We start from the raw sequence: 64,140 nt of genomic DNA on the forward strand, positions 1-64,140 counted from the left end.
CATTTCAGTCTACTCGTTTGTTCACACTTGGCTTTACAGACTATTTATTACAATTTTAAGCAAACCTGGCTGATAAAAAAAAAGCACACAGTGGTGATTTAGTTCCTTCTTTCTACTTGAAATGATTTTGCAGAATCTCTTCTATTCAGTCGGTTTCACCTGTAGTTCTTCAGGTTGTTCTTCTCCTATGAAGAGGCGAGGGTTGTCGGGTCTAGATCTTAGGCAGCTTGGGAGCACTAATCAGAGGGTTGGTTTCATGCAGAAGTCTCCGTCCGGCACTCTTGTAGTCGTACGTGCAGTCATGTGTCTCTGCGTAGCGGTGAGTGGCACAGAAGTTGTGACCACACCTGAAAGATTTAGGTAAACAGTTATTTTGGTATTTATGCAAATATCTAGAAACACAACTTTATATAGTTATAGTGTGTTTCCTGATAGACCACATAGTCACCAAATAAAAACATTATTTTCTTCATCAGTTAACATCATCTGCTTAATCATCCAGTTTACCCAGTATGAATGGACTCCTCCATAGCAAGGTTTTCATAGACTGAAAGCCTCCTCATGTGTTAGACTATTCTATTACTAACATTCTGTAGTTTATTTCATTTATGAGCACTAATGTTGAGTAAATTGTATTACTCATCTTATCACAGAAACATCAGTCTTTTGAACACAGTCGGGAGCTCTACGTTACACATTGTTGCATCAGATTCAGGATGTGCCCCGGACCGGGCCCGAGAGGAGGAAGCGATCCAGACCGATGTCGTAGAGAGAAACTTTGATAATGCTAATAACTCGTGGCAGAACAAGCTGTGAACAGAGATGCGTTTGCACTGGAGAGATGGCTGTGAGACAAAATGATGAACTAGGAAAAGACCATTTTCTAATAAAACTACTGCTTCGAGGACAAGAATGAAAAATAGAGGGAGATTTGATTTAGAGCCAGGCAGCGAGTGGGTGAGTGAGTGCAGGTGGAAGTGCTGGAGGCAGTTGTACCTGCACTCGTAGCTGGTGGCCAGGCCAGTCTTCTTGCCACAGAGGAGGCAATGCTTTGAGCTCTTCTTCTTGCTGGCTGTGGAAGCCTTGACTGGAGGTAGGTGGTGTGTTGAAGTGCCTGAGAACAGAGAAATAGTATTTCTTTTTTTTCCTTTTTTATTTTTACTATACAAGATTCAGTGTGGAATTACTGATCATGTGCTGAAAAGGTTTGTAATAATGTACACACAGTCTAGTCACGTAACTCGTCTCTCCTCTGTAAATAATACAATATCATGTCTGCACACAGCATAACTGGAGATTTTAGGAACATTTTACAAACGTTGCTTTAATTTGTGCTTTCTTTAGCATTTCACAGACAGAAATTTGCCAATGCAAGATCCATCACAGAAATCCTGAAACCATAATAAAGATTAGATGCAACACAGAATCCCTAAGGGAGGAACATTGCATTTCTCCCTATTCAGTACTTTCAGGCATGTTGTACCAAAGCCCAGCAATAATGTCTAAGCAGCCATTTTCACCAGCTGTCAAAAGGCAAAACACCTGCTGTGAAATCAAACACTGGAATGGGGCCAGAAATGCAATGCAAAAAGGTTTTTTAAGTATCACTGCACTGCAATTCCAAAAACCTGTCAGTATTCAACATTCTGCTTTGTTTTGTTTTTATCTTATTGCCATGTCACTGAGCACAAGGAGAGTGCTTTCATACCATACATTATGTTGGCCTTACGTCTGTAACTTGACACAGACAGGAAAAACCTGCCAGAAAATAATCTGTCAAAAAGTTTTCACACGGTCACATTCATGTCTTTTCATCTAGGATTTCTTTTGAGTTCTGACAATTAATTTCAAGCTTGGTTTATGATGAAGTGCACATTCTAAAATTATTGTCGACTAAATTAGATGTAAACAGAAGTAAATTATCATGTCCTCATATGAACCATTACCCAGTGAAAATGTTAGAAAACAAAATGTTAATTTCCTACGTTAGGGAACACCGGCTTATGTCAGCTTGTACCTGTGATAATCGTGTCTGTGGAAGCGTGCAGTTCAGCAGGGCTTGTGAGCCACGGGGATATGGGAACATACAGATAAAACTGACAGCTCTGTGATGAAGTTACACGAAAACTCACTGTCAAGGTGCTGGGTGTGGAATTGGATTTTTATTTGTTTAGTGCACTTTAACCTAATGCCATACTGAATAAGGTGGTTTCAAACCCAAGTACATTTCCCAGATTCTCTTGTTTAGTTGACTTAACTGCAATTTGATAACATTTTATTAAGGACTGTCCAAATCATGTTTTCTTTGCTCCCAATCCTACTCTCATTAAATACCCTCTGTATTAAAAGAGTTTGATTAGGATTGTTCTGATATGTGCACAGCAGCACTGTAGAGACCTGGTGCACTGAGAGACAAAAGTACCTTTTTTGTAACTTAGAGTATTTCCGCTTGTGTCACACTTTTTTTTATTATTATTATTTTTTATGGACTTTAACTGACAGGATAGATTGAAGACAGGGGAGGGGAGAGAGAGAGGGGGCGGACAACATGCAGCAAAGGGTCGTGGGTCTGATTCGAACCTGGGCCGCTGTCAAGGACTCAGCCTATATGGGCTGCACACTCCACTATGTGAGCTAGAGGTCGCCCCAGCATGTGTCACACTTGCTGTTTTAATAGAGCTAATTGAGTTGTTTGTCAAAGCTGGCTATTCTAGGTAAATACTTCTTTCTCATTTCTTTACTAATGGAAACTACCCAACCGAACACAGTAGGGCTGTAATCTCCCAGTCGACTAGTCGATTCATTGGTCGATAAGTTCTGGCTTGACCAAAATTCCGATTGGTTAATTTTTGCTGTTATTTCATCCAGTGGAAGCATAGACCGTTATGGTTTACGGGTGGAAAGCACTAATTGCCAATGGGGGTGTTTTCAGAGCATCCCTGTTACACAGGTAATAGTCTGTCTTCAGAACACCCCCCTTGTTTTCACTTTTTTTGGATTAGCCCGACCCACTGGGGACAGATTGAAGAAAGAACTAGAAAGCCTTTTTTTATTGGTTTGCTGAATATGTCTTTAATTGTGAGTGTTTCATTTCTAGTCAGTCCTCTTCTACCATGTCGAAAACATCGCCAGTGTGGCAGCATTTTACAAGAAATAGATAACGGAAAAAAGTTGAATGCAAAGTTTGCAAGTAACAGTTTGCATATCGCAGCTCGACTACAAACATGGCATATCACCTAAAAACGGTAAACTAACCTGTCAGCGTTAGGTTGCCCTGTCAGTTTTGAGCAGGCTATATGAACATATCAGAAATAGCATATTTCATAGAAGCTCGTAGGAGCGTCGTGCATCAACATTAGGAGGATGTCTCTAATCAGACTGAAGTGAAATATGTCCTGACTGAGGAAACCAAAAATGATGTTATAATAGAGAAATAAAAAAGAGAGCACATGAAATCTCAGTGGAGGGATGACTCACTTGTCAGCACAACAACATAGTGAGAGCAATAACAGAGTGAAGAGGCCACTCAAGGAGAGCTAGAGTTATATCCAGAGTCCAGACTTAAACCCCACTGAAAATATATATTGAGTCTTTCCAAGAATGTCCACATATTTTGACGCTGAGGAAGACAAGTGAGAGAAAAGTGTAGGGATGTAAAGCGAGCAAAGGGAACCCCAAAAAGACCAGAAGCTGTAATTACTGCCAACTTGTGCCAAGAGTTTAAAATTAATCTTTTAAGGACAAATTAATCTATTTGTGATGAACCATTGAGGTGTGAAAACCAGAGTAAGCATACTTAGTGGCTCTGATTGATGGTATATATTTTGGAAACCTATTCAAATACCCAAATATTTTTGTGAAAATGCAGTTGAAAGTAGAGCCTGACTTAAAAGTAATTTGTGTGCAGTCATTAGTTGGGTTCTCAGCCTGTGGCAAACACAGATGTATCTATTTATCATTAAGAATAGCCTAAGCATCATTTATGTCATCAGTTGATGACATAAATACATGATTGTGCTTGTGTGTAGGCCTGAAACCTTCTGTTGTTTGTTCTGCTTCTGCAGCTATAGCAATAATGAATATTTAAAACCACTGCGGTGCTTTGTTGTAGCTCTCACACAACATGCACCAAAGGATATCACATAACAACATCTTCTCCATATGCGACTGCACCTCTTAAGACCTGCATCGTTAGTTCAGAACCATTTGGCTATAATGCACTCTGGCACAACAGATGGCTGAAAAGTCCACAACTCAAATGTGCAATCCTACCACCACAATTCAACATTTTCTTTGTGCGTCTCGCCTTACCTAATCTCCCAAACGAAGTCATGACTCCCCCGGCTGATTCAAGAGCGTTGGTGGCCTGAGAAAACAACAGCAACATGAAATATTTTTTTAGCAAAACAATTCAACAATATCACTGCTTTTTCTTGAGAAAAATCTAAATGTTTTTACTCAATGTTGAGCTGGAAAAGAGCTTTAAGTTGTCACTGTTACTGGTGAAGTAATACAAAGTAAGTATCACTAGGAATGAAACCTATAGTAACATCAAAAATGGAGGTGTATATAATTTAGTTATACACAGATGTTTATGCAGACAAAGAGACACTGAGGAAACTAATATGGTTGTGAGAGAACTGATGTTCCTAACAGAAGGGCAGATAATTACAAGACGGACTCAAAGATTATTTTTGATAGATCTTAGCCATTTTTCTATGAATAATAATATTTGCATTTCTCATTGTGCATCAAACTTATTTACAAGGCAGTGAAAATTGCTCGATACATTTTGATAGATTAAATTTAATTGGAAACATTTCACATTGTGGCAATTGAACCTTTCATGCAGTATAGCGTGTCACATATGGGTTAATGTCTGATGAAGTCCAACTACAGCATATTAATAACATATTTAAACTGACAAGCTCTGTGTGGGTATTTTCTCTTTCTTTTTTGCTCTAGGGCTTGAAGATATTACATCTTGTGGCAAAACTCATTATCACGACCAACAATTTTCATCTCCAAATGACTCATCAGTTGGATATTAGTGACAACATGACATTTTAAATACTTGACAGTACAATGTATGCACTTTAAAAAAAATATCTATTTTGGTCTTGTAACAGTACAAATGCTTAAACAATCAAATTATTCTGAGAAAAATAAACACAAATTGAGGATTAAAAACCAGAGATCCAATCTGAGCAGCACCTCTACTACCACCTGTACTCACCATATAAGAGACTGCTGCTGGTTGTAAAGGTGACATTTGTCTGATCAGATCATCCTGAAGAAGCCTGTTAGTTGGGATGGATGGCAGCCTGGAGCCAAAGCTGCTCAGTCCTGAGGCAGTGATAGGGGGCAACGCCAGTCCCAGACTCTCTCCAAAGCCATGATTCCTGTTGCTGCTATCCACAGCCCTTGTGGAGAGAGACGCTAAGAGTTCGGAGTTGTTAAGGGTACCCAGGGGCTCCTTAGATGCTTGGTTGGCCATCTTAGCGATGCCTCTTGCTTCCCTCTTTGAGATAAGCTCTGGCCTTTTGCCGGGTGACTCCACTTTAACACCACAAAGGTATGGTGGATGACTTGACAAGTGGTTGGAAGGGTAAGGGGATGTGCTGCCTGGCTTCACTTGTGCTTGAAGGTTGGGCTGTAAACAGGAGGGAGTGGAATCAAATGCCTGAGGCAGTGGCCTGGTAGAAGAGGATGATGAGGTGGAAACGGGCAAGGGAGAGGGGGGGCTGATATGAAATGGTGTGCTGAGCTGTGTCCTCTGACCTCTGCTGGTGAAAGTATTACTTGTCCCAAGTGTCCAGGTACTGAGTGGGGAGGGGGAGAGCGGAAACTGGTGCTGAGCCTCAACCTCGAGGGACCGACGACCTCCCTCTGGTTGTGTGGACACATCCAGACTTAGAGGGTCTAACAGTTCCCCAAATGGAGCTCCAGGTTGTGCTGGCACCACCAGCCCAGGAGCTTCCTCTAATAAACTCAGCCCGACTGCCTCCTCTGCAGGATCAGCAGGGTCAAAGGTGGCTTCAGGTGGCCCCTTGATACACAGCGGAGGGAGCTGAGGGTACACACAGTCCCTCATCAACCTGGTGCTGCCAATATCCAACCGGGACACTTTAGGAGGGGGCCGAATCTTTGCCAATGGTGGGCATGTCTCCCATGGCTCCTCCTCCTGAAGCATATAACAAGAAGGAGAGGAGAAAGAGGGAGGGGGTCGTCTAGGGATAGAAAAGTGAGCAGAGGTTGCAGCAGCAAAGGGCGGGGAGGGGTCTATGGATTCATGATCTGTGATTGGAGGTAGTTGTGCATTTGATTGCCACGGCTGGTTGATCTGGGGGTGCGAACGAAAAAGGCGATGATGGTGACGTGGGTTGGAGAGTCCTAGAGAGCCACTGCAGGGCTGTGGGCTGACAGGGGGCCGTGGTTTTACCTTTGCCGACTTCTTCGGCTGTAGGACAGAGACAAAGACGGAGACAGTTATATTATACCACAGCACCCTTTCAAATATTTTTTGAAATTGTTTAGTATTGTTTAGTATTTGGAAAATTTTCAGTATTTCCCCCAATTCTGTTAAATTATAAAAATCATAGTGTTCATCTCATTACTTGATTCAGGCTGCTTTTGTATGAAAAAAATATTTAAAGAGCCAGTTGTTTAATGTCATGAAAATATCTATCCTCTAACAAACATATGCAAATTATTGGTTGCAGGCTACCATTTTTAGTCTATGATTATGAAAAGCAAGATTCTATGTGATGACAATATTAGACATAATTTGGTTTCATTATTTTAGGGATTGAAAAAAAAAACACAACCATGAAAAAAATGGCTTGAAGAATAGCTTTCACAGAAACAGGACGATTCCCGTTTTTCAGAGCATGTCTACATTCAAAATGGTGTGAAAATAAATCATGTGTGGAGGCCACATTTGCCCTCTCTGATAGGCAGTAACATTTTAACAGGTTTTTGTGATCCCAGCTTCTTCCCACCTTCTTGTTGAGGTTCATGTCCTCCATCTTGGCTTTGAGTAGCTTAATTTTGTTCATGGTGATGGAGTTCTCAAGGCTTTGTTGTTCAACTGCAGAACTTGCTCCATCCTCCTCCTCCTCTGCACACACATTGTACACCGAGCCAGCACTGGAAAATATGAGAGGCAAAAACAATCTTCCGATTAGTGATCCAACAAAGCTGTGGGCAGTCTCTTCACTGGCCCTGCTCACTGAACGCAGTGCTACAACTACCACTGGATAATCAATGTTTAGTACTCAACGCCACACTAGCTGTATAATTAGTTCTTTATGCTTATTTATCCTGTTTTTTTCTATTTGTGCCGATTTTCTTGCACCGTTCTGAGTACTCAGAACCTAATGAAATAGTTTCTGTTTATTTTCCCTATGTTACTGTATGTTTAATGATGACCCCTGGCCCAATTCCTTTTATAAGCATTGTTTAGTATTTGGACCGATAATACATTGAAATAATACTTGTGCTTAAAAACAACAAGGACAATATGACAATATCCCAACCTCAGAGATTCAGACAGAGGGGTCAGGGTTCCATCTCCCCTGTCGACCACTCGGAAGAAGTTTAGCTGGTCATTTTCACGATAAACGACAAATGTAACCTGCTTGTTGGCCAGGCTTTTCTCACAACTCTCCTCCTTTGTGCTCTCCATCAGGTCAGTCACCTCTTTGATAGGATCCTCCATGGCTACTAACAACAGAAGAGAAGGGGTTCCGTGGTTAAAACAATTTAAATTCCCCAAGGTGTAAGAGAATTTATGAAAAGTCAAAAAAATAAAAAGTCTTATGATATAATGGAAAACAACAGATGTCCAGCTGTCATGTGAATTTACAGTTCGCTGGTCTGTTCCTTACCTCTCCTAGTGTTAATTGGCCCTCCCCTCATAGCTAAGACCAGTTTCAAAGTGCAGCCCTCTGCAATGCTGGAAACACAAACAGACCGGTGATCAATACAGCCAAATAAATGAAGAGTATTGCAACCTATTCTCCAGTGTATGTTATTGTAATGTGAGAAGAAAATAACAATAGACAACATCTTTACTTTTAGGGTAAAATGCTTTTCTTATAAAGCAGAGAGAGACGCTCTGATATAAAGTAAACTGCACTCCAAGGTTCAGGATGATTTCCAGATGAACTCAAGTGCACAACTGGGAATTCTTTTGGAGCATTTGTTTCTGATGAGCAGATGTTTCTTTGCCTTGCTCTACCCATCTGATTCTAAAACGTGCTGCATGGTGTTAGGAGAGTCTAGCAAGATAACACTAGAGGCTGTTCATGTGGAGAATTAAGTGGAAAGCATTCATAACACAATCTGCGGTAGGCAGCGGACTGGAGGGGGAGTTCTGCAATCTCGTGAACTGCCAAGAGCAGAGGGGCAAGCTCTCTTATTAGGACCAGGATACCATTTGTCTCATCCACATCCTGTCTACATCTCTGGCTCATTTACGATTTGTTGAAAGGAATTAAGATGGAGTTACCACCGCAGCAGGAAGGCTTTAATAGCGCACATGCAAATTACTCTGAAAAAGAGTTTTCAAACACATTGCTAATAACTGGTCTTGTTTTCTTTGTGATTTTGCCACAGTGTCAGAAAGGTTCAGCAGGAATATATTTACCCATAGTCATGTAGACAATGTTCATCATCCAGCTCCAGATTGTTCCAGATAAGGTGTTGCTGGGCAACAGGGATACCTTTAACAAGTAAAATTGACAAATACCTGTTCATATTTCAAATACTAAGTTTACTAATTTGACAGACAGGCAAGTTGGGAATGCTAACAAAATAAGCATCCATCCATCACTTAAGACAATTCATGTCTGCTCCCTAAAGACAGAACTATGTTAAATTGGTGAAAAAGGGCAAATAATAAAAAAAAAAACTTGTAGATGTGCTAGTGTTATCTCACCATAAAGACAGCTTATCTTACTTATACCGCTATATTTCTACATTTTATCTAATACTGCAAATTAGACTAAAATAATAAGATTCCATTTGAGGGATGAAAGCCTAACGAATACAGGTGCTCTCTAGAGCTATGAGACGGAGTGTATGCGTAGTCACGAAGCTCTCTGTGCCCACAATGAGTGACCTGGCTGACCAGGCGCTGGAGGTGAGCCGGTGTTAGTGATTGAGCATTGGTCCTTTCATTGCAGAGTGGTTTTCTCTATCAGAAACACATTTGGCCTGGCTGTCACACCTCCTCACACACAGAGCACAGAGAGGCCTTTCTGACCAAAACTGAAACGCAACCCAACGCACAACAGCTTGAATTACAAATATAGACTGACAGCCCTAACACTGATCAAGGTGTATAGTGACAATAAGTCTAAGTGCTCTTAATTTAGAGTGTAGCCATGAGTTTTCTGCCCATTTATCTTTTTTTGCATCTATTTTTTTTCCCCACATTGTTACATTAAGTGTGACAAGTAGTTCAACACCACAGCCAACTTAAAACTTTGAGAAGATACAGTTGTGCAAAACTGACTCCACAGAGTAATACACATGACTGAAAAACTGACCTGGCAAGAGACTGAAAAGACCATACAAAATAGTCAAACAAATTACTTCTTATCTTCCGAGTCTATCGAAAAATTGACACAGCTTGCTGGCTCAATCAGTGCAGTACCTTGACTTATAAAGTATGGACAGTATTCCTAGCAGGCTAAAACATGCAAACTACACGTGTGTGTGCTTTGTACCTTCCAGCCTCTGGATCTTTGCCTTGACTGAAATGACAGCCTCAAAAGGCAACACGCGTAGCTCAAAACAGGTCCCAGTCAGGGTCTCTATGAAGAGCTCCATAGTGTCATAGAAAGGGAGCTTATAGTGGAAAGCTCCCACACTGTCGTCATTAAAGAAGGGTGGCTCCTTCCTGTCGGTCATCTTGGCAGACTGGGAGAGAGACTTCGGGGATATGGTTAAATGGGAGGGCTGGCCCACGATGAGGGAGAGAGGGACAGGTACCGCTTACTAGCCTCATGACCGTCACACATCATGCAGGATGACCACAGCTGTGAGTAGAAACAAAAGCACTGCATTATTGTCAGAACTTTAAAGAAGGTTTGATACCATTCCCTGAAAACTAGTGTCTTAAATATGCTGTAGGTGCTTCCCACAGGTCGATTACTTTATTTGTGATAATCTATGCTTTGGAAGTTGGGTCAGAATTCACATAGCATAAAAACGTAACCTCTGATAACCAATTAATTTTAGATTTTACATGAATTTACCATTTTGACGGACTTTTCAATAAACCCATGAATACAACTGCATTTTTTGCAAATATATTTTTGGGTAGGGGACATTTAATATAATAAAACATGCCCGTGGAGGGGGCACTGACATAATGAATAACAATGTTAAAGACTGAGCTATGCACATGATAAGGTAGTTTTGTAGGTAACCCAATTTGTAGTGGTAATAGACAAAAATATGCTCACGTGTAATAAAAACAACGTGGAGGAGCAAATATTTTAGAACAAGGGCAAGTATCAGTGGCAGGAGACATGCACAATCCTCTCATGAAAAATTCAGTGAAGCATATAAGGCCTTGGCCAAAATTCAAGAGGATCAGGTGTGTTGCATAAGCCTATCAGTGGTATGAAGTGTCCTGTGCCTGACCGCAGTCTTTGACAGATCACTTGACTCACTAAAATTTACAAAATTGAATGTGAGTGACAGGTAAGTCAAATTATGTTTTTATTTATTCTGGAAAAAAGAAACAAGCTGAATTCAACAAATGTCCTTCCATTACTTAAAAGTAACACATAAGTTGGCGTTTTTCTCCTTGGAACCATTATATATTTTCTGGGTTGGGATTGATTTGACTGATTAGCTATTTACGTTATATATGATGTCCCTTTGTGTTTTGGAGCACAGTTGTCCACAAGCTGCTGTCTAGAACATAGGCTATGTTCAACACAGACCTTTTAAAAATAGATATTCAACTTCACCGGAGCCTGACACAGAGGGACTGTTAACCACTTATGCCCACAAAGGCGTAACATACAACACTAGCTAATGATGAACTGGCTCTCTGATTGTTGGCTCTATAATGTTAGCATACGGGGCCTGAGGGTTGTCAAAACAGGCCAGTCCCTGATGAAAGCGGTTAGGTTGTCACGTTATAGGCGACGCTGTGACGTTATGCAGATTGCCTCTGACTACATATACCTTTTCCACAACGTTGGTTGACCGCACCACCACAGTAGAAGCCAAAGGCCGGGTTTGCAAAAAAAGTGATTAAATAGGTTAACGTTAGCTTGCTGCCTGACAACAGAGCTGAATGTAGTTGGACGTCGCCTCAATCTGGCTAACGTTAGCAAAGAAAGGTTACACAAACAGTAATTCTATCTCCCAATTTTAACGAAGCAGTTTGAAACATAGGTTAACAGTGGTACTGTATTATTAAAACCTGCTCACCAGTATCTTCTGCAATAACACGGCAGTAAATCCCGTCTAGGTGCTGTTAGCTTTCGTTGCCATGTTAGCCAACAACTCAAACAATGGCTACCTTTCTCAGTGGTTGGCTAGCAGGCTGCTACGCTATATCCATGGGCTTCAGTACTTTGCAGGCCGATGTTACGTTAGTTGTCGACGTTGCTTTCAAATCTAAGCAGCATTTCATCACATTTAACCCTAAAAACTACACTCGGAACAAAACAGACACGCCATCGGTTGTGTCGGTCGCCGTGGTCCCCTTGTTGGCGACATCATACCTGTCAAAGGCATCTAACAACACCTTTGTCGCCTCATTTGAGTGACAGACAAAGGAACCAATTAGAGCCAGGGATGGTGAGGTGGGCGGAAAATACACGCCCCGTGTTCACATGAAGCCGTTTTTGCTGTAAACATTAATAAATATGATATACCGTCAAAATGTCTGATTTCAAATGCGTGCCAATTTGTAGCCCCATGCTAGCAAAAAAAAATCCCTTCCTAAATGCATGCTAAAAGGCTTTTAATTTCATTCTCAAGGAACAAACTGAAGAATATAATAACCCTACGAAGTACACTTTTAATTCTAACTTTTACTTACTGGAGGAAGGATGTATGACTTCTATCAGACAGGTGGGTTTCTCTTTAAATGCAAATAATGGAGCAGCTTCAATTCTTCATTTTTTCCTTTAATAATACTGGCCTCAGCAAAAACACTAACCCTAGCTCATTCAAACAAAACTGACACAAATGTGTTAATAATCACAGATGTAAAGTTCCCTTTCTTCGGGATGGGCTTCCTGCTCATATTAGACACTTATCGATAAGTCTAGACACACAAAACGCACATGAAATTAAGTAAGTTGGAAATAATCACACTAATTTCAGATTGCATAAAATATGTTTCTTTTTACTTTTTAAAAATTAATTTTTCATTTTCATCACAGCCAAAGTTAAGAAATTGATGAATTTCTTATTAAAAACATTGTCAAAATGCCAAAGACAGTAAGCAAACACACTGATTTCATCATAACCATGATATGGCACAAACCCAAAAGAAATGGGAAAAAACATGGTCAAGCCAAAGGATAAACATCTTTAAAACAAACAAAACGATTCACGGTTAATTTCTGCAGGCTTTGAGGCTAAGGACACGATATGCTTATAAAGTGCTATTATGTATAATAAAGATTAACACTATATAATACATGTTACATAATATGATCTGATACAGAGAGGATTTTGGGAGTGCTGTCAGAAGACTGGACTAGTTTTCATCGAGTCCTTCCATTCATTGAGTCTTTATCTGCCAAAAATAAGCCCCAGTATTTATATGAATTCATATGAATAAATACTCTATCAACAGTGTATTCCATCTCTAACCTTTCCAAATAACAAAAGAATGAATCCACAATTGTACAAATCTGGCTTCTCAGAAACTTCACTTTCCACTAAGAGCATTAAGTGGATCATCAAATATGTCGCTTGAATCTGCTGCTGTACTGGTCTCCTGAGACAGAGGTGTTTTCTTTGATTTATGGGTAGCCTTCGTCACTGGTTTTACTGTGTTTGGTGAGAAGATGTCATCTTTATAGAATAGAGAGAAGGACAAAATATTTGGTTAAATTTGCCAATTATAAAAAGAGCACAGGACAGACCAAATCAATAGTGTAAAAAAAATAAAGCCTGCATGCATTTTATTGCTTCTTACCCATGTCATCATCAAATATAGACTTGGTCTCTCCCTTCGTCTTGGACCTCTGTTTTGGTTTTAAAGTGTCCGTCAGGTCAGCAAAAAGGTCTATGTTGTCATCGAACAAGCTAGCATCAAGGGTCTTCTCTTTATGCTTCTTGTGAACTTTTGGCACAGTGGCTACTTCATCCTGAGAACATAGAAATTCAGCCAATAAGGAAAGAAATGAAACATGTTCTTATGACGTCAAAGAAAACCTTGACAGTATTACCGTCGATGTAAAATAAAAAAAGGTACCTGGAAGATGCCCTGCTTTGAAAAACTACTGCTGTTCTTGATTTCTTTGCTACTTGGTGATATGGGAGTGGAGCTGTTGCTCACTGCAAAGATGTCCTCATCATCCTCATCTTCTTCCAAAAAAGAAGAGGCCATGGCTTTCTTAGTAGTCAACCTTGGTTTGACCTTTTGGAAAAGGTCATCAGTGTTGGCATCAAAAATGGATGGAAGCGTGCCTTTGTCTTTGTCTTTCTTCAATCCCACCCCACTACTGGCCTGAGGTTCTGTAGTCTTGGTAGTCTGTCTGGTGGAGGATGTTTTAGGGACTGATGTGGCCCCAAACAGACCGTCAGAGTCAAAAAGCTCATCCTCAAGAGAAGACGGCAGCACCTTGGTATTGTGGCTGTCTTTACTGGATTCTTTCTTACCAGCGTTTGTGGATACTGGCAGTGTCAGTACGGAGGGTCTGGGGGAGATTTCAGAGAGAGAGGATTGCGGTAAGGAGGCGGTCAAGGCTGCGGCTGCATCTGAGTTAGGTAGTGTTGGACTGGCACTTGTCTGGCTGGACCTGTCTGGTGGCGGTAAGGCTAAACCAGACAGACTGGGCTTCAACCCGGGAACATCTCCACCCACAGTCTCTTCTTTATCCTTTAAAGATCTTTGGGCTGCTTGCTGCCTCGCTGCTCTGGACTGGGGTCTCCGTTGTACAGAACCTTTGGCACGACTCTGCATGACAGAAGATTTGCACTCATGATATCACGTCAGAAATCCAATGGATGGAAAAGCAACCAAAAGACTTGTAGATAAAATATATTATTCTCCAAGCCATGGATCAAAAACTTACCTTGTGTGCGCTCTGCAGTGTTGTAGCCTGGACTGGGGCGTCAAAGCTCACCCCTCTTTCACTGTCAGTCTGGGCTTTTACAGGAGTTGTGGCGGGGCTGGGGCTCAAGCTGGAGCTGGACACCCCTGAAGAGGAACTAAAAACCATTCCAGGGAGTACACTTGCAGCTCCCTGCGTACTGGGGAGAGCACCAGGGAGCAACGCAGCGGGGTTGATCATCAGATTGGCCTGAATATGATAAGATCAGAGGCACCAATACAATATATCAAGGCTAAAAAGACAACATGGACCCTAAACAAAGACTATTTAAATCGAGTTTTCCCAGTTAAACACACATTTATAAATACTACCTACTCTCATTTTGTGACGTTTGTCAGAGTGGTGCCAAGCAGCAGATCATTCAGAGAAAAAAAAAAAAAACAGGACTGTGGATGGAAATGAGGCAAGAGCAAGATGCAATAACACTGAAAGAAAGAGCGAGCCAATTCTTCCAGTTCAGCAAAATGAAATAAAACCGATAATTATCTTCATTTTGGTAGTCATGCTGCTGTATTTAAGCCAAGCTTTTAAGATGGAATATGAAAAAGTCCATACAGAAGACACCTATAAGAAAAAAGGTGTAGAAATGTCTTTCCTCAGGAGGAATCAGATTGAAATGACAGGAATGAAGACCTTTGATTTAATAAAATAGAAATATTACTTGAAGTTTCCCAATCCTTGATGAGGAATCTTTAGGTTTTACAGGGCTTGGTGCAGGTTTCTGTGTGGTCAGATTACAGCACATTCAGAATTGTATCCAATGAAGGTATTTCTTGTGTTTATCTAGAAACAGCACTGTGTGTCACATTATGACAAAATGTATAATGATAATAATAATAATAAAATAAAAAAACAACTAACACAAAGAAAAAGCAAACCCTAAATCAAAATTGCATGGACACACATATATGTGTGTTTATGTCTCAGAGAAACAAAAAAGCCCATGATATTATTGAAGTACGTGTTTACTGTAGACTCACCTGAATCTCTGATAATGATTCTGGACTTGCTAGTGGCGCACGGTCATTAGGTGTACTGGGCTTCTCTGCTACTTTCTGAAAATGAAATTGAAATTGAAAGAGGAAAAAGAAGAGTGGCTTTCAGTGGAAGTTCAAGCCCAACAAAGACAAGTCATATCTGAGGAGAGTTAGACGTTAGGGAAGCAGGTATCCAGCATAACTGTAATCCCTAGAAGATAATCTAACTGCTACCGGAGGAGGAGCTTTTGGCTTGAGAGAGCTGAAGAGGTCCTCCTCATCGTCATCTGCAAACAGACTTTGTCCTGCCGGCTTCACTGAGCTGAGCTTGGAGCTCTAAAAAGTAAACAGACGTGTATCCTTACCATCTACTGAAAGACATATGCAGTTAGACACAGTATGTAGTGGAGTAAAACATGCTGCTTGCAGAGAGAAGAGAAACAGATCTACAAACAGATAAGCACATCTAATATACTGACCGCAGCTTTCTCAGAGGTGGCAAACAGGTCAACATCTGGATCATTGTCCTTCTGCTGCTTCTGACTAAACAGCAGCTCCTCATCCTGGAACACACCTGTGCTCTTTGCTTGTGTCCGCTCCTCTGTAGGCTGATAAATTGTTTTCACAGATAACATTTTAATACCTGGACTGCAGGAGAAACAGCACATGAATGCAACTCAATCATTTTGTCACACTATTTTTAGGTTTACTGTAAAAGACACAAACCTTTAGTGTGTTACTCGCTGTGGGTTTACTGGGTGGGAATATAGGCTCATTCCAATCAGATTCATCTTCCTCCTCGTCATCAAATAGACTAACAGTGTTTGTTTTGACTTTCTCTTCCTTCTTCTCCTCCTTTTTGACACTTGATGGTGGGCTGTCCTCAGAGAGGAAGCTGTCGTCATTTTCAACTTTATCCAACGAGCTCTTTGTCTGCTTGCTGGCAAGAACGTCTATGCCTCCAAAAAGATCGACTGCTCCGGCAGGCTTCTTTTTACCTGCGCTGATCTGTGTTGAGGTCGCTGACGGGAGCAGCTCGGGGCTCTTTGCTGCTGGCTTCTTCTGCTCTGAAGACTCGTCCTCTGCTGCTGTCCTAGAAACTACAACCTCCTCTGATTTCTCTAACAGGGAGGACGACTGAGAAGCCACAGCAGGTGTCTGAAGAATACAAGTATTAAAAAAATATAAAAAATAAATAAATAAATAAAAATCAAGCTCAGTGTGGAAGATAATACAAATCACATGGTGTAATAACTATTACAGAATCTAACTGAATGCATCATAACTCAAATATCACTGTTGTGACCAAACTCATAGTGCCAACCTGGTTTTCTAATATGGTGTTCTCTGTTAAATTGAAGGATCTAAACTAACCCTCCAGGGGCTTAGGGACATCCTTTCACCCCTTGAGCTTATTAACTCTTTTAAAGTCCACAGGAGGCGATCTTCAAAACAAGAGACTGTTTTTATAACCAATGTAAAAATACAAAAAAAGATTATTTAGTGTACTCACTTTAACAGCTGGGGCTGCAGTGTTTATGTTGACAGCAGGTTTGATGCCAAAGAGGGATCCTTTATCTTCATCATCATCCTCATCTTCAAACAAGAGAGCAACTCTCTGAGAATTCTTTTGACTGTATAAAGAGCAACAGAACAAGAGGATAGGTAAGAATCCCTGGCAATACAACATTTAAAAAAAAAAGTGATTTTAATGCAGTTGTAAGAGTGACCAGAGATGTATTTGCACTGTTCCTCCTTACAAGTGTACATACCTTGACTGTGTTGTTGGAGCAAACAGGTCATCCACATCATCATCGTCAAAGAGACTGCTTTTGTGAGACAGTTTGGCACTGGGGAGACTGGAGGGGGCACTGGCACTGGGCTTCATTCCTCCTGTCTTGACCTCTGATCTCCCCGCACTACTTTTAGAACCCAACCACTGGTCCTGTCATTCAAATATTCAGGATAACAATGTATCATGTGGTATGATCCATTAAATATTGGTATGCCGCAGTAAAATATGACGTTTTCTATTCTCATACCTCGTCATCACTGAAGAGGGCGCTGGACACAGCCTTGGACAGACTGGGTTGCGGTGTAGAGGCTTTGGCTTGATTAGGTTTAGATTTAGATTTAGCTGCAGATGCAAACAGATCCTGTAACGTGAAGAAGCAGATTATTGTAATTTACTCACATCAAAAACAAACAACCCTAATTCAGCTGTGTTCATAAGTGTGTGACATAAAAGTTTATTACACTCACCTCTTCTTCCTCATCATCAAATAATGACAATGGGGCCTTGCTGGTTTTGCCCTGGCTTGTGGGTTCAGGCTTAGGGTGGCTCTTAGGGATGGCTGGAGATCCCTATGGAAGGCAAATACACATATTGTGTAATTACAATCTATTATTACTGTTATCAACTTTTTTCCATTGAAGTTACATAGCCTTACCTGGGTGTCCTCATCATCAGAGAAGAGGCCTCTGGTCTGCTTGACAGCAGCCTTCGCAGCATCCGGAGCCGGCCCATTCTGCATTGTAGATGAAAATGTAATGTAGTTAACTTCCTAAAATCCTTTATGAAAGTATGAAGTTTTAGTCTTAAAAGAAACTGTATCAACGGGAGGCACAACCTCAAAACAAAAAGTGAACAGTTGATGGTGTATTAGGATGCAGTTCAAAACCTTTTTGGTCAAAAAAACTGCCAATTTGCACGTAAAAACACAGCAAATTAGATTTTGTCAGGAGTATATTGATACACAATGATCTATTCAGACCTCCACAGATTTCTCAGACTCCTCGCTGGTAGACGGCTGACGTTTTTTCAGGCTCTCACTAAGCAAGCTTTGAGTCCCGGGTCCAAACATGTAGATGGCCCCTGCCGGCATCTAAACGTAACAATGAATCATCAGCATAGCAACTCTTCTCCAGGCCACAAAACACTAAGTAGATATACCAAACAAAATATGTAAGTCATACAACTTGAAAAAAATAATACTGTTGTGTTCAACTGCATTGATTTACCTTTTTCTCAGGTTGTTTAACCTGCTCTTCCAATACCTCCTTCTTAATCTGGGCTGGAGTTGGCGCACTGAACTTCCCACTGAAAATATCCCCATCATCATTGTCTTCATCAAAAAGGTCAATAGCTTTCTTGGGTTTCTCCTGTCCAGCTGAAAAAAAAAGGAAAAACAACCAACATATGGTTTGAGGGTGAGGATTCCACCTGAACCTGAACTGTAGAACTTAAGTAAACTTTAGTAAACTTATTCTCACAAACTTACCAGAGTCAGACTTTTTCAGGCTTTTACCACTGAAAAAGTCATCATCCTCATCCTCATCATCAAACAGCCCACCTACTCCTCCACCAAGACCAGCTCTTGTAGGAACTTGTTGGGAGGCAGCATTGGTCTTAGGAGCTGCAGTCCCATTCTCCTTGCTCTCCAATAAACCAGAGTCATTCCCTGAAGTGAAGAGGTTGTTATCTGTTGACAGAAAGGTAATTTGGTTTTGTTGAGGATGATAAAGAAGACAATGAGATGATATTAGCTTTCATACAACTAAATGTTTTTACCTGGGAATATTGAAACGGCACCTGCTGGAATCTTCTTTCCAGGTTTGTCAGATTCTTGAATGGAAAAAAAAAGAAGCTATGTGGCATCTGCTAGTCTACTTTGTTCTGTATGTTTGTACCCATCATATCCATATGTCTTTGTACATATTTGTGTAGAAAGTCTGCGTTAGGTCTTACCTGCAGTTCCAGCTGGGCTATTTATGTTTTCACTCAGCAACCTTTTCTCTTCGGACACAGGAGGTTTTGGTGCATCAGAGAAAAGATCACCCTGAATGGCATAGCATAACATAATACAGCACAAATCAAATCCTGGCTGAAGATCAGCGTATAAGGGAATGAATAAGCTTTATAAATCATTTAGTTTAGTAAACCTCGTCATCATCGTCAAACAGGCCTCTCCCTCCACTGAAGAGGCCTCCTTTCCCTCCAAATGGGGATAAGTCATCATCATCCATATTCGGTGGTTTAAACATATCATCTTTGTCCTCTTCAGCTGCTGTAACAATGTACATAAACAATATTGAGGAACATGCTGGGAACAATGGGCCTGCTATGGAAACAACTAATGCAAAATTTAACAAAAAGTTTGACTTGCAATGCTGATGAATGAAAGTCCTACCCTGTGGCTTTAAAGGCTTTGGTTCTTTCCTGCTTTTACTTTTCTTCTTAGATGTCAATGCTTCCAAGACATGACATGATGGAAACACAAAAGCCATGAAGATGAGCATGCACATGGAACAATTAAAATGATACTTAAATCCCAAATGTAAACTTTGATGCTGTGTTTTCCTTAAATTAAATATGAAGAGTGGGAGTAACAAAAGTGAGATGATATACTACCAGTTGGTTGATTATGACTTACATGCGTGATCTCCTTCCGGTTTGTTAAGTGGTTCACCTTTGATTCGGGCTGCCAGCTCATCAGCAAAAGACGATGGGCCTGTGTTCTGAATGTGCCACAAAAACAACCTAGATTAGCAACCAGATGTCCTTAAGATACATCACACTTGAATGATTTCAAATAACCCATTCACTAAAGAGTACTACTCCCTCTGTGTTTTTTAATCCAAGACTCTCTGTTTTTGTTTTAATGGTCGGTCTGGTAGTGCATAAACACACACACACACACACACACACACACACACACACACACACACACACACACACACACACACACACACACACACACACACACACACACACACACACACACACACACACACACACACACACACACACACACACACACACACACACACACACACACACATTAGTATAACTGACGTATATAAACTGTCGTGCAAAGGCAATCGTTACCCGCTGTGTTTGAGTACAGCCGCTTTACTCTAGCAAAGTGAGGTATACCTTTGTGTCATCATCATCATCATCATGGTCTGATTCTCTGAATATGTCAGAATCCTCATCCTCCTCCTCTTCATCATCATCATCCTCATAACTTAACATGGATGACTTCTAGGGGAGAGTGGGAAGATAATGCAAAGTTAAAAAGTTGTTAGTTTAAATGTAATCATTGAGGTGTTTTGGCCAGCAGCTAGCAAAGCTTACCTTTCTAATATTAGTGTGACCTTCAACTTCCTCTTGATTGAAGTCCTCATCTGAATGCTGTTGAATAAATAAATACATACAATGAAGTTTTCATTTTCCTTTGTCAAGATTAAAAACCTTAAAAAATAACGTGAAAGAAAAAAAAGGTCTTACAATTGTTTCTTTGCCATCTTCGCTGTCAATTACACTGTCTCTGTCACTGTCAACTGACATTTCTAATAAAACAAAATAAAAGAAATTATACAAATACATGAAGGAAAATTCACAGTATAATGTAGTAGAGCCTTAAGAAGCTGCCATTTGTACATTACCATCACTTGAGAGGTCTCCAAGTCCAACGTCCTCGTGTTCCATGAAGGCATGGGAACCTATCAGATATGGAAGTGGCCTGTCCACATAAAGATCCTAAAAGACAAGGACAAAAACAGACACACAGGATAAAGAACATTTATGTAAAGATGAGGTATCACATGCATTTCTGTAGTAATTGCAGTAATCATATATTACTACATTGTGATTAAGATCACACCTTGGGCTCCAGGATGGCCTCCACTCGGTCTGTGACTTCCTCATCCTCTGAATCAGAGTTTCCAGCTTTGATGTCCAGATGCTCAAAGGCTGACTCCAGCACTTTCAGACCATGGTTTACAGCTTCCTGCATCTTAGGAATCATCTCTGCCTCTTTCTGCTCTCGAGTCTTCTCCTTTAGGGAAAACAGAAAAGACTATGGCCATATTATCCTTGAAATAATAATACTGAAAAGCGTTTTATAGTGGTTGGTCAGTGTTGTACTCCATGCCATCAAAAGTTAGGAGCAGGAAGGATGAATTATTTATACCTGCTCAGGACGCTTCTCCAAAGTATCAGCCTTGGGAATAGTGTCTTCTACCTCTTCATCATACACTCTCTGTAACAGGACACACCAGATAGCAATTACATCACGTAAACTGCAACATTTTCCAAAAGTACACAAACTAGTAGACTGTGTTGTCACAGTTATTGTACTACAAGCAAAACTGTAGTAGAACAAAAAGTGTTTAATTATATACATTACATTTTCTATAAACTGTGTATTGGAAAGCATGAGAAAGTCGTTAAAAACAGAGTGCAAGCAGCTATCTGTGGCCTTGGTGTCACGGATCAGACTGTCCAACTGCTTTTCAATATCATGTGTCTTCGACAGCATTCTCTGGGAGAAGTCTTGGAGGAACAGGAAGAGCTGTGAAGAAAGAAAAAGACAGCAACAGTTGCAGAGTTCTTTTCATTACACCAATGTAGAACACCTATCACAATGCCCTCCACTAACAGCCATTAACCTGTAACAAAAATCTTTTTGTGAAATAAATAAAAACACACTACTCAGATTCCTGCAGCATGTTTCAGACTATTTGAGAACAGTTTATGATGAATTATTTGGCCTATTACAGAGCTGGGGACAACGACCCTTACCCCTGAGTCGGCCGCCAAGGACCAGTTGGCACTGCTCTGCCGCATCTCTTCAAGAGTCCAGGGTCTCTCCCAGATCTGTTCACTCGCGCTTGGGCCATTTGCTATTCCCTCAGGCAACCCGCTCATCTGCAATCAGATCCCTTGTGGTTATTGGAATTTATAAATCATTAAAGGAAAACCCAACTTAGAAGATGCTTTCTTCTTGTGTAATAATTTAGCTCACATATCTGTTTTAATTTGTATTTTTGGAACGGTGGTGCTGGATGTAAACAACTGAGAGACTATTTGAATGTGTAAGCTTGTTAGAGGAAATTACATTTAAGTAACAACAAGATGTCCTTTGTAAATTTGCAAAAATAATGCCAAAGCCCAAACCACAAAGTGTAGTGATGACATTTACATACAAGTCATGGAGCATTTGGAACCACTCTCAGGACACTGCTGTAGTACAGATGGTGATATCACTAGGATATAGGACGTTCTTATGAATGCTCTGTATTTAGTTGCTAAAAAAACTACTGCATCAATTATGAAAAGAAACCTACTTAGGAAGCATTCTAAAACTTGGTCATCCTGGCTCATTTTGCTGACAATCTGTATTTAGCCCTAACATACCAAGTACGATAGTTGGCATCCAAAGTTAGGTCTGTGGCATTACTCCACAAAGATGATAAATAATAATAATATATACCTCCCACCAACTGAACAACCTGTATGAAGTGCCCTTTGGTCAAAGGTTTAAACCTCCCCTCTGTAAAATAAACCAAGGAAGAAAATCATTCATCCCAATGGGGAATGTCTGTGCGTGCAGATATTGACTTTAGTTTAAAGGGTCACTGAAATACCACACGATAAATTACATATTAACTTTTAACGTTATCTTCCATTTAACTATTGTAGTTTTACTGCTACACTGGCGTTACCGATACAACAAACTAGATTTTGCTTTGGCAATGCAATAAAGTTACAAAATTGCGGAAGACAACATGTTGGGTCCGTATAAAGTTGCCTACATGTTATTTCCTTCTACTAGCGAAAGTCTAGAGAAAGCGGGGACTGTTTGGCTAGCAGCTAGCTTAATTTAGCTAGCTAGCTAGCCAGCACCAACGTCAGCTACAGCTGCTCCAAGCAACACAGAGTAATATATCAACCCATATTTGAGCGCTCTCGTGCTTACCTTGAATACCTCTGGTCAATCGCTGTCCACGACTGTCAACTGTGGTCACAAACCACTAAAAAAATAAGATCGATTATGCTAAATTTGGCCCTTCTCTCATTGGTCTTCTGACAGGTCAGCCATGTTCTGTCTGCAGACAGTCACCTGACTACCGTCGCATAGCAACGCAATGAAAGTAGGGCGGAGTAAGTGGAGTTCTCCTAACATCCACGAGTGGTGTCACTTCCCGATGTAAGTTTTTTTATTTTTTATTTTTATTATTTTTTATTATTATTATTATCATCTTTAAGTTTTACAAAACACGTTAAACATTCATTGAACACTTTGGCATCAGTAGAAAATTTAATAAAAAACAGCATAATAGAATAAGTAGATAAATAAAATATCCTTACTATACAGTGGATATATAGAATCTAAAAAAAAAAAATTTAAAGAATAAATAAAAAAAAATTAAAAAAAATTGCTTCCCGATGTAAGTCCAGATTTGAATCGTGGATGCGTCACTTTGCGACACGTATCATACAAGATGCTAACGAGAGACTTCTGTGTCAATACAATAAAAATGGACCAACATCCTTTAATGTCTATGCCAACAACAACCAAACCGAGGCAACCTACCAGACATTTGTAATGATTTCTACGCCAAGTAACCTTACTGTTTCAAACAATTTTTTTTAGGTGTTTCGTCAATGGCAATACATTAACTGAAGTCAGAGTAATTATTATTTCATTATTATTTGATGATCTGAATTTGCCATGTTCATTCAATATTTCTGAGGGCAAACTCTTTGGAGTTCTATTTTGCTAACTGTTACTCGTAAAAGGGTATTAAATGCAGGGGAAAACATGTCAAATCAACTGTTACATAGAATTAACACTGTCCAGCCATATATATACACTGTATATATCAATCCAACAATTCAAACTCAAACAATGCCGGACATATAGTTAAAGGTCCCATGACATGGTGTTTTTTGGATGCTTTTATATAGGGTTTAGTGGTCCCCTAATCCCATATCTGTCTTTTCCCCAAAATTCAGCCATGTTGCAGTATTACAGCCACTAGAGCCAGTCTCACTATTAGCTTTCCTTAGAATGTGCCATTTCTGAGTCTGTAGCTTTTGAGGAGGTGGGGGGGGGGGGTTAATTCTCTAGCAAAGCAGATAAAGGGTAGGTAACCTTGGCCCTCATGAGGTCATAAGGGGCAATTCCAGATTGGCCCATCTGAGCTTTTATTTTCTCAAAGGCAGAGCAGGATACCCAGGGCTCTGTTTAAACCTATTGCCATTTCTAGCCACTGGGGGACCATAGGCAGTCTGGGGGAAATACTATTAATGTTAAAAAACCTTTAATGCATCAGTTGTCATACAGGTGCCGTCTGGCGGGATAATCATGCCAATGGTAACTGTGTGTTCAATAGACAACTGTTCAAAGTTGTAAGGTAAATTTGGAAGAACACAACCGCTCAGTTATTGAGCATGTTGTTAACTGGTAATGAAAATATTTTTTGTAAAATAAATTAATGCAAATAACTCTTGATTGTAATACAATTGGAAATGATACAGATATCCAGCTGGGGACTCTCTCTCCCCGGTAATAAGACTGGAGAGTGGACTGGTTTGGATGTGTGGTGATCTTAATAGGTCATTGAAAGTGTTATGTTTTTTATGCCAAAGGCCAACATTTATTTGGACAATGTCTTTTTCACTCAGTTGACACTATTTGGTTAATAGTGTTGGTTTATAAAGGCAACAAAGACTTTTGTAAACAAAGTTTATTTTGCCATTTGGCAACAACTATAAAAAAAAAGTAGTTTTTATCATTAGAAAAATATTTTCCCAAATGGGGAATTTGACAAAATACAAACATTCAACACAATTATAACAAATCAACAAACAAGAGATGTACCTTGTCTACCTTTTAGAATGTTGAATTATATGCCTTTTTCATTGTGACAAAAAAAAACACGTGAAGACATTTGAATAGAACAGAGCCATTGTTAATGTTATTTGTAACACCTGTGCTTTTCCTACTACAGTTTACTTTGAAAAAGGCCCATTGTTTTATGATAACTACTACATTAAACAATAATAGCTGAGGTACCTCATTGCATGCTAATGCTTTTAAGATTGAAACTTTAACATGTTACAGTCAAGTAGATGTTGAGCATTGTCACATCATACGGTTGGTACATCAGGTTTTAAGACTGGATTATTAGCTATTATTTAGAAATGACTTAACTTTAACAAATGAACATAGCCTAAAGACAACAAGGATGGATACATTCCCCTCCAATTAAACACAGGTTGTCGTGGGCACTCAAATACAGTAATGTATTTAACATACACGCACACACATTTTTACAAGAGTAAACAGAGGTGCAGTGAGAAGTCATTTCCTTAAGATTTTAACATTAAGTTATTAAAAAAAAAAAGAAGTTTTTTCATAAATAAGCAATTAGTATTTATATTGACAATGAAACATGGGTTTTAGGTATCGAAAAGCATAAGCAGATGTGCAAATTGAGCTTAACATTAAGGCAAAAGCTGATAAATACAAATCTCTATGACACTAAATCACATGCTGCAACCTGGTTGTGGAGAGATGTTTCTTTTGACTCAACCAGATTTTCAGTCTCTGCTTCAGTACACTCTTTTTCCAGCTTGTGTACCGTCTCTCGCATCTCTCGGGTCAACTCCTCATGAACGGTTTCTGTTGTTTCCGTTTCCTTTGTGTCATCCACTGCATTGTCTCTCTCTTTTTCTTCAGGCTTTATATCGTCCCCAGTCTTGTTTGTATCATCCATTGCATTATCTCCCTCCTTTTCTTCAGGCTTTAGATCATCCCCAGTCTTGTTTGGGTCATCCATTGAACTGTCTCCCTCCATTTCTTCTGGCTTCATGTCTTCTCCCATCTTGTTTGTGTCATCCATTGCATTATCTCCCTCCTTTTCTTCAGGCTTTATATTGTCCCCCGTCTTCTTTGGGTCATCCATTGTGTTGTCTCCCTCAATTTCTTCGGGTTCCATGTAGTCCCCCGTCTTGTTTGTGTCATCTCCCTCTTTTTTCTTCTCGTCCTCAGAAATAATAGTCATAGCCTCTTCAGTTTCATTGGTTTCCTCTTCTTCGTCCTCCTCCATCACAGGCCCCTCTCCCTCATCACTGTTGTCCATCTCCTGCAGTTCTTGGCTGCTTGTCAATGTATCCCCAGGCAAAGGCTGCCAATAGTCGTACAGCTTACCCTACAGAAGGAAAACAGAAACGTAAATGAGAATTATACAAACTTTTGACTTTATCAGCGGACTCTTTAACTGAACTAAGCTTTGTTTAACTGAATACTGCTTTCATCTTTTAAAGAGGAAAAAGAACTAAATAAAATATTCCTATAAAAGTATGTATAAGACTACTGTACATTGAGAGGCCTAGTCCTCTGGAGGAGCATCTGCCACTTGGTGTAGATCCTGGCCACCAGGTCCTTCACCTGCAAGGAGAGGAGGAAGTTAGACGTTGATTGTTTATATTGTTTATTATTGCCTGAATTACACACATGTTCAGTACCTATAAGTACTTGTGCATGCACTAATTGAGAGATGTCAGAGTGTGTGTGTGGGGGGGGGGGGGGCATGGAAAGGCGCCCCGAGCAGTTGGGGGTTCAGTGCCTTGCTCAAGAGCACCTTGGCAGTGCCCAGGAGGAGAACCGTCATCTCTCCAGCTACCAGTCCACCACCACACTTTGGTCTGTACGAGGATTGAAGCAACAACCCTCCGGTTCCAAACCCAAATCCAGAATGTGTTTCATTTAGTAGAAATCAGTCAGTTGTCATCAGTTTTTCATATGTCCTGTTTAAATGCATTTTAATACTGCGTCTGGATCTAAATAAAAATACACTGTGACACACACATACTTGTGAAATTTCTTTAAATCAACTCACCTTGCTCCGGTAAAGACATTTCTCACTCTCTCTGATGTCACATTTAATGTGCGTTTCCAGCTCACAGCATAAAAACAGCAGCTGCTCCTGAGAGCCAAAAGAAAAAGGCAAGACAACTTTTACTCATCTCTTAAATGGCTCAGAGATGAAAAGACCCCATGATAACTCAGCGGATTAATAACCACTTGAGACCAGTAATAAAGTCATACCTTTTGATGAGCTGGGAAGAACTGAAATTTGGAAGCTTCATTTGCCAAGGTCAGAAGGCTATAGCAGAGGTAGTAGGACTGTAACACAGGAAAAGTGGAAAGAAACTTGCATCAGAAAAAAAAAAAAAATCGCAAGTCATGTTTAACTCATTCACAAACACATTCAGTTAAAATGATGTGATTAATTAACACAATAATAAAAACTAGGCATAAAACAAGACAAGAGTGATCAAATTGATTTAAGGCTGGAACATTTGGAAGTTGAAGGCATGCTCACCTGTTGGTCGAGGGTGGCCATGTTCTCGTCTTTATCTTTCTGACTTCGGCTGGAGGAGCTCAGCATGCCCCGGAGGAGGGTCGAGGGTTGCATACGGGGCAGGTACGGCCTCAGGTCAGAGAGCTAAGCGTGGAAGAGAACAAGAATCAGAGAACTATATCTTACTGAATATGGTGTTACATTGTGATGGTCATTTAGATAACTATTTATTTCAACTGCTGGGATCTAAAGGAAACTATACATGTTTAGGTTACACACTGAAACAGATTACCTGAAACTCTTTTCCTCTAGGCTTGTAAGTACAATTTCCATCCAACAGTTTTGAGATCATGGACAGGCTCAGATGTCCTCGCAGTTGCCTATATAAACAAAAGTGAAAACATTTTTCATCGTGCAATACAATGAAATCAAATATCTGACGCTTGGTCTTATTGTGATGGAAAAAATGGAGACAAGAGAAAAACTAATAAAAAAAGACTTACTTTCCACGTGTGTCCTCAGGCAGCAGTTGAACTAGTAGGCACATGTTGTGGTGGTCATCTGTCAGATCAGTAAGGGCCAGACAAATTCGGGGCAGCTAAAAAACATTTTTGATAAATCAATAATCATCTCAGTAAAAATAAATAAAAATCATGAATTAACAGGGTTTGAACACATTTTGGCCAGTAGATTTCCATGACTGTAATCTGCAATGATTTTGCACACATTTGCCATGTAATGGTACATATTGGAAACGATTTTTCTATTAATTACATGTTTTTCTTCAACTTTTTGGAAAGCCCGGAAAATGCACATTTTATGACTTTTAAGGAATCTGACGCATGTCCGAACTGACCATGGTGTCCCAGTCCCTGATGTTGTTGACAATTTTGTGCTGCAGAGGGAACAGTTCCACACTGGACTGGAGGATGAGCCGCGTGTCCAGGCCCAACCGTGTCACCAAAGTTAGCAGCAACAGCAGTTCATCGTCGCTGTACGCCCGTGGACAGAGGCCCATACAGTAAGACAGGTACTGCAGAACCAAAACACAGGAGAAACGACCAAGTTGTGAATGATCTGAATGGTGAGGTTGCCTCTCTCTCTGCCAAACTCTTTCTTACAGACATCCTTTTGCATATCACCTTCAAGATGTTGTTGCAGTTGTGTTCAGGGAAAGTGTTCTGTTCCCTGTTACTGGAAGGAGTCTCACTATTGATGTGGATGTCCTCCCTTCACAAATACACAGACATTTAACTAGGTGAGATTTAAACAAAAACGTAAAATAAACAATTTTCTGCTCAGAACTTAAGGTTTTACCTAGTAAACGAGGAAAAGAATGAAACAGAAACGCTACTTACAGCAAATCTCCCTCTGTAAATGGAGGCTGAAGATTCTCAAAAGGGAAGAGAGTAACAAACGCAATTCCCATATTCATCAGGACTAGCGCCACATCCGCCAAACTGGGCACCCACACTTTAAACAGCTGGCTTCCATTTTTCACTGATGAAGCATACACACAAAAAGGACACACGTTAAACCGTCCTACCGATAATGAGAAAATACCACAAGCTCGGGTGTGGGTGGGTGGGGCCTACTCACCTATCTGATAAGCAGCTGTGTACGCAATGTCACAGAGGGCCTGCAGTATATTTTCAGATACCATCCTCTCACTATGGACTGACATCATCTGACAGGATCAACCAAGAATTACTGCCAAAGTTCAGACAATTCAACTGAAATCCCTATTGAAATTCTTCATACAGTGTGTATGTGGGGCCTACCTTGAATAGGAAACGGGTAACCTGAGTTGGACAGGGTGAGCAGTAGTCGTACGCTTCCTGGAACAATCCAATAATTACATGCAATCTCAGTTGAGCAGGGCTGGACCTGGGGAACATAAGTGGCGAGAGAAAGCTTAGAGGAATTCATTAATTGGCAAAACTAAGAGTCTAAAGCTTTGCTATTGAACAATATAAACGCCTGTGTCCACCGAAGCAGTTTTTATTTCTGAGGCCAGCATATATTTTGTAATCCTTTGCAACGGGAGCACCGCGACACTATGCTACAAATGCCAACAGTGTGACGAGACAGAAAATGTTCATCCTTTGGGAAGCATGAATGTGCTTTAATCACATCACTGAGGACCATAATTACCAATATCAAATTTCATGACAATAGCGTCTTCAGTTGTTGAGACATGTTGCTCTGAACCTTCATGCGTATATTGTTGGAGCTCAAATCCTGCTCCGGTCTCAGGGTCCAGATAAATACACTCAGAAACTAAGATGTTGATTAATGATCATTTATTCAGTGGAATATTCCAGACAAGTCATGAAACTCAGCATGCAGCAGTCACAGAGTTGTCTGACCCTCCTCACTAAGTCTTACCCTCTTTATTTACTCCACGGCAAAAGCTCATTAAACCTTTTGCCTGTTCTCCTTGTCTCCCCAAATAAGACGTGGCCTTCACTCCCACCCTGCAATGTCTCTCCCCTAGAACATTCTGACCTGCTTTAGCAACAATAGCTACACTAAGAATACAGTTAGTTGCACAAGCACATTGTCCACTTCTCATATGTTATTAATAAAGCAATGGAGCATTATAAGCATACATAATTATTCACGGTAAATATGTGGTTAATCATACTTTAATATATGGTATAAAAAAACATATTCACAACAATATCCAACACTAGAGGATAGATACCCAAACAGATATTTAGAAAGGATGTTCAGGTCGGGCTCAGTCACATCAGCACAATAAGGCATTGGTTGTAAAATGGTGCTGTGGCTCCTTTAAGAGAGCTCAGTGTGAGTGTGTGTGTGTGGAAAGTGGGCAGAACAGAGATAGAGAAAGAGGAAGCAGAGCTGGAGGTGTAGATGTGACCGGAGCAGAGTTGGTAGAATAAGTTTACGTTTTGTACAGGGCATGCAGTATCTGAAATAAACCCCAGACTGAAAGCCAAGTTCATTCATGTCCTCACCAGGAATTTAACCCCGACGTTATTCATTTTATAACACTGGCCTTGGAGGTAATGAGTCTCCCCTGTTCCAATCCGCACTCTAATCCACATACAAATACAACTCACCAAAGAAGCGTTTTCTGTGCTGTCCCTTGTGGATTGACCATGCATTGTCTGAGCTGCAGCGTGTCAGGGTCAAAGATCTGGCCAAATTTCTCCAGGTTGAACACAAGTTCTCCTGGAGGCACTTCCCTGATTGCATTGGACATCAAAGAGTAGCGCTGCAGGAATTCCCTAGAAAATAAATGACATAAAAATGCAGATTACAACTACTTTGCAAGGCCTGTGTCCCAGTGACAATGTATCATGTGTCAGTGTGCTTCTGCATGATTTACTGTTGTTCAGCGGAGATGCCCTCCTCCTGGTTCTCCTCAGCCTCCTCGTATTCAGCTAATCTCAACAGGTCCTCTTTCCAAGCAGTTTGAAGTTGCGTCTCAATCTCTTTCACTCTGATGGATGGAAAGAGAGTGGAGAAAATGAACTAATCAAATTATCTCGTGGGCAGCTGCTGAAAAGGTAATGAGAATGACGTTTTCTGCATAATATACTTTTTATTGTTGTTTATTTCCTTCAGTATCTGGTCGAGGTTGTTCTTGTAGATGCCTGACTTTGTGATGGGTGGCAATGGCTGCTGTGGGGGATACAACCAAAACAATAATACAGGTTTTATTGGTCATTAAGCTCAGCAAGTTGTGGCCATTCATTCATTCACAACTATATGTACAATAAAGTCAAACCATGTGATACTTACAGTTTTTGACTGACAGCTGCGATGTCTAGGTGCATTAGGCCCTGAGAAGGCTCCCTTCTCTGGCGTATCTGGAGGCTTAGTAACACGCTCCATAATCTCCTGCAAAGAAAGCAGCTGCTCCTCCTCACTGCTATGGGAGCTCTCAGTTGGATCCAAATCTAATGCAAAGCTCAGGCCTAGGTCCATCTCCACATCTATAGGATCCTCTTCGTTCACCAGCTTTCTATGCCCTTCACTGGCCTGCCTGTCCAGGAGCGGAGACTGAGCACAATGAGACGTAGCAGTTTCTGCGCCAGTCTCTGAAGCACAGGGTCTCTCACTGTTGGGGGTGAGAGATGTGCGTTTCTCATCAGATTTAAACTGCGATCCTGAAGAAGTGATTTGGACGTTTTTGAGTTCACCGTCCTTAGAGCAAATAGATTTTAAGTCCTCTAGTTTTACCCGCTTTAAAACCACAAATGGCAAGCCTTGTGGTTGTTGCGCTGATGGCAAGGAAGAGACTGGGGTGTCCACTGCATGAGGAGAACTATTTTTGCAACACAAGGACCCAGCAACGGAGGTGTTGGAGCTGTTCACTGTGCTGGATGACCAACTTTTCTCTGAATTGGGGGATTTGATCCCATCTAACTTGGGCTTCACAGTTTTATGTAAAGGGCCAACTACATAGGTCATGGGATCAGGGGTGAAAAGCTCATCTAAGTCATTTGGGATTGCAACTGATTTTCGTGGTCGGGCAGTCTTGTTCCGTTCTACCGTACGACAACTAAGAGAACCTGAATTAGTTTTTAAGGCGGGTTTGGGAGTGCTACTGTCCGACTTTCTGCTCTCCCCCACATGATTACCTCTGCTCAGGGTCTTGACTGGTAAGGTGGAGGTACGATGAGTATGACCAGTGTGGTGTCTGCCTACCTGAACATGACGTGAGTTACTAGTGTCCTTCTGGAATACCTCAGAGGATAAGAAAGAGCTTGATTTATTCCTTTTATTGTTTTCCTCACTTCTTTTCCTCCTTTCTTCACCTGGATTTGAAGATCTAAACTCTCGTAACTTCAAAGTGTGATCCTGGGTGGAATTTATAAAGGCTTGCTTTGCCCCAATTGATGGTCGTCTTATACAAGGTTCTGGTGACAGTGATGCGCAGGATGACTGGGTGGGTTTAAATGTGGAAGACAGTTCCAAATGTGTTGATTGGCCAGGTGCTGGTTCTGTGCACAGATGGCTATCTGTGGTTTTTGGTGACACTTCCGAGTCTAAAGAATTCCTCAATGACGGCTGAGACAGCAGCGAAGTGGTGAGTGAGTTGCCAACAGTGGGCTTTGGTGTCTGTGCTTTGCCAGAGTTTATATCTGGTAGACGCAGTTTCTTGGCACCGTCTCCACAGTCCTCAAACTCCCTGCACCTCTTCTGAGATGAGGAATTCCAAACCCCTTCTGGAGACAGAAAAAGACATGAAAAATATACTTACTTTTACAAATATTGTCCACAAATATAAATACCAATGTCTGTGTTCAGCTGAATTTCACTATGCTACCATGTACAATTACTCATGTACTGCCATTTTTTCACTAGGAGCTTCTTTTCTTCTCTTTTGTTGTTTTTCCAGTAATTTAGCAACGTGTAAAGAGTACCAGTCTCCCCCCTCTGGCAGTGAAAGTAATTTAACAACAAACACTGTCAAAGCAGTAGGATTCATAATAACGCTGTGTTGCAGTAGTCTCTCCCCCTTCCTGCCTGTCAAGGTATTGGGTCATATAAGTAGACTGACATACAGTGAAGGTTCCACACTTCAACTTTGTTACTGTCACTGGAGATGATCATAATACTCTGCTACTGAGAAATGTCCATCCAATTTTTTAAGACATGCCAAACCAGTTGACATTCCCAGAGCCATCTATCTTCATCACTCAAGCAAAGTGAATTAGCATTACATACCGCTCAATGACAATTTCAGATGATGTAAACCTCTTCACAAACTCAACACCTGATGCAACTCAACACATGTCACTGCAGTGCAAACATTAAACGCCAACAAGGTTGGCAGCTTTATCATTGAAAGGTGAAAAAATGTACTTTGACCAATATTACCTGTGATTACATTTTCACTTGAAGGTGCCCGTTTAGATGGTTGGTCCTAAAAAAAACAAAAAAACAATGAAAAAATAACAATAACAGCGTTATATAGCATCCCATACCATCAAAGACAGAGTTACACCTGGGTCATGAGTTAAATACAAGGTAATCCCAGGATTCTCTAAGTTAAATTTAAAACTTTCACCTGAACAGGTACTATCCTAGCGACCACAGAGTATTTAAATGCGGATTCACGCTAACCCGAGTCCACACACAAGTTTGGTCCAAAGTAGTAACAAATAAGTAAAAAGTAAATGTAAGTTCTCCTGATCTATGGCCTTACTCAGAGGGATGACAGTCGCTGACATTTGGACAGCGGCATCTTGGGTATCTCTGTACCCTTTCAACTATTTCTAAATACATGATGCGTCTGAGTCCTCCATTACTCATTTGGTCTTATCCATACTAGATGGCAGATGCTGTTAGATCTTAGATCTAGCATTTAATATGGAGTGACAACTACATCAAATTCCATGGTTAAGCGTGTAAAGCAAAACACTGATCCAGTCCTTACCTGTACTTTTGTATAACAACGTAAGTTAACGTACCCTGTAAATAATTTAAATAACTAGCTGTTCAATTTTCGCACTGTTTACAAGAAACACGCAGTTAAATACATATAGGGACACTTACTTACTAAACAACTGGCAAATGCTCTTTAAGCTATATCACCCAAATCTCTGTTTTAAAACGTCATATTGCAAAAGCTGAGAACAACAGACCATGTTCTACCCAAGTCAACATTATTTTGGCCCCAGTACCACAGGCCTGGCTTGAAACTATGCTTGCGAAGTAATGATGATCAGCTCAAATTCTGTTACCAAAATCCTAAACTTGAACTTGATGTTTTAGAAAACGTTTACCTGGTAAGGGGCAAGAGGACCGTGCATGATGGGTAAACTGGCACCTCTACTCCTGTTAGAAGACTGGGTACTCGGAGAAGGCTGGTAGCCCCACGAAGGACACTGGCTTTTCTCAGGACTCCAATCTTTTGATTGTGAGAGGGGCTGCGGGAAAACGTCTTGAACTGCACAGGGGTAGAATGATGGAATCGGGGGGGGCCTGTGGAGCTGGATAGTATGTATGGGACTTCTCACATCACTGGATTGAGCCTAACAGAATAAATGTTAAAGGCCACAACAATTAAGCATCACAAAATTGCTAGTGTAGTACAGGTAACTAACAAAACTTTTTAAACAAATCTTGATTTCACTAATGGCCATAATGAAAAAGAGAAACAATACCTTGCTTGATTCTGGTCTTTGTGCCGTCAAATTTTTAAATCCTGAGTAGGACAAAGTAACCATGGATTCAGTCCCTTGATCTCTCCTGATGTGGGAGGATGGGGAGTGATTGCTTGAATCGTTCTTGAATTGAGGGGCTGCAGGGTAAAAGACACTGGGAGGCCTATTAGCTGTAGTACTATCAGTTGGGCTGACTGGAGCAAACCACGGTGAGTAGGAAGACCCTGGAGGTTGATAGTGTTGGCGCTGCAGAGGACCCGGATTACCCCTTGGCATGGGATTTGACCTATTCACTAAGGGGCCAATGTTAGTTGGGCTGCTTGGAACAAGCCCCAATGAATGGCTTGGTCCTGGAGGATGAGGAGGGTGCCCTGATGGACGTAGTATGTCCCTTTGGTACAGCTGAGGGTTTTGAAGTGGCAACATTCTCCTAGGAGGCGGGTAAGAAAGCCGGTTGAGCTGAGAAGGCTTCATTGGAGTCTCCTGGAGTAAAGGTGTGTGGGGTTGGGAGCCCTGCTGGAATACAAGATCCTTCACTAAAATAAGAAGAAACATTTGTGCATTATGATCTTATGTCTCCTAATATATTTAGTGCCACTGAATGGTCAAGTGTGAACAGTGTTGACATGTTGCCAAATGTCAGCCAGCCAGCATCAATTTATATTGGCTTTGAATCTGCTCCAAGAAGGGGGCAATTCAAAAAAAACTGTCTCACTTAGAGCCCCATGTTGTTGCATTTGCTGTTTGCCATGTCTAGATGTTAAAATGCATCATTAAAAACACAAGTGCGTTAAGGCGAGTATTACGAAGTAAATACACTGTTGCTCTCCGAGACCACACTTTGACCCACCTTTATTCCTCGGGGAAAAGTATTCTGTAAGAGTTCTGTAAAAAAGCCAGAGAGGGGGAACTGATCATGCTTCGATCATCAAAAGTTAGTCTGGTCACCAAGACGAGAACAAAGCAACTTAGTTTTCAAATGAGTAACGGTAACGTCAGATAAAGAACCATAGTGTTGCAGAAACGACACATCTAGCGCGAGTTGTCATGCACAGTCAACACATGTCTATGACCAATACAAACAAGACACCTTGTATAGTCAGTTTCTGCCTATTACGCTACGTTAGTAAACGTGTCGAGTCCAGTAAAAAAATTGTTAACGCTTCAGGGGATAAATTGCTAGGTAACCTATTAGTTACCGTTAAGTCTTTACATAATGCTTGGCTCACTTTCAGAAAAAAAAAACACCGTAACAGCCACGTAGCTTTATACTTAATAACGGTCTACTAACAGTGCCTGGCTAACAAAATAAAATGGAATATTAGCTAGCATGTCGTTACTGTTTCAGGAAGTGCTCTGTTTAGCTAGTTAGCTAGCTAGCTGGCTAACGCGCGTTCGGTTCAACTTAGCAATGCAGTGCTGTCACTTGGGTAGTGACAAGTGCAAACAGAGTCCGTAGGTTTTCTTACCGAGAGTTTCCTTGATTTTCTGTTGTTCTTCTCATTTTGAGGATTATACCGGCTGTCTTTAACCACAGACAGCTAAAATAACAGACTCAGCGCGCCAAGGCTAAAATCATCTCATCGATGTGATCTTCTCCCACCTGTATCCGATCGAACGACAACAATATACGCGATTTGCATTGCGGAAGTTGGAGTTTTTCTTCTTCTTCTTCTTTGAGGTTTATTGGTGTTCGAGAAACAACGATTTGGTGCATTACCCCCATCAACTGGTTAGGGGGTGAGATCAGAATGTCGACTGTTTCCAATAGTCTGAAAAATAATAACATTAATAATAATCATTAATAAAATAATAATGATCATTAGTATAAAATAACTACATTTTTTTTACTATAGTGAAATAATAATCAATAACACTTTTTAAAAAATAAAAAATATATATCTTTAAGATCATACTGTACTTTAATATACATTTTTTCTTCTTCTTCTCTTTGCCTAACTGCAGCCGGCATCCAAAATGTTGCATTGCTGTTACACCTCCAGCTATTGCTTTCTTTGAGACTATTTGTTGGGGCTTTTCCACCATTCATTAATTATGACAGGACAGTTAGGTTAGAAAGGGGGGAGACATGCAAGAAATCGTCACAGGGCAGATTCGAACCCTCGACCTCTGCATCGAGGCATAAACCTTGAGGTATATATGCACCTGCTCTACCCACTGAACCAACCTGGCCACACACTATTGCCATTTCTGATTTATTTTTCCAAACAATACTTGTTCCTCCAGATAAAGCTGGAACTTGAAGTCCAGCAGTATTCCAATTTGAAGGGGTATTCTACCAAAATGTGTATATATATAGTTTTTTATTTTTTATTTTCATTTTATTCTGGTATTTATGACCAACAAGATAAGCAGACACAACATCATTAGATTTGTATATTTATTACCCTCAGAACTTTTGGGGTACATTTAAATCACCACAGAGGGGTTTACATTTTAAAAAGAAAAATGTCAATATTATAAGACATAATGGGTAATTTCAAACAAAATCCTAGTAGACTGTAGGCATTTACTGTAGGAATTGCAACTGGAGGCACATACATATGACACCAAGTGGCAAAGATAGTCCAAAGGCGGCAAAACAGAATGACAAAAATAATAATTAAAGTCAGGCCTTCTATCTTCTGTTAATCACGCCTTAAAATAGTACTGTGAAATTGGGGGACTATAATCCAAATAAGGGATTTATAATTTACACAGTGCAAAACTGATAGCATATTGTCAGTTTAATTGTTCTAATTGTCACATCCGGCTCTCAAGAGATTGCAAACTTACATCTCTTCATCCATGGAATGCATCAATAAAAGTTACCAAGGGAATGCTTTTAAGAAGTGAGATAGAAAATAAGTTCCCCATCCTTTGCAGTCCATTTCATTTAAACAAAAAACGTCTCATAAAGTCTTTTTTTAAATTAAATTGTAATAGATAAGAATTTTTTCCTGGGCAAGTAATGATGAAGTCAGGATGATCAGACACACACAGGTGGTATAACTTACCACCATCAGCAAACCGAGACCACAACAAGAAGGGTCATGTCTCACTCATTCCCCACTCTTTATCTTAGATGTGTGTGTGTGTAGCATCAAAACACGTGCTGTGGCTTGGATTTTTATTACTGACTGCAAAAGAGTGACCACAGCCAGGATTTCACTCCTTTTTTCTGTATTTGGTTTAATGACCATTTAACCTGACATTCAACATCCCTGCGTAGGACACCACAGCTTAATGTAGTACACAGGAGTACACAAGTACACAGAGATACATAGGGATCTTTACTACAGATAATACACTGCCTTGATCAGCAATGCTATCCATTTCAGTTCAACGCTCCATTCTTAAAAGTTTGTTATATTAATAACCCATTTTAACAAAAATGATTTACAATCTCTTGAGAGCTGTGGGTCTACATCTCAATCGTTAACCACCTACTATCCCGGACTGTGCAAGTAGAGGGAGGTTGCCTTTGACAACAATCTACAGTGTACTCACCACGTATTACAATCCAAAATAAATTAGGATTTAGGAAAAACAGTACTAGTTGTGAGGGACAACCTACTCTGTCAAACACAGAGATGTTGTTTCTGTGTCTTTACTTCTTGGCCTTTCCTTGTGCAGCCACAGCCTCCATGGCTTTGCGTACGGTCTCCTCATCTCCCAGGAACTGCATCGGCTTCACAGGCTTCAGGTTCTTGTCGAGCTCGTAGAGGATGGGGATGCCCGTTGGCAGGTTCAGCTCCATGATGGCTTCATCTGACATTCCTACAGGTGACAGCCAGACAAACACAACAGTTAGATACAGAAGTTTGTGAATTATCTATATAGACCATTTCACAGTAAACATAAACATTCTACATGGGCCCAAGTTGATTTCCTGTTGCAGTGTATGTGAATGACATCAACTGAAAGGAAGTTAACAAAGGGCCAGGATGTTGCATTGCAATGGAATTCCATTTAAAATGGCTGTATGCCCTATTCTTACCAAGATGGTTGACAACATAGGATCTTTGTGATAGAATTTAATTGAAGAACAATAACAAATTGTATTTTGGCCAACTACTTGAACTTCCTTATTGCTTGCGGGGAAAATCTCATAATGCCACCCACCCTCCAGGTGCTTAACGATTCCCCTTAGACTGTTTCCATGGGCAGCGATGAGCACTCTCTTTCCCTGTTTGATTTGAGGTGCGATCTCTTCGTTCCAGAAGGGCAGCGCCCGAGCGATGGTGTCCTTAAGGCTCTCGCAGGAAGGAAGCTGGTCCTCAGCCAGGTCTGCATAGCGACGATCCTGCAAGAAACCATCTCAATTTGTAAAAAACATACTGGAACAGAATAGACAGAAAAAAAATACTTGATCTCTTTGTCTTTAATCCTTTTCTGTTGAAACTTATTGTACTCATATTCGGAAATAGAAAGAGCCTAAAAGCCTTGAGTAACTAAGAGTCACCTTTTAAGCAATATTGTCCAGCAATATGGTGTTTATTTGCAGGAATTAGAGAATCAGCTACCTTATTGACACTCTTCTTATCAACATGCTGCTGATCAATTAGTTTCGATTAGCCAGCTAAGAGTTACTACATCTTAACTTCTGAATACCTCCGTCCATGCAGACATCTGAACAGTTTGTTTCATCCTTGACTGAACTTTGAACTTAAACCTAGCAGACCTCATTTCTGCCAGTCATATATTAACTCACCTTGGACACACTATTAGGTAACAACCTTAGGGGATATGCTACCAAACAGTAAGGGACTGCATCTCCTGTAAGGGGCTGTCAGATATAATTACCACTGTTGTAAAACATATAGCTATTCAAGCTATCGGTAGCTGTGCTGTGGAAAAAAATACCTTATATGCACTATTTATACTCTAAATACTCCAGTCATTTCTGGTGATTTCACTCATTCAGGGCGACCCAGCTGATTATAGGGCCTGACTGCTGGAATTGGTTATAGTCATGCCTCTTCTTTGTTGTGCCTGAGTGCAGTTAGTTGGTCAATATGTACAAAACCATGTCTCTCCTAAGAGGCCAACAATGCTCTTGGTTGTATGTATTTATTGGAGATATTATATCTTACCTTGCTGATGATTCTGTAGTAGTCATGGTCGGGGCCCATGGGGGGAGGAGGGATATCAAATGAGCGTCTCCAGATTTTCACCTGAGCCTCTCCGTGCTTCGCGGCTGTCTCTGCCTTGTTCAGCCCTGTCAGGCCTCCGTAGTGGCGCTCATTGAGCCGCCAGGTCCGATGCACCGGCACCCACATCTGGTCAATGCTGTCCAGGACCAGCCAAAGTGTCCTAGTGGCTCGCTTCAGCACGGAGGTGTAGCAAATGTCAAACTCAAAGCCGGCATCTGTGAGATTCAGTGAGTAAGAGACACTGGAGTTTGATGCATTTTGACCAGAACAGTTCCACTTGGATACTGGGCCTACTGAAAAACAACTCTGCACTTGTTGCATTAAACATATCTTATAAATGAGACTATAAAGAGTGTTGAAATAAAGTAACTAAGTCTCAAACCAAACTTCAAATAAAAGGTGTTACATGGCTGTATTTAGTACAATAACTAAATACATTTTACATCACCATATCATTGTTTTTTACAGCCCACAAACACGTAAGATATTCAATTTCTGTCACATATGACAAAGGAAAACAGCAAATTATCACTTTTGAGAAGCTGGACCCACAGAATGTTGGTATTTTTCTTTGAAAATGACTGAAACAAATAAGGAATTATCTAAATAGTTGCTGATTAATTTTCTATTCCAGTAATATCGACTAATTGATAAATCAACAAATGGTTGCAGCTTAACCTTCATTGCAGTCTAATGAAGCTCCTCTCAGTTTATACCTATGTCTCTTTTGTGATTTCTTCCTGTTCTCTTGCTGAAAAAGCATTGCACGATGTCCATTTAAGAAAATGATCGACACTTTTAGGCTAATTGTATTTATGCAAATTGCTTTGCTTTCCAGTGGAATTATTCTGTACTTTTTGCAGGCTGTTCTGGAATCGTAGACCAAAAGGATCACATAATTGAAAAAGGATCCTACTTTTATCATGAGATATTCTATGTCTGTATAACTCTTATCTGTTCGGCCCCACCACTGCACCGGGTCACCCACGTAAAGGCATCACTCCTGCACGTTTGCTCATCTTCCATCCTGACACCCTCAGGTGCGGTCGACGCTCTGATGCAGAGGCCATTATGCGATCGTATTGGCCATACAGTGTTACAGAGACAGTAGCCCTCAGTAGATAATAGGATAACGTTAAATTATTTTCCCCTCACCTTTTAGGGCATGTCCACCTCTCTTCGCCTCCTTCTCCCCTGTTTCGCTCAAATCTGCATCGAACCAGCCGCAGAACCGATTCTCTTGGTTCCAGCTGCTCTCTCCGTGGCGAATCAACACCAATTTGTGGACAGCCATGTTTGATTATAATATACCTGAAAGGTAAATAACCAATTTTTATTTATTTATGCGACGATCTGAAATTAACAATCCCCGACTTCAGAGAAGAGTCCAGGTCCACTCCATTCGTTCGCTGTCAAACCGGTGAGGACTTTTGCCTTTTATCCCGCTGATTGGTTACTCAACCACTTCCTGGTTTTTACATCCAATGATATTCCGCTAAAGAATGCATCGTTCATTTCTTGACCAATGACAGCGGTGGGCGTCAGTGGCGGTGACTGTTCGCCGACCTTCATACTGTGCGTTGCACTTTATTGACTTTTCATTGTGTTTCTCTTAAACCCCATGTCGATCGATCTATCGATCTATCTATCTCTTGAATTAGTACAAGTATTGCAAGTAAAAAGTAGACAAATAAAAAAGTATATCTGTACATAATTTAAAGGTGATTTTAACTTCTTGTTCCATAGACATCTGAACCAATTGTTGCTTTTCCTCCTTTTCATCTGTAGGTGGTGACCTTGGCCATATAACATTTAACTGCAACTGTTGTAGTTACTATAACTATCCTGGACATATATTAAAACACCAAATTACAATGACCAAGAACAGCACCATGTCATTATAATGTAACACGTGCATCTTTAGAGATGTACTAAAGAAATACAGATTTGAGAAGAAACAATAAACTACATTTGAAATAAGAAAGGGGGGATGATATGAAAGAGCGGAGGTGTGAGGTGGTAAATGCAATATGTCAGAGCACTAAAGACCGAGGTTTGAGCAGGGACAGGTTCACAGCAGTGATAAAAGGAAAGATTTATGGAATATTTTTGGCCCAATCTGGAGGAGCTTTTATTGGATAGTCAAATACTGCATTTGCAATGCATATTGGCAAATTTAAGAAAACCTCAGTTTGTATCACAAAGATATATAATTATGCATGTTTAATTATATTAGCTTGTTTGTATTACTCTTTATTTATTATTTGATAAAACAAAAAAAAAAACTTGCACTTACAGTTGCACTTACAGTGGACTCTTTGTAGTTTGGCTCATTTGAAGCTAATGTTGCTTTATTTTTGCTGTCTGGAGATTGACCCTTCATGGTTGAAAGCACTTAATTGGAAGTTGCTTTGGATAAAAGCTGCAGCTAAATGATGTGTAATGCACAGTAATGTCATTATTTATTCTTCTCATTCTTTTTTATGAATCTGCTAGAAACTTAACTGTTTCATGCTGATGGGTTTTGTTGCTGTTGTTGTTGTTGTCCTCGTCTGGGAACAGTGTACTGCTGACTGTATGTTGTCAGCCTTTCTTTCTGTTTCCCCCCCCCTGGCCAAACACAGCTCCATTTTCATGTAAAAAGGTTTCATTCTTCACTCCATGATGTTCTGCATGGGACAGCAATCACATGCATTTGTGAAATGAAAACCCAACGAATAATATAGCCCATTATATGAGATAAAAAACAGAGTGAACTCCAAGAGAGGGTCAAATAGTTATATGGGGACTTTCTCAGCCTTTTTTTAGCTACTTAGAATTAAATCAAAGGGTTTTTATAAAGAGTGGTTTAACAAAACCTAACCCCATTTGTCCAAATGTTCCCTTTTCAGAGCTTTCTCCTGGACTTTGCAAACTTCATTTTTAAACTAGACTGAGATGATGAAGGATAGTTGAATAAGGAAAATGGGAAAACACACAGCAAATGAACCATGTCAGTACTTCTTAGGTAGAATGACTCACACAAAGAAATGTCTCTTTTGGCCTCTGTACTCCAGTCGTTCTGATGTTGCAAGCTGACATTAAAAGACTTGCTCTGCTTCTCACCATGTCTGATATTATTTATCTAAATTCGATTGAAAAATCTTGTTCAAGCTATTGCACAGTATCTCTTTTCTTACATGGCACATACCATTGCAGCACTGCACCGAATATGATCCGCTACATAGATTTATTTAACCCTAATTTATTATTTGTCCAACTCATCTTACACAATGGCCTAATATAATTTATACACATGTATGCTGGGGCTAACACATGGTCCATGGTATATATACAATACATGGTATATTTTACAGCAAAGGATTAGTCAGAAATCGGACTTTAAGAACTTAAATCAGAACTTAAAGTAACTCAGAACTTAAATACATTTTTCCGAGGTGGCCCTAATCCTCGTCCGTGATTTTTGAAGTAATTATGCTGGTGGATTTCTGCTGTTTAGCTGCTATGCAAAATATGCAAAGTGTCAGCTTTGTTCACCTCTTGGCTACTGCCAAGGTGCTCTTGAGCAAGGTTCCAAACCCCCAACTGCTCGGGGTGGCTTTCCATGGGCAGCCCCCTCACTCTGACATCTCTCCATCTAGTGCTTGTATAGGCACTGTGTAATGTGTGTAATAACAACAGAGTGTAAATTGTAATTTCCCCTTGTGGTACTAATAAAGGACACTCTACTCTTTGGTTTTGAACAGTTGATCTGTTTCATGCAGGCCAAGTGACAGAGAAAATTATTACTTTTGTCTTCTGTAGCAAATTATGATAACAGAAAGATGCATCATAAGAGCACCTTACAGTTTTATATTTATTATTGTCATTTATTACATGTGTACTGTCTGTGGGTGTACCAGCCAAATAATATAAATAAACTTAAAACTAAAAGCTATGAACCACTAAATAAACAATCAAATTTATGTTTTATTACAACTCCTAGTGGATAAATTAAATAATTGTTTATAATATTGAGCAGTGAGGAATGATTGCAGTGAAATGTTATATTTGGACAGCTGCGTTACAATGAGCTTCATTCATTAAATATGTCAGGATTTTCAAATCCCCTTTAGATATCATTATTTCTATAGTTATTCTTCAGGAAATTGGACATGGTTATTTTGACTTTACTGTATTTCGCTTTAGTGCACGCTTCTGACAACACAGTGTAAGGATATTAAAATATCAAATAATGCAAATATCATTTTTTCCAGATATCAGGGTCTTCAACATATTTGCTCATTTTATGGCCAGAATAAACCAAAGGGGGTATTGTTTTTATTAGAATAGAAAATATGCTTTTAAATGTACAGTTTTTTTTTCTCACAACTCCAGTGTGATGTAACAGAGACAATTTGGGTGCTGCTGGGAAACAATTATCAGGAACTTAAGAAGGAATGTTTTACTCCCCAGTGTGTTTTAGTGAGGTAAAAAGTACAGACGAGGTGTCGCTAATTTCTACATGAATCAGCGCTCAAGAAACAGTTAGTGTCAGACTACTTCCATTTCTTTCTTTTCAGACTCATTAACTCTAAAACAGGCTCTCAGCAGAATTGGCAGTGGAAAGGAAGTGGTGGTATTTTCAAAGCTCTATAAATAGCATCATTTCCCACTACTGGCTGCCATTGCCCTCACGCAGCACGTGAACACTGCACCCATTCAGAAGTATTGTGTGGGGAAAAGCTGTGGATAACAGATGTGGAATCAGTAATCTCAGTCACCATGTTAGGAAACTATAAACCGGAGAGTGTCAGAGGCAAACTGCACGATCTGCATGCCGAAACACCGCGCCCATTCATGCTTTTAACAGACAGGAAATGACAATCCCAGATTCCTGCTTAGATCTTTAAGTAAGGCATTTTTCAAAATCACTTCTTGCATTTCTTTGCCGCACATTCACTTGTTCTGTCAGTCTCCATCTGTTTTCCCATCTGCAATGGAATGTGCATCTCAGCAGTAGCTGATGCAAGTGTGGGTTAAAGGGTGCTGCTGTGTTCATGGGCTGTGCTTACATCAAGCCTCCCAAGCAAGACATGAATCGAGGACTGGCAGCAGGAAAATAAAAAGGCAGACACATTTAGATTGAATAAAGCACTTTGACTGGGAATGACCCAACCAGGATTTAGGAAATATCTATAGATATACAGTACAATCTCTCTCAGCAGTGATTTCATTACAGCAATTTTGAGTCCTTGAAAAGCAAGAAATTAAATTTCTTATTATTATTAGTAGTTGTATTATTATTACAGCTATGAGTCTTAACATGTCATTTTTATACATTTGGACTTCAGAACTCACTTTTAGGTTTTCTGCCAGCAAACTCTGTATCAGTTTATCTGTGAGTTGACATCAGTCCGTGGGATCAGTGTGCGTGACACTGTGCTTTCAGGAAGGGCCAGAGAAACCGTTTTCAGGAGCTATGGTGACCATTGAACGTTGGGTTGGTTGCTTGCAGACTGGGTGGGAGAGCACATACAGGAAATGTCTCTTTGGATGAGTGCCCAAAAGAAATATCACACAGTTGGCACTGCAGTGAAGCGCCCGGCTCTATACGTCTTTATACCAGTTTGCCTGGGTTTTCCTAACTGTCCGTGTAGCTGGAAAAAAGAAAACAACCTCACTCTTGTGGTGCCCACACCCTTCTGATAGTGTCAGAAGGTAGGATTCCAAAATTGGTGTTATTACCTATGATTACACAGGTTTCTTGTTTGAACATGGATGTTTGAGGATTAAATTCAAAATGGGCTCAAACACAAAACGTACATATCTGAAAGACATGACATTTAGAAACTGTGGGCTGTGTAATAATAAGGTGCCTGTTAATGTGGGAAGCGGGGTAAATGAGGAGAATCCTTTTCTGGCCTAAATTGTCAGCACACGCTGAAGTTGTGAGTCATCCCAAACTTAAATGATTCCCTATGGTTACTTTCAGTATCAAATTGAACCCTGGATTCAGTGCTTTGTTTATGTACCACACAGGGCTGTTGTGTACTGTCTCTATGTGGTTGTGTAGCAGTGTGTTTCCACAGGCACCGACACGTGGACAGGACAACACTTCTGTGGAAATCTCAGAGGGGGAGAGGATGGGGGGGGACTCCTTTCCTCCTTTACAAGTGCTAGATTTATATCCTGCAGCTGCAACATTAACCCTAAACTCCTGGCCACAGACATCACCTGGCACTTAACACACACACAAACACACTGTATTTTTCCTGTCGTCATTGCATAGAAAGACCGCTGAACAAGAGGATTATAAACTGTACAGTTGTTCATGTACACACACTAAATAGGCAAAGAATTGAAGAGTTTCCCTACTTGCATTTTGATCTGTTTCTGTCTTTATATGGTCACTTCGCGTCTGAAATGTAACCAAAAATAAGTCAATGTTACGTGTATTAATCAGGTAACAGTACATATTCCCTACAAGCTGTTAAGATATTTCTCCCATCTTTATCCTTCATTACTTTATTGTAAAGCATTTATATTCTCATCTCTGCATTTTTGTTGCCTTTGTTTGGATTCTTGATTATGAATCTTGACCGTATGCCCCGGGCCAGCAACAAAAAGATGACAAAATATGAACACAAATTTGTCAGAGCGCTACACAACTGTTCACATGTAATAATGCTACTTTCCTGCTGACTGTATAAAGGCATCTAAACAGAGTTATTACAACGTGGCTTTGGTTTCCGTTGAGCCAACTGGTCTACAGCATGTGTTTTTAAGAACTACATGCCAACTGGAATAGACGAGACATTGAATAATCTTCAACTGCCTAATTTCCATTGGCTGAACATCAGCCCACCTCCAGAACCCCTACAGACTGTTCCGGTAAGAACAAGCCTCTTCCCAGATTATTACACACAACACACACACTCACACGATGTTTCCAAAAGTAGGTAAACACTCATGCAACACATACATTCTTTCTATCATGCAGCATGTGTATACAGATTGTTGGCGTGTGTATGCATGTGTGACCCTCTCCTTATATGTTAGAGACACAGACATGTCTAAGGATCTGTGTCTTTCATGTGGTCAAAGGGCTCTGCATATAAATGACCCCTGCTGATTGGCCGAGGCTTTTTATCTCCCAACAGGAAGTTCCCGAGGGCTTCCTCACTAGTCCCTCTAAATCTGTGTTTTCTTTTCAAAAAGCCACCAAACATGGTCCTGCTCTTTCTCTACTTTTAACTCAAAGTACTCAAACAAAAGGAACAAAGCACTTTACAGTTCTCCTTGACGCTGTTTGTTTAAACGCTTTTGCGTACCAATACATGCTCATAACCAAGGAAACATATCACTGGCTCTCACTCACTGCTCTTTATTCTTTGGCTTTACATAATGGACACTTAGGGAACATTTTTGTTTAGCATACACATTGTGGCACCAATCACATCCATATTCTTGGGTTTTGTTGTCAGGACCTGGTTGAGTACACAGCATTCTGACAGAAGGCGCTTATGAACCTGTTTGCAGCGTATAACTGAGACAAAACTAAAACAGAGCTGATCCTTAAAAGTACAACGCTTCAGTAACTGTTCAGTATAGTTTGCTGTTGTACAAAAAACACGTAAAAACAATATATACATTAAAAAAGGGCAATGAAAAGAATCCTAATCTATCCTATGAGGGGTTTTAGATGGACACTACTTAACACAAATCTAAAAATGTATGTAAAGTCCATTGTATTGTAAATACTGAATATATTGCCACTATAACAGCACCTACAGGACTATTATAGTGATTCTTTATAAGGAAAAATTACATTAGCCTAAAATAGTGGATAACAAACGTAAGGGGTGGAGGCATTGCCTTGACTACAACTAGGAGACAGACACACGTGCGTTAATAAAAGGGGTACAGTGCGTCAGACCTCCTAACACATCACACCAATCAGACTCCCATCCTGGGTAGGCCTCTGTACCAGGAGCTGATTGAGTATTTCCATGTCAGCAACTCGTAAATTCACTGACTGTATGATTTTGGATGCCTCACTACAAAAGTGTAAAGTTTGGTGTGAGGAGACAATATAGACACACCTGTGATATTAGAGTAGCTGTTAAGTTAAATTACAGTGAAGTTAACTATTCATCATCTTGCTGTGGATACCCCACTAAAGGACCCATCCCCCCCCCCCCCCACCCTTCAGTCTTATCCTCGACACTTCCTGCACGTTCCATTAATAACGGACAGGAGGTAAGCCAGGCAGCACAGGCAGGAGAACACGGCAGCTGTCAGGTAGACCTTGTACAGACAGAGGTGCTTGTACAGCTCCAGGTTGCAGTACGAGTTGCGATCCGTCTTGTAGATCATGACCCCTATGGCCGGCAGGTAGAGCACGGCGGCGGCCACGTCGTGCGCCAGGTTGGTGGACGACCACCGCTCCCCTCCCAGCAGCGGGACGAGGTCCTGCTTGTCCAGCAGGGTGAGGAAGAAAAGGGCGAGGGTGAGGAGCCAGAAGAGGACTGCGACGAACAGGACGAAGTGGATGGATCCTTCGTATTTGTTCGCGGCGATGGTGACCCACAACCCGGCTCCGAACACAATCTGCAGGATGCGGATTATTCCCAAAAAACTCTTAAGGAACTTCAGGATATTCTTCCTCACCTGCGACTGCAAAGGTTGGGGTGGCATCTCTCTCCTCCTCCGGTCACTCTCGGTCCCTTTTTCCCGAACAGGGCGGGTGCTTTCGGCCAGCTGCAAACAGCTGGGGGAATAAAGGGCAAAAAGTGGAAATGTCGTGGTGGAAGGTTGGGTCTGTGGTTCTGAGAATGTAGCCCAAACTGGACAAGTTTATTTAACAAAAAGGAACTCGCTGTTCTTTCCACAGCCCCGGGGTTTTGAAATGAAAAACCTTCTTGTAGGCTATGTTTCGTCTTTTCCGTTTCCTCTGCTGAATGTAGCGTCTGTGTTGGGGGCTGGTGATGGAGAGGGGGCCGGCCTGTAATTCAAAGCCTGCTCCTCCTCTGCCAGATTCCTCCATGTCCGCTCATCTGCTCAGGCTTTTCTCCATGGTGCAGTTTGCCCTGGGGTGTGTGACCTTTCTCCTCCTGTCTTCTAGAAGTAGGCTTTAGGGAAGTGAAGTATGACGAAATGTTAATGTGCGGACAGGGATTTCAGCGAAACACAAACATAATTGTTATAGGCTTCCATGCTTCAACATATAGGCAACATTCATGTTTTTTGTTTGTTTTTAAACTGAAATATTACTTGTTTCAGTTGAAGAAATACCACATGGCCTAAATATGGTGGCTGGGTTGATTCCGTGGATAGAGCATAGCCTACTTGGAGGTTTATACCTCGACTCAGCGGTCGCGTGTTCAAATCCGGCCTAGGGCGATTTCATTCATCTAATAAAGGTGGACATGCCCCTAAAATATAAATAATAAGAAACAACACATAGCTAAACCTTATACTAATGGTATTGATGATAAAAAATAGCCTAATTGTAAGAATAACAACTTTTTTTGTATTATTTTAAATATAGGCTAAATAACACAACAAAGAGAAGGCCATGCGTCACCCTGTTTGCGTCTTTCTCGCAGCCTGCTCGCATGTTACTTCCCTCTCACGTAATTGACAGACGCTTCTCGTGCCAGCTAGGCTTAATGACGTCAATGGATTTCAGCATGCACACCATACGTGGCCAGGAGGCGGAGCCCGCCACGCTCCCCTCCTCCCCCAAAACCCGTGATTAGTCGAAGTGAAGCTGTTTCCCAAACCCGACAGAAGGGACAAGAGGATCTCTCCATTCTCATTGGTTGTTTGAAGACATGGATCTGTGGTCGGCGGTTGGCTCAAGGACAGAAATTGGGTGCAAGTAAAGTTTGACAAACATACTCTCGCCTGCTGTATTTCAACCACTGTGGAAGCTTTCATTGGAGAGGAAGAGCGATGCAGAGGGATATGCTGTTTGGAGCAAAGTGCACCGAGTAAATCAGTCAATCTTCGGTAAGCTTTCATTTTAAACATGGCTCTCATGGGATCCTGTCTACTGTTCGCCACAGCCAATGGAACCCAGCATAGGCTACAGTAAATTGCTTGCTTCGCATTTAATCTTGCATAATAAGACCACGAATATTTACAAGATGATGTCATATTTTCATTTTTTTTCACGGACTATTATTGGTATGCTTAGATTTAAAAGGGATCCGGTTTATGCAAGCAGTAAACTGTTTGGTGCTACAGTAAACTGTTTGCATAAACCGCGGTGGGAGGGAAATAATTGAGACGCCTGTGACGTTTAGTCAGTGTTAACATACTTGGTGTGAATGTGGAAGTGTTTTCTGTGATGTTTTGTTGTGATGTTTTCTAGCTGCATCCCATAATGATAATATGTGGGGAACATCAAAGGTGCGTAGGCTACTTAAATCACCTGCTTACTGTTCAGTAAGCTTAGTACTGAAGTTATGCACAAGACAGTTATTTCTTGTTCATAAGTTGTTTGAGATGTAGTGTATTGTTTACATTCCTTGGAAAGCCCAATCCTGAAAAAAATGTGAAATTTAAAGGACTCTATTACATTTAGCATGTTAATGTATGCACCGTCCACCAAGCCAAATTCTTTGTAAGTGTTACTTACTTGGCAATAAATCTGATTCTGATCAGGAAAGGGAGAGATCTGACACTTACAGAATGAAGTTTAGCTGAAAAAGAATGTGAGACTTCATTTTTGACTTAATAAAAATGAGTTGTATGAATTGATCTCAACTCTTGGTCTTCATCAGAGGAGTTTTTACCTGCGTAGACTAAATAATCTGCTGTTGAAAGCTCTGGGGAAAGCTAGAAAGTGGAGTTTTTCATTAAGATTATTTTGTCAAGCTGAAAGAAAGTTCCTTCAGAGAAAAGGTCCCTGATCTACCTGCAGTCATGATGTTGGTCACTCACTCAACCTTACTGTGAGTGTCCCACTTAAAACCATATTTGAGTAAAGAGAGGTAAAGTGACCATCTGCAGTTTAATGGGCTTTAAAGCACATCTCATCACTCGCTTCCTAAAGTAGGATTAGGGAATCAGAGCAGAAGACTTGCAGCTGTCTATGGGTGTTGTGACATACAATGTGCTCATGTACTTTATAGGTTGTCTTCGTGTTTTTTGTTGTTGTTGTTGTTGCTGTTGTTTTTTAAGTGTCTTTGACTTTGAATACACACCTTACTGAGTGGAAACTCTTACTGACTTCTCCACAGAGTATAACTAGTTTATGCCACCTTTTCCTGCGTTCCTCCGGATGGATCCCGGACCTGCCCCCCCTTCTTCATCCATGGCGGCGGGCCCTTCCTCGCTATGGCGGCTGGCTGCGAGGAGGCGCAGGAAGGCTGGCTCCGCAAACATTTTCAGTAACGTGAATCTCTGGCAGCTCCAGAGACTGTTCAGGGCAGCGGGAGACCAGGATGCGGAACAGAGGGCCCAGGTGGTTTGGGGTCACGGAGATGAGGCTGAACTGGCTCAGGCTTTGATAGGACTGAGGGCCCGAGGTCACAGGAGAGGTCTGAGGGCTAACGGCAGAGAGGCACTGGGCTCACACTGGCTACGAGCCTTCAATCATCTCAGGTAGAAAAACTGCAGACCTGATGTGATTTCATATTCATACACAACATTAATCATAGTGACTTTTTATCCATATTGTTTTCAGCCACACTATTTACATTTTTCAGAATCGGGGAGAACTCTTCAAGCAGCCAGGGGAAGGATGCCGAGGAGGAGAGTGATCCTGAGGCCGGAGCACACAGCAGTCCAGAGCCAGACCGGCGTACCTCCGTAGGGACATCAGGAAGAGGTCCAGGGGCCACAGTGGTTCTAACTGAGAGCCAGGGCCATGCTGTGACGTCTGAGAGAGCAGTCAGAAGCAGCTCAGGAATAAGGAGAGGAGGAGAGAACAACCCAGAGAGATACCTCCACAGAATACTCCACTGACTTGACCAAGATGCAGAACTGACTTTGAGTCTGTGAGAGCACTTCAGTCTGCACAGCCTAATCGTTTCTCCTGAACACACATCTCATGTGTTTGCAATTTGGAGCTAGGTTCAGGTAACTTCTGGGAAAGGCAACAGTTACAACTCTATTGTAGGTTGAAAAAATAGAATATTTTCTCATAATGCCATGATATCTGGCATTTTCATTGAAATGATCAGATGGCTGTATACCCCCACTGCTCTGTTATTTGTTGCAGACACATCTCCATCTGGCTACTGAAGGCAGCACAAACCTCTGACTAACCCCTGGTGAGAACCCCTCACCAGGGGTTAGTCTAGGATCAGACCTTCAGGAGGGCTAAGCCCCTAATGAGAATGTGACACGGATTCAGTGCATGCAAAACTTTGTTAGCCGATAATCTCTGAGCCAGCTACTGAACAACAACATAAGCTATCGTTTTTTGACACTACTAACACTACGATGGAACTAAACCTGGCACTTTGTAAGTCACAGTAACGACAACCAATTTGATACAATGATCTAACATTCAGCAATGTTAGTTGCTTACCTTTTTAACTTGGGTTCTAATCTGCGCCATTAAATGACCAACTTCTTCTCTGGGGACTACCAACTTTAAAGTTCAGATCTGCACTCCTGCTCTCCCTCTGCCAGATCAACCACCTCCAATTGGCCAAAACTACGTTTCTGTTAACCCTTTCCTTGACGGGTTTACAGGTGCATAACATCGGCAACAGACCCACAGGATTTAAAAACTGTTTCTAGCCCTTTTGAACATTTAATTGTTTGTCCTATGTTACTAAAAGACAAGTTTGCAAAGTCACTTGAAACACCAAACCTGATTATATGATTGATATACCTGTAATGTATGGCTGTACTGAGGATGAACATACAGTTTTATCAACCTCCTGTACCACATAAAGCCGTATATGTAGATATGTGAAGTTTCAGGTGAGCAATGCTGCTTAAAGACCAACACTAATTAATAATAGCCGCGAGACCAAAATTTAAAATGTTCCTCACTGTCCGGGGAAAGACAAACTTAAAAAAAAGTAATGTTGTCATATTTTATATATATATATATATATATATATATATATATATATATATATATATATATATATATTATCATAGTGTGAAAACCAGCTTTGCCTATGAAAAGACTGTGTGTCACCAAACTTGACTAAGCCATAATACTGTTTGATGTGTAATGTTTAGATTTCTGGTAATAAAGAAGTGAGTCTTTGTATTGTTTGTCATGTTTTTCTTTATACAGTTATAACACTGACCATTTTAAACAATTCTTTCAGTAAGTAATGAAAATATTTCAGTTTACTGAAATAGCTTAAAATGTATACAAGTTTTTATAAACATATTTATATATTTCTTTATAATATAAGTAAAACATTCATCAGTCTGTTGTTTTTGGATGCTCCTTTTCACCCTTGTCTTATGTCTTGTACATACAGTTTACAAACATTCACACCCAGGACCTGTAGCTTGCACCACAGTCTTCCACCGTTACCACTGAGCAGCTCCACTGCACCAGTTAGGTGTTAAGTGCCTTGCTCAAGGGCTCAACATTGGCCCCTTTGGACAAATAGAAGTGTAATGAATATGGTCTTTCCCAATCCATGCTTTTCCAGCGGCCTCTTACAAAACTATGCTCTAAGAAATTGCCAATTGTGAAAAAAAGAGCACTGCAGTGACAGCTGGTAGAGCTGTATCAGCTGTATTACGGATAATACTGCTCTCTAGTGGTTAAATCTAGTAATAATATAAAATCATTTTATTTATAAAACCCAGTGTAACAAATCACAAATTTGCCTCAAGGGGCTTTACAATCTATAGTAAACAACACCCTCTCTCCGGGACCCTCATCTCCCAAAAACACTTCAGGGAAAAGAAAAAATAGAAGAAACCCCAGGAAGAGTCACAAAAGGATCAGTCTCAGGATGGCCAGATGTGCAACAGTTGTTGTGTGTACAGAGTAACCAACAAAATAAGTTGTATACACCATACATACGTACACACATACATAGAAGAAAATATGGATTCAGGAAAATGTCAAGTAGCGTCCAGCTGTCACCAAACAACTAGAACCTGAGCCAAATGTCCTCCTCTCCACCATGTGACCAGGGGCCATGTTGCACAAAAGTAGAATGAACAAATCCAGGATAACTGAAAAAGCGCAGCTTGACTTAGTGTGATCTGCTCATTGTTTGGTTGCAAGTTTACCAAGCCAGATACACAAACCAGAAAAAGAAGTAAGGGAATTCATACACACTGGAGACATATCTGTAAAACAATGTATAATCATGTTTTATTTTCAGTCCCCCCATACAAAAACAACTATGGTCAGAAATCCTGTTTTTGTACACACACCAAAGTTTGGAATGACATTCCCATCACCTCAGAACACTATCATCCATCACAAATTAAAAAAGGCATACAAACTGTGCCTTCTCAATAGATACTGATATATAATTCATGAATGGTCCTAGTCTTATTTGCATATTTGTTTGTTTATCTGTCTAGCCGATGTTAACGTCCTGTACAAATGTGTCTGTCCTCATTTACTGTAACTATGTTCTATGTTTTCTGCAGAACAGGAACCTGCTGGAAACCAGTTTTTAAACTGATTCAGGCCCGTTTATATTGTAACGTAATGTTACTTTTAACTTTCCTGTATAATAAATTAAATGAAGCTCCCAGCTGACAAGTGACAGCACCAAAAATAAAAAGATTAAGCATTGTGGTGTTCCCTTTGTGATGAATGTGCACTACACTAAACTATATAGGCCAAGTTATTTGTCTAGTGATGTGAGACTAAAAGCACTAGTTATATCTCTCTATTTAGTGCATGTATACGGATAAAAGGTACTTAGCATGTGTTAGCAAGTGAAAAGATTGCAATTTCCCCTTGCGGGAGAAATAAAGTATGCATTATTATTATTAGAGGACAAGCAACAAGAAAAGGAAATCAGTCATCTGAAATAGTGAATGTATTGGTTTCTGACCAGTCTGCCATTACTGTCATCTGGGAATAGCTGCAATGTCCCACTCAATCTTGGGTGCCAACGCAACCATTTCTAACCATCTAAACAACTGCAATAGTGGGATTCAAAACACAATTGTGACAACAATCATGACGTAAAGTAATCCATGTTAATAACAGATTCAGAAGATAACGGAATAACTGTTAAACAAGTTTATTTTGGTTTAGAGCGACAACTGATTTAACACATAAGACTGCGGGATTAATCTAAGCCTGACTCTCTACTGTTACTTGGCTAAATTTAATTTAACCTGCTTTTGTGCAGTCAAGGCTTAATTAATCCAGCATAACTTGAATATCCCGGCTTAATCCCTTATGTTGGTTTTATGCAGTAACTCCCTGTAAACTGGGTAGGCTACACAAACACAGAAAAAGCTAAACTTGAGATACTCATTTACACAGATGATTGATGCAGCAGTGTGACTTGGCTTGTGGCCACTAGATGACACCAAAGGTTTTGTTTTGGGAAACCAAACCACCAAAGTGAGTCAGGGAATATTCCTACTTGTCATGCATAGCAGACTTTCCCACAGAAAATTGCAAAATTCAGAGTGCTTTGTGCGTAGACTAATTTAACAGCTAAATATGTGATCTTGTTGATCCTTGCTTGTCATGGTTCAATGTGTCTTTTTTTGCCAGGTTTTCCCAAATCAGCTTAATATGCGGTTATGTCTGGAAAGGTTTTTATTAGAAAGATTTATCCCTATTGCACACATAATATCCACACCCTCAGGCAGTGTCACGTCATAACAGAACAATTTACTGAATGGTCCTGCTGCCTGTCCACTTCAATGTCAAAAGCTGTTTTGTTTCTGTACATGCAATAACAAATGTCCCTGTCCATCCATCCAGTTTCTTACTACCCAGTCAGGTTAGCAAGAAGAAAAATGAGGAAGCCCTGCTGTGTAGATCAGGATAGACAGGAAGTGGACAGATGTGAAGTTGGATATTAGGGTTCGGACTACCCTGCATCCAGCAGATATTCACTTCCCCATCAGCTTCCTCCATCTTCTTCTGGGTGATGCAAAACAGTTCACAGGTGGCATGGGAGATAATGTGAGATGTATCATGGATCTACTCGGTAGTGCCGGGCTGGTGCAATGGCATACTGAGGCATCTGAAGGGCAGCTTTACAACATGGTGAAACCTTAGCAGCAGACTGGCTCTGAGCTAATCCTCAATTCGCTGAGCTGCTCACCTTGGTGAGTAAAGGAAGCTCATTGCACAGAAAATCTCATTTTAGTGCCTATATAGGTTATCTTAACTTTTTTCACTCCATAAATTGTGTGAGCACAGATGTGGAATGATGATCCAGCAGTAATACAGCTGCAGCCGGATTTAGTGGTTTGCTTTGTGCCTCAGTTTATTCTTCACTTTTCTGGTCAGTGGTGGAAACTCCTTATGGGGTCCCTATGCTTCTCTTGAAAATATCCATATTATACTGCTTTATTACAGTTCAGTGGGAAACATTTTTTACTTGTTTGCTGTATTCCGATTTTATATTAAACAAAACATATGATAAGCTCACAATGCGTTGTTAAAGATGACCCCCTTACTTACGAAAACAATGTTCTCTTGTTACATTTCGGATGTGAATTGAAGTTCAATCAAAGAGGAATTGCTTCTTTTCTATCCCATTAATCACATCCCCACCACGGGACTGAACTACATAACTGTGTAATTAATTAGATTTATTAGCTACACCTCAAGATGCTAAAAGCTATAACAGTAAGGCTGCTTAAAATTTTTTGCATAATAACAATCAATTGTAGTAAAAGGAGCCATTTCTCTGCAGAATGAGCCCTTTTACTCATTATACTTTAGGTACATTTTGCTGATGATACTTCTGAATGTTTACTTTAATGGGATTTTGACTGCAGGACCTTTACTTCAAGCATAGACAGTTAAAGAAGTGGATCAACAGATCCCGTTCTTCTGGACGGAGACCACTGAAGTAAAATAGAAGCACTTTTCCGGTGATAGCTAGGCGTTACTGCGCAGCCTCCAACTAAGTTCGACGATGTGGATGTGACGTGGGCAACGTGTCTGAAAGTTTTAAGTCTTCTGGTAGCTATGCCAAGAGAAATCTCAATCATTCCCAATCAGCAGAGATGGATATATGTTAGGAGATAATATAGACACAGGCTAATTAATGCGAACTAACATGCTTGTCAACGTTACTAGTTAAACCTAAACAGCTGATATAAGTCCAAACTGTCTGTATGATTCTCCTGGCATTACAGTGATTTGTTGACTGTGCGACAGCAAGTCGAGTGCTTTTAACACAATCGTTAGCCTATTTTGGCAGAAACGTCCGCAACGGAGCCATAACGTGAGCTACAAGGTAACGGAGCCTTTTATACATTGTTGTGTTTCTTCAGAAATAAACAATGCACAAATAGAGTCTTGAAACGCTTCAGATGTAAAGTTATTCACTGTCAAAGTGGCGCCAAAATGAATAGCAGTCAATGGGTTGCTAACTGCAGGTGATGACCAATCAGCATTCATTAGCAGAATGCTTGTGTGTCATGGGCAACAACAACTCAACCTATAAGAAATCAGAAGGACACAAAGACTCGTTCATTTAACTTTTGAACTATAATCCATGTTGAACTTGCAGTGGGTGCCCCCACCTTATTGAACAACCTCCCCAGGCATATTAAAGCTGCACAGACTCAACAAACGTTTAAATCACTGCTTAAGACGCACCTGTTTGCTGCAGCTTTTAACCCTCGTTAACCTGGATTATGAAGTTTTAAAGTGTTGTTGTTTGTTTCCCTGTGATGTATTTTGGTTGGAGGGTTTTTTACTTTTGTTATTTATGTATTTGACATTGACCCTGTTCAGCACTTTGGTCAACTGCTGTTGTTTTTAAATGTGCTATAGAAATAAAATTGACATTGACATTGACATTGACATTGAACTTGCAAAAACTACGATCAAATCTAAGATTTCTCAACAACAATTAGGTGAAAGAGACAAATTTAGCTCCATAGACTCCCGTTTGTTTTGCACATGCCGAATAGTACTCCCAGTGGAACTCTGGTGGAATTGCAATCAAATTCCGTACAATGGGGCTCATAGTGAACAGGCTCTCTGTAGACGGGAGTCAGACTACTGAAAACCTGACCCACAGGCAATTAAGGGCCCCAGTACACACACCTTAAGCCATGCTGTTCAGTGACCCTGGATGTTAAGTGACCCTCTGTTGATTCTGTTGAAGTCATAGTTGATTAATACCTCAGATAATCACCATCTTTAGACATGGTGCTTGAAAATAATCACTTTATTGGTCAAATCAGCATCTAAATCTAGGTTAAATTATAATAGAGTTGTGGAAAAAAAACTAATCATGCTGACTTCTTTAGTTGTAGCTATTATAGTTCAGTGCACAACAGAACAGTGGTGGCAAACTCAGATTCTTTTGTGCTACAATGTTGCCTTTCAGGTAACATGCACATTTTAGCACTTTTCTAAGTAATGTGCATGTAAATGAATGTATTTATGCTTCCAAAATTATGAAGTCAATTTAGAAGTAAATGAAAAATGAAAAAAGGTTTCTGTGCAATGGTTATGTAAATGGCAGAGTGTCCAGTTGAGTTCTTTGTGGTTAAAAAATACTATTTTGGGCCATTTAGGTGAAAGTAAACCAAACAAAGGATTTGCAGGTGTTTTTCCTGTTTACACATATTACTACAGAGACATTAAGTGAGTTATACAGGCTTTTCCCAGTGTTTGTGCAGTGAAATATGAATTTGCCATTAGGGTCTTTCATGGTGTTTGTTGTGAAAGCACAACTTCTTTAGAATAAAATTCTGTCTAGTTGCCCAGGTAACAGTTTATCCCTCAACATCTGTAGTAGAGGTGCAGCTTTTGATCTTGATTAAATCTTCTTTTGTGGTGATCATAAATGAGATTCCTGCTGCAGCCTGTCCCCTAACCCATAAGTCATTCTGAGAGATGACTTTTCATGATGTATATTTTTGTGTTCTTTTAACAGAAAGCTATAATTTTCAAATTTCAAATATGCTCATCAAATGTTTTGGTACTGCTTTTCAGACGTTTTAGCAAGGATAAGTTGAAGTAAAGCTGACAAAAGATAAAGAAAGGGAGGAGTGACAGCTGTATGGAGAGCACAGGGAGCAGATCGGATTTTCAAAAGGAAGACAGGGAGAAGAAGGAACAAAGTTGTTGTCTGGGCCTGTGTGTGTGTGTGTGAGCGCGCGTGTGCGTGTGCGTGTGGGTGCGTGCGTGCGCGTGTGTATGATTGACAACAGACACAGTATGGAGATTTTACACAAGGAAGGATCTGAGAGTCGAATGTGTCCCTGCTGCATTGTAATTAGAGCACGGAACAGTAATTAGTGAAATGATATATACAGTACATGCTCCTCGTGCTCTGATAATAATCCCAAACACCCAAACTCGGCACACACACACAACCTCTGTGCTACTAGAATCACACAAAACTGCGGCATGGCACTAATTGTTATTCTTTCCTCTGTGTCATTGTGTGCCTTTGTTCTTATTCTTAGTAATGTGTAACTCAGGCTCTCGCTTGCTTCTGCAGCTCCCCCACTTTGAGGTGAACGCACAAATACAACCACAATTCAACAAGAATGTCCTGCTGAGCTGGGGCCAGGACCTTTACAGTTTACTCAGTTTAAAGAGACTAAATTATAACAATAATGTTTTTTTTTATGTGGAAGAAAGATCAATTCCTTGAATATGAAAAAACAAGAGTTAAATACTCAAATACTGGCATTGGTCATGAACAGAAAGTTGCAAATGATATAAAGCCTACTCCAAACCTGGTGCCTTGTGCATGCACAAGGTCAAACTGCTTTCCACATCTGAGACTTTTCCGTCTGCCTTCATACTTTGCTGCCTTCTGGGCTATGGAGGAGAGCCAGCTTCACATCACATATTACGTTGCATTGCCCACACTAGCAGCCTGAACCATTTTCGGAGGCAGCAGAGGAATGGATTTTAAAGGCAGCCTCCTTGTATCTTAACAGGTAGGGTCAAATAAATCCTTTTGTCACAAAATGAATAGATTAAAGGATATAATGGGTGGACAAATGAGGGAAACTTTACAGTATATATGAGCTATGGTTGGGATGGCACTGCTCAAGCTGGCTGATGGCAGAACAAACCTTAAATCATGGTGTTTGTTTTTGTGGTCATTTCACAATGTAGTGACTAGTTAAGCACTACACTATGTGTGAACTAACATTGCTAATGCAGCAATCATTGCAGTGCAAATTGTTGTTTTTTTAAAGATTATTTTATGGGCTTTTATGGCCTTTAATTGACAGGCTACCCCAAAAACAGAAAAGGGAAGAGAGTGGGGGGACGACACGCATCAAAGGGCCGCGGGCCACACTCGAACCCAGGCCGCTGCCAAGGATCCAACCCACATGGGGCGCACACGCCACTGGGTGAGCTATGGAGGTTGCCCCAGTGCAAATTGTTTTAAACGACAAATGAAAAAACTCTGCGCTCGTATCCTATCTACTCACAAAACTTGACATGATGCAACCTTGGTTTATTCAGAGAGCTGTTTGCAGGGGCTGGTTTATTGTAATGTGTAATAACAGCATGTGCACATTAAGATCAGCATGGTAAAGGGGAACTAATTTCACATTAACATGTACCACTGGGTTGGAACTAAGAGGAAAAGCCAATCTAAATAATTCAGTTCAAAACAGACCTCAGAGCCAATGACACAGTATACACACTGTAACCTTGAGCAAATCAAGAAAGTGGCATGCAGGCTTGGTGCTTTTGCTCTCACGCATGCAGTAACATGCATGGGTGCACAGATTTAGGATTGTGCAGATACCGCCCTTATGTTATCTAATAGAGTTCAGCCCTTCTCAAGCTTTGTTTTCTCCGGTGGAGGAGGGTGATACCTGTTAATAAACATGTGACAGAGAACAGCAGAGGACAGCAGTTTGTTCAGTGACCTTTTTGAAATTCACAGTCTGTCGCATTTACAGTAGTATAAAACCTTAGGGATGTAGACACTTTGTAACACACGGATGTATGCAGATGCTCGCATGTAGAGCACAAAGTGACAAAAATTCTCAAAAAACACAAACATGAACTTTTGTATGTATAAAAGCAGCTCTGCAGTTGTTCAGTGGGTATGAAGATTTAAGTCTTTCAGAGGGAAAAGTGGTGCTAAATAATGTGCTTACTGGCAGACACAATATATTTTGCAATATATTTTCATGGGAAAAGAAGTACATAGAAAACACTTCCTGAGAGAGTTTTGTTTTTCATTTATCCCCCTTCTCCTCCTAAAGTATTTTAATACACCACCAAATATCAATGCCTAGCACAGACTTTCTGGTCTAAACATCAATGTCAGAAGGAAATTACACAAAGATATATACAGGCAGCGTTGCATATTACATGCCCAAGCTAACATGCTGGTAAAATTTTTCCACATGAGCATTGATGACGTCAAAATTAGTCGGTTTAAAGCATATTGTACTCCTTTGTATACTGCTCCCTTATGGACTAAGTTTAAAAAGGCAAGCATGCAGAAGGTTAAGGTTGCTTATAATGGCTGTATGAGGATACTGCTCAACATACCCAGGTGCTCTAGTGCAAGTAGCCTGTTTTGTAATGCAGGGGTCAGCAACTTCCAGGCATTATCGAGTCTTATCTACAAATTCATTTGTCGTCTGAATATTTCCCAGAACAGCCTTGTTATGCTGCTGGCAAAACTTTAGTGCCATGCGATACCAATCATCATTTTGGAAACAATGGTATAAGTGTGGTATAAGTGTATCGGTGTTTCTTTTGTTTTTATTTCTCTGTATATGTTTATCTTTCTCTTTTTAATGTATGGAGTATGCCATGTCTTTTCAAGGACTTTGGGTCGCTATACAAATTCAGCATATTATTATATTAGTATATTATGTCTGTCTTCTGAATAGACCTCAAATCTGGCAATAAAGTTGATGATGATGATGATGATGAAAGACAAACATTGAAGACAAAAAAAATATTATATACAGTTACATGTACAGTTTTCAAATGTGCCACTGAGAGAGCATGGACAAAATTAATGCATAGGTAAGTCTGGAACTAATTTTTATATTTAAAAAACGTAATAAAACGTTATGAGAAGACAATTAAAAAATGGGAAAAAAGAGAACGGGAGGGCGTGGTGTGAGGCTTTGGATTAAGTCTACCGAGGTTGGTGAACCCTTCAAATCTTCCTCTGCAGTCACTAGTAGGTTGACATTCTTTTGCATTTAGTTAACATATCTCAACAAATTTTGAATGAATTATTCCAGAAATGTATAGTGGTCATATTCTGAATCCTAATGACCTGACATTAGCTCTAGCGCCACCACAAGGTTCACATTTGTGGTTTTGAGTGAAATGTCTTTATAGTTATTGGATGGTTTGACATTATTAGAACACCAAAACAATGTCCTCCTCAGGATGAATTGTAATAACCTCTAAACATGAACTCGAGCATTGAGAACATTATTTGTGTAGTTTCGTTTTAACATTAGCATACTACCATTAGCATTAGGCTAAACCCCTAACTATGTCCAAACTCAGACTCACGGAGCTGCTAACATGGTTTTTATTGTTGTTTCCAAAGCAGTAAATTACACACATGCAAGTAAGGTACATTATAAGGAATGTTAGCTCACAAACCTTCCCCTAATTTCAGAAATGAGAAGTAGTGCGAGTGTGTTTTGTATGATAAGCTAAGCCAGCACTTTAAAGGTAGGAGACCCAAGAATAGAAGCAGGTTAAAACTGTTTCCACCAACAGCTTTGAAGTTGGTCTGTAGCTCCCAGGGAGAACATCATGACGGGCTAAAAGGAATGAGATCCTTAATGGAAAAAGACCCCTGAAGCCTTCTAATCCTCCCTGATCTGATGTGAGAACACAAAGCATGCGTGTGGCAGATAAAATCCTGCACCTTTGCCGACGTCTCCTTCCCCATTACTTTGCATTTACATTACTCTCTTCAAAGGGGCTAATTCAAATGCTACAAACTCAAATATGTCTGACCACAGTTTCCCGCAGGCATTGTCACTTTGAGAAATGGAACTTATTTGAGATGTGGTGTAGAAGACAAGTGGGTAGTTGATGCCAAAAATGGCTTTTAAACAACAGTAAAGGGCCTAGGTTGGCAGACTGTCACATTTTATACAGGAGACATAATCGGTTGTGAGTTGTCTGATCTGCTATGAGGAGAACAAAGTCAGTGACTGACTAACTAATGACTAAAGGACAAGGGCTGGAGCTGATCCGAGCAGCCTCGTTAGAAAGTTCGCTGTTGGGTTTTTTAATCAGGATTTAGATCCACAGGAGTCTCTCGTCATGCAGAGAATCATTTGGAAAGATATTAGGTCATGTCCCATTTCAACCTGCAACACCTCTGTTAGGATTGGTTTAATGCATCAGATCTCTTAGTTATGACACTTTAGGATGACCCTAATAGATCCCTGCATTAATTATGATTACTATTTCATCATAGCTCTTAGCAAGCTGCATTATTTAATGATTGGATTCAGATATGAGGACATTTGCTGTAGATGTACAGTGTAAGATAGATGTATTTGCTTTATTACACTCAAGCCTTATGCTGCTTTTATTTAGTATAATGAAAATGTCTGTGTTCAGATAAACTCAAGCAATAATTGCGTTCCCACCTCAGACAGCACAAGAATTTATTTATCCTCTGACACATATTCAGATTCCCCCCTTGCAGATATGTTTAAAACTCCAATCACGTTCAATTCAATTCAACAAACCCACCAAGAGAACCTTTTGTGATGGTTATTGAATGTTTTTGAATTGCCCTGTGAAACACAATAGTGTGCGATTGATGGCCTCTTTCAGGCAGTAACAAGTAGGCGGCTGATGAGCAGAACACAATTGATGATTTTCGCACATCGCTTCATGCTAAAAGAATAAGAAAATGGAATGTAGTGAGAAGACTTTGTGCTCTTTGCCTGAAACAGAATTAACAATAATATAACGTGAATGTAAACAGAATGTGGGGAAGAAAAGACTTGCCCATATTCAGTGCCAGTCAGCTGTCAGTTTAACATGCTCACTCACTGAAGATAGAAATATTAAACATATTGTCAGGGTGGTGCTGATTTGAACCCAAAGTGCAGAGAGGAGGGAAGGAGGCAGCAGAGAGTGTGAATGATTTTAATGAGCAAATAAAAACGTACAATCCACAAAAACAGGCCATAATTAAAGAATCAAAAATCCGGGCGAACACAGAGACACAATAACTTATCTTTACAATGACAACCTGACACTGGACAAAGGGAGCACACAAACTAAATA

General features: G+C 40.4%; 6 protein-coding genes across 15 annotated transcripts in view; 1 reads left to right on the forward strand and 5 right to left on the reverse strand.

Annotated features, from left to right (window-relative positions):
• The window catches only part of zfand4 (zinc finger, AN1-type domain 4), a 12,558-nt gene extending 746 nt beyond the window's left edge, over positions 1 to 11,812 (reverse strand). Inside the window, exons 1-10 of one of the 3 annotated variants that reach the window (XM_034898569.1) lie at positions 11,458 to 11,810; positions 9,735 to 10,046; positions 8,651 to 8,726; positions 7,890 to 7,957; positions 7,539 to 7,722; positions 7,002 to 7,149; positions 5,237 to 6,460; positions 4,312 to 4,366; positions 997 to 1,114; positions 1 to 347 (exon numbers count right to left, since the gene is read on the reverse strand). The exon at positions 1 to 347 is cut by the window's left edge and continues 746 nt beyond it. In XM_034898569.1, coding sequence (XP_034754460.1) covers positions 212 to 347; positions 997 to 1,114; positions 4,312 to 4,366; positions 5,237 to 6,460; positions 7,002 to 7,149; positions 7,539 to 7,722; positions 7,890 to 7,957; positions 8,651 to 8,726; positions 9,735 to 9,918 — 2,193 coding nt within the window. In that variant the 5' untranslated portion in view covers positions 9,919 to 10,046; positions 11,458 to 11,810 and the 3' untranslated portion in view covers positions 1 to 211. Of the gene's footprint in view, positions 348 to 996; positions 1,115 to 4,311; positions 4,367 to 5,236; positions 6,461 to 7,001; positions 7,150 to 7,538; positions 7,726 to 7,889; positions 7,958 to 8,650; positions 8,727 to 9,734; positions 10,047 to 11,457 lie in introns of those variants that run through there. The other 2 variants (XM_034898567.1, XM_034898568.1) reach the window with 2 other exon arrangements.
• A 542-nt stretch (positions 11,813 to 12,354) lies between these two features.
• On the reverse strand, positions 12,355 to 23,297 carry washc2c (WASH complex subunit 2C). 4 transcript variants are annotated; one of them, XM_034898415.1, is made up of 31 exons: positions 23,065 to 23,297; positions 21,888 to 22,013; positions 21,493 to 21,657; positions 21,277 to 21,345; positions 20,968 to 21,141; positions 20,750 to 20,843; positions 20,592 to 20,653; positions 20,439 to 20,495; positions 20,238 to 20,345; positions 19,735 to 19,819; positions 19,492 to 19,551; positions 19,244 to 19,365; positions 19,050 to 19,140; positions 18,873 to 18,926; positions 18,583 to 18,783; positions 18,323 to 18,471; positions 18,076 to 18,186; positions 17,752 to 17,829; positions 17,564 to 17,665; positions 17,344 to 17,457; positions 17,074 to 17,246; positions 16,815 to 16,935; positions 16,028 to 16,459; positions 15,781 to 15,909; positions 15,536 to 15,637; positions 15,305 to 15,379; positions 14,986 to 15,045; positions 14,286 to 14,513; positions 13,463 to 14,167; positions 13,184 to 13,355; positions 12,355 to 13,059 (listed from the first exon to the last, which is right to left on the reverse strand). In XM_034898415.1, the coding sequence occupies exons 2-31, from the start codon at positions 22,011 to 22,013 to the stop codon at positions 12,914 to 12,916; spliced, it is 4,365 nt and encodes a 1,454-aa protein (XP_034754306.1). In that variant the 5' UTR covers positions 23,065 to 23,297; the 3' UTR covers positions 12,355 to 12,913. The 4 variants fall into 4 exon arrangements, with proteins under 4 accessions (XP_034754306.1, XP_034754304.1, XP_034754308.1 ...); XM_034898413.1 differs by having other exon boundaries at positions 19,244 to 19,368; XM_034898417.1 differs by lacking the exon at positions 19,492 to 19,551 and having other exon boundaries at positions 19,244 to 19,368.
• A 2,078-nt stretch (positions 23,298 to 25,375) lies between these two features.
• slf2 (SMC5-SMC6 complex localization factor 2) lies at positions 25,376 to 36,275 on the reverse strand. 5 transcript variants are annotated; one of them, XM_034897417.1, is made up of 22 exons: positions 36,078 to 36,275; positions 35,459 to 35,493; positions 34,609 to 35,144; positions 34,228 to 34,476; positions 33,325 to 33,365; positions 31,235 to 32,669; positions 31,032 to 31,114; positions 30,819 to 30,932; positions 30,550 to 30,717; positions 29,242 to 29,347; positions 29,060 to 29,147; positions 28,819 to 28,960; positions 28,603 to 28,690; positions 28,317 to 28,493; positions 27,964 to 28,058; positions 27,753 to 27,840; positions 27,482 to 27,604; positions 27,205 to 27,282; positions 26,996 to 27,082; positions 26,476 to 26,544; positions 25,879 to 26,305; positions 25,376 to 25,815 (listed from the first exon to the last, which is right to left on the reverse strand). In XM_034897417.1, the coding sequence occupies exons 1-22, from the start codon at positions 36,110 to 36,112 to the stop codon at positions 25,628 to 25,630; spliced, it is 4,452 nt and encodes a 1,483-aa protein (XP_034753308.1). In that variant the 5' UTR covers positions 36,113 to 36,275; the 3' UTR covers positions 25,376 to 25,627. The 5 variants fall into 5 exon arrangements, with proteins under 5 accessions (XP_034753308.1, XP_034753307.1, XP_034753305.1 ...); XM_034897416.1 differs by having other exon boundaries at positions 25,376 to 26,305; positions 31,032 to 31,111; XM_034897414.1 differs by having other exon boundaries at positions 25,376 to 26,305.
• A 1,263-nt stretch (positions 36,276 to 37,538) lies between these two features.
• Positions 37,539 to 41,215, reverse strand: LOC117959990 (phosphoglycerate mutase 1-like). Its single transcript, XM_034897419.1, has 4 exons — positions 40,920 to 41,215; positions 39,705 to 39,979; positions 38,734 to 38,914; positions 37,539 to 38,388 (listed from the first exon to the last, which is right to left on the reverse strand). Exons 1-4 carry the CDS (start codon positions 41,056 to 41,058, stop codon positions 38,219 to 38,221), a joined length of 765 nt encoding a protein of 254 aa, XP_034753310.1. The 5' UTR covers positions 41,059 to 41,215; the 3' UTR covers positions 37,539 to 38,218.
• A 5,899-nt stretch (positions 41,216 to 47,114) lies between these two features.
• marveld1 (MARVEL domain containing 1) lies at positions 47,115 to 48,845 on the reverse strand. Its single transcript, XM_034897421.1, has one exon. The coding sequence runs from the start codon at positions 48,441 to 48,443 to the stop codon at positions 47,961 to 47,963; it is 483 nt and encodes a 160-aa protein (XP_034753312.1). The 5' UTR covers positions 48,444 to 48,845; the 3' UTR covers positions 47,115 to 47,960.
• A 682-nt stretch (positions 48,846 to 49,527) lies between these two features.
• LOC117959991 (arginine vasopressin-induced protein 1-like) lies at positions 49,528 to 51,727 on the forward strand. Its single transcript, XM_034897420.1, has 3 exons — positions 49,528 to 49,760; positions 50,995 to 51,359; positions 51,464 to 51,727. Exons 2-3 carry the CDS (start codon positions 51,010 to 51,012, stop codon positions 51,720 to 51,722), a joined length of 609 nt encoding a protein of 202 aa, XP_034753311.1. The 5' UTR covers positions 49,528 to 49,760; positions 50,995 to 51,009; the 3' UTR covers positions 51,723 to 51,727.
• The last annotated feature ends 12,413 nt before the right edge of the window (positions 51,728 to 64,140 follow it).

The sequence above is a fragment of the Etheostoma cragini genome, chromosome 17, assembly GCF_013103735.1.
Source record: "Etheostoma cragini isolate CJK2018 chromosome 17, CSU_Ecrag_1.0, whole genome shotgun sequence".
Classification (NCBI taxonomy): domain Eukaryota; kingdom Metazoa; phylum Chordata; class Actinopteri; order Perciformes; family Percidae; genus Etheostoma; species Etheostoma cragini.

Excerpts from the sequence above, each read along its gene's own strand:
- LOC117959991 (XM_034897420.1), top strand. The coding sequence starts at position 51,010 with ATGCCACCTTTTCCTGCGTTCCTCCGGATGGATCCCGGACCTGCCCCC. Across the intron at positions 51,360-51,463 it reads CGAGCCTTCAATCATCTCAG|AATCGGGGAGAACTCTTCAA; the intron begins GTAGAAAAACTG and ends TACATTTTTCAG.
- washc2c (XM_034898413.1), bottom strand. The coding sequence starts at position 22,013 with ATGAGCGGGTTGCCTGAGGGAATAGCAAATGGCCCAAGCGCGAGTGAA. Across the intron at positions 18,784-18,872 it reads TGCCGTTTCAATATTCCCAG|ATAACAACCTCTTCACTTCA; the intron begins GTAAAAACATTT and ends TTCTGTCAACAG. Across the intron at positions 15,046-15,304 it reads AATCATTATCAGAGATTCAG|AAACCTGCACCAAGCCCTGT; the intron begins GTGAGTCTACAG and ends CTGACCACACAG.
- LOC117959990 (XM_034897419.1), bottom strand. The coding sequence starts at position 41,058 with ATGGCTGTCCACAAATTGGTGTTGATTCGCCACGGAGAGAGCAGCTGG. Across the intron at positions 39,980-40,919 it reads AGGTGGACATGCCCTAAAAG|ATGCCGGCTTTGAGTTTGAC; the intron begins GTGAGGGGAAAA and ends TGAATCTCACAG. Across the intron at positions 38,389-38,733 it reads AATCGTTAAGCACCTGGAGG|GAATGTCAGATGAAGCCATC; the intron begins GTGGGTGGCATT and ends TGTCACCTGTAG.
- marveld1 (XM_034897421.1), bottom strand. The coding sequence starts at position 48,443 with ATGCCACCCCAACCTTTGCAGTCGCAGGTGAGGAAGAATATCCTGAAG.
- slf2 (XM_034897414.1), bottom strand. The coding sequence starts at position 36,112 with ATGAGAAGAACAACAGAAAATCAAGGAAACTCTCG. Across the intron at positions 35,494-36,077 it reads GAAAATCAAGGAAACTCTCG|AACTCTTACAGAATACTTTT; the intron begins GTAAGAAAACCT and ends GCTTTTTTACAG. Across the intron at positions 33,366-34,227 it reads GTCCTCTTGCCCCTTACCAG|GACCAACCATCTAAACGGGC; the intron begins GTAAACGTTTTC and ends TGTTTTTTTTAG.